The sequence below is a fragment of the Haliotis asinina genome, chromosome 11 (assembly GCF_037392515.1).
Source record: "Haliotis asinina isolate JCU_RB_2024 chromosome 11, JCU_Hal_asi_v2, whole genome shotgun sequence".
Classification (NCBI taxonomy): Eukaryota; Metazoa; Mollusca; class Gastropoda; order Lepetellida; family Haliotidae; genus Haliotis; species Haliotis asinina.
This window is the reverse complement of record NC_090290.1, coordinates 49,507,865-49,569,839: the sequence shown is the minus strand read 5'-3', so window position 1 is coordinate 49,569,839 and position 61,975 is coordinate 49,507,865. Positions and strand designations below refer to the sequence as shown.

General features: G+C 40.0%; 2 protein-coding genes across 2 annotated transcripts; both read left to right on the top strand.

Moving 5' to 3' along the window:
• The first annotated feature begins 6,954 nt into the window (after positions 1–6,954).
• On the top strand, positions 6,955–9,991 carry LOC137255498 (glycoprotein-N-acetylgalactosamine 3-beta-galactosyltransferase 1-like). The gene is made up of 3 exons (XM_067792934.1): positions 6,955–7,225; positions 8,400–9,055; positions 9,857–9,991. Exons 1-3 carry the CDS (start codon positions 6,955–6,957, stop codon positions 9,989–9,991), a joined length of 1,062 nt encoding a protein of 353 aa, XP_067649035.1.
• A 28,331-nt stretch (positions 9,992–38,322) lies between these two features.
• LOC137256232 (neurogenic differentiation factor 4-like) lies at positions 38,323–60,300 on the top strand. The gene is made up of 2 exons (XM_067793956.1): positions 38,323–38,517; positions 56,459–60,300. Exon 2 carries the CDS (start codon positions 56,464–56,466, stop codon positions 57,556–57,558), a length of 1,095 nt encoding a protein of 364 aa, XP_067650057.1. The 5' UTR covers positions 38,323–38,517; positions 56,459–56,463; the 3' UTR covers positions 57,559–60,300.
• Positions 60,301–61,975: the final 1,675 nt, after the last annotated feature.

Here is a 61,975-nt window from a genome sequence, read left to right as displayed (position 1 = left end):
CTGTACGCAAATCAATGGACACTATAATTTACATACTACAGTTAGCATCAGAAACGTATATTTTGATTTGGATGAAAATTCAGGCGGTAAATTTGCTCTCCTGTAAACGCATCTACGTCGGATGATTTTACAAAAAGTGTTAAAAGCAAACTTTAGGGAAACCTAAAACTATGACATAAACGCCAAAACCCATAATTATATTTATATTTCCGTAAGTTATAACAGTTCGGGATTTCCATAGACATCACTTTAAGGAACACCAAGAATATGTATGAACAGCTTCGATATAAGATGCTCGAAAATTCTTATCTTACTTTCGTACTCCCAGAGAAGTTATGAATAGTACCATATCACAACTCTAGGTAAATCAAAGTCCACGGAAAACAACACTGAAAGTTTGTTGGAAAAGTTGGTGAGAATAGATATTACCGATCCTGTTTCTCGACAACAGTTTGACAACACTGAAACTGGTTTGGTAGCGAGTTGGTGGAATGTTCACACTCTCAAACTCGAGTTTGACAACATGTGTTTGACAACATGTGTTGTCAGTTTGTAGTGTGAAGGCCGCTTAAGGTTATAAGAAATGTGTATACAGTATCACTGAAAGCTCATCAACTTGTTCCTCTGACACGTCTTATTCCCCTGTTAGAGAAGGTGAGTAACATAATGATATTATTATCTTCAAAGCATCATGTTCTTGTATGTGATGTTGGTTCTTGATTCTCCCAGTTGAGTTGGATTTCTCTTCATTAAAGTGAGATTTCATATAAAGTCAGCCCTTCACCTGAAAACAAATACCGTACAGGAACATTTGACACACATTAAAAACAGGAGTTTGTCCATTATCAGTTGTCCCTCTCGTCGCCCTTGACGACGTCAAAATTATAACCTGATTGTGATAAAGGTATTCTTCACTTCTTGCATTGGTCGATGGGGTAGCCTTGTAATTAAAGCCTTTGTTCGTCGCGCCGAAGACCTAGGTTCGAGATGCCACATTGTATGATGTATGAACCCAATTTCTGTGATCCCCTGTCGTGATGATGCGGGAGTATTTCTAACATAGGCGTGAAACCTCACTCACTCACTCACTCACTCACTCACTCACTCACTCACTCACTCACTCACTCACTCACTCACTCACTCACTCACTCACTCACTCACTCACTCACTCACTCACTCACTCACTCACTCACTCACTCACTCACTCACTCACTCATTCACTGTCTTATGCTCTAATGGATGTAACATTTACCTGTCCGTTCGTTTCGGTTATTTTTACCATTTCCGATTAGATATATTTAACAGAAGATTTTTTTTAAATTTTAAAAATCTTTTACGGTGTCCTGTTGCATGTTGAATCTTTATCACCCATTTCTAGTAATTTACAAGTAAACCTTAATCATGGATGAATACATACTCATATGCGCTTAATCAGTCATCACTACATCAATGCCCTGCTGAAATGTTCTCCATTTTCTTTCTTGATGTTTCACAATTTAATATTTCAGCGGTCTGTACATAATTGAGTCTGGACCCGAAAATCTAGGGATGTACAGCATAGTACGATCTAACTTGGACTCGATAACATGTCAATTTGTTGGTCGCATCTTACGACAAATGCGTGACACTGTATATTTGCAAGCGTGTGTATGCATACATTAGTCTACCTGATCTGTAAACATGTGTAAATATTTCCCAAAGAGCAATTCCGATTCATGTCTGGATCACATGTAAATGTAAATTTGGTCACGTGCACTGTTGTAGACACAGAATTTCCAACGTTTACACGGATATTCTGAACTGGGAAGACATGTTTACTGTGGGTTTCAAGGGATTTGAAAGTTGGCTATTGCTTAATCCCCATTAAAAGATGAACCGATCCGTTCTGCCAAACATGATTGCAGAATACTAAAACGATATCTGTCCATCTTGGAGGATATACTTCAAGCATTGACAAATGTACAGTTTGTCCAAATCTAAACCTGACCACCTATATCGAGTGTCCCTTATACTAAGAACTGAATGGCCGAGACAATGCCTATGTGATGTTATTTGTTAATATTGATCATATTTTTGTTTGTAAATATGAAACTACATCCTTTTGCAGTGTATTTGGTTGTATTTTACTTCTACATGAGCAATTTCTGTGTATACATGTGCAGTATGTCGTCTGTACATACATGTAATTGATTATGAAAAGGTTTCACTGTTGAAACAAAGGAGGGAAGAGGACTCAACAGTCCCAAAGTCCAAACCAACTTGTTTCATTTCATCCTTCTAACATGATGCAATGTCAAAAGTCTCCATTTGCATGCATATAAACAACAATAATTGTAAACCGCAACCACCGCGTCGTGTACCAGAAAATATATAGTCTGGTTCATAATTATTGAGAATTTTTCTTCTTACTTTGAGCTATCCTAACACCTCAACTGATTCACTGATACTTAAAACTAAGTAATGGTATAAGGGAGGTAACTCATCTTGGCCTACTGAGTATAGTACAATTAGAGTTACCTCCCCTGAATTTGTAGCAGACGTCATTTTCCTCAGCACTGTCAACAATGTCTGCTGAAGATAAAAGAAGGTTGATTTTTGAGTTGTGTAATCAAGGAATTGATGATGTAAATACATTGGCAGAGAGAACAGGAACTCCTCTTTCTACTGTGTATAGAATTAGGAAGAATTTTAAAGAGGGAAAGGATTTTGGGCACCAGAAAGGAGCAGGGAGACCCAGAAAATTGGACTTCTCAGATCGCGTCCGGCTGGGAATTTTAGCGTCTAAAAAGCAAAGGGCAAGCATCTCCAACATCAGGTATGAAATGATAGAAAGGGGATCAACAGTTGTATCAAAATCTACAGTTAGAAGAAATTTGATTGATCTTGGATGGGAGAAAAAGACTGGAATTCCTTCTCCTCTCATGAAACAAGAACATAAAGACAGGCGTGTTGAGTGGTGTTTGGCACATGAAAACTTTGACTGGGAAAATGTGATTTTTACTGATGAAAGCTCAATATGGGTATATCCCAATAATGTGAAAATATGGTCAAAGTCTGCGTCAGCACCGTTGTATCGACGACCTAAATACAGCCCAAAGTTTCATGTATGGGCAGGGATATCCTTATTAGGAACGACCCCGGTGTTTGTGTTTGAGGGAAATCTGACAAGTCAACGCTACACTAACATATTAGATAATTTTCTCCTTCCAAGTGCACATGTGTTTTATGGAAATGACTGGATTTTGCAGCAAGATAATTATCCTAAACACACCGCAAAACATGCCAAGCAGTGGTTTCAGGAGAAAAATGTGACTGCATTGCCATTTCCTGCATATAGTCCTGACTTAAATCCCATTGAGAACATTTGGGGGATGATGAAGGAATGTGTGAATCAAAAGGGGTTGACAAAAATTGAAGACATGAAGAGAGAAGTGGTCCGATACTGGGACAGCATAACTCACGAGACACTAACCTCTCTGATAGGAAGTATGCCTACCCGTCTTAGACTGTGCCGTGAAGCTCAAGGAGACTTGATAAAATATTAAATTGTTACCTACACAACATGAAAAGGTCAGTTCACTTTCACAATACATTCAATTTTATCTGATTTGTTCTCGTTTAATAATATGAAATGTTTTAGCTATTCTCAATAATTTTGAACCATACTGTAATATGAAAATGCATAAATATCACGGTCGAAAGTAGCTAAAGCCCAAGATGTAAGTCAGGGATAACACGCTTATGAGAAAAAACGTGCTCCCTAAAATGACATTACTTGATGTTCTACAATAACAAACAATGCTTAGTCATACAATACACAGTATGGCGTACACATACATATGTAAAATACGAAACTATTACAGACAAACTGGTAAAACAGTTTTGTTTTGAACAATAGCAGCTGTTGCCACACTCATGGTTGTTGATTGGCTGATGAGTTCTTTCAATACACATGGTTGTTGGTTGGTTGTAGAGCTCTTGATTTTCTTGATTTATTATGATCATCATTACATAGCATTACAACTCTCCATCTCAATCATCTGGACATGGATAAGTGATAAACAATGGAAACACTGATCAGCTCAACTACACTCCTCACCTAAACCCTGCTTTCACTTTCATGACATCAGTACTCATGGCAACTCAACAGCGATCCTATACAGATATCTACGTGGCAGAATATGGATGCAGGTGCAGATCCATTAAATGACAGCGACTGCAGACTGGATTAATAACACCACGATAAAGTCCGACACATCCAATTTCTTTAAACATTTTTTAATCTTCTTAAATTGTTATTACACCACATTTCTCTGTAGCAGAGTGTTTCCTGGGGTATTCAAGCAAGGGATGATGGTACCACTATACAAACGTTGATCCACAACGGATACCAACAACTACAGGGGCTTTTCAGTTTTGAACATCTAAGGGTAGGCTTCCACGTGTATGGCTGAAATCAAAACGTATATTTATTTGTCGGATCGAGACAAACGGATCGGGTGGTCAGGCTCGTTCACGTTTCATGGCTTGTCAAGACTAACATATGTGCAGATGTAAATTTACAGGGCTTTCCGGTCACATCAAGCTGACACTCATCTGCATCTCCCCCGAGAGAGCTTCTTTTCTGGGGAATTTATTGTGCTTACAGTACTTGGATGCGAGGTACGAGTGATTACGGTAAATATGCCCCAGTTGAAATAATGTTCACTGTGCCGAGCCTTATTTTTACAAAAAAACACTATTTATAACGCAAAATTATTGCAAAATAATATCTTATAAAAACGTAATTCTATTCATATTCTTTAACCTTTACATATTCTTTTTCAAATATCGGGTTGTGTGAGTACAGCACGTTCTAATTATCTGTGACATAGAAAAAAGTTGTCACTGAACGTGATTCATGAAAAGTAGTTCCGTCAGCCAATATTTGCTTAGCTGACACCGAGAAACACTGAACTGCACACTGTGCACATATCAAAAAGATATCAGACGGAATCTTCTCGTGATCGCCCGTATGGGTAATAAACAATACTAACGTCGGGGTCAGCCTGCTAAGAGGCTTGTCAGAATATTGTAATCCATAGTAAAATCATTCCTCCCGCCAGGTGTACATCAGAAATTCGGTGTGATATTGAGAGCAAATTACATGTGTCCATACTGTTTCAGTCAAGAGACTTACTGGTAAACGCATATAAGATGATCCATGATCTGACAAATGACCCCAAGTTGCATACTTGGGAACGCCCCACAGAACGATCCACTTGAAACATGAGGGAGACAGGTTGTCTGATAAATATCGAGAAGTTCATTTTCCCCGTGCGTTTCACACATGAATTGTTTTAGCACACTCGATTTGGGAACAGGTACAATCCCAACGAATTGAATCAACACAATATACTGAGCAAATATGTTTATTTCTTTATTACACGCAAGTATTGCAAATGCTTGGAAACAATTATGTCTTTATGTTCCATTAAAAGTTTACGGTTTGACTGCGTATTTCGCCACAGCTTCTTGTATCGTTCTCGACAAGCTGCTCATCCGTAAGGTTTTGTCGTTACATATACCAACACAATGAACCGCCATTTTTATTGTCTCAGTTTTTCTCTCCATCTATATTTAGAGCACTTGGTGAGGGCACTCGTCGAGATACCATTTGTTCGAGAATTTGATCTGAAGATTTATCATGTCTCCGAGTTCTTCGTTTTCGTGTGCTATTTAACTCGAGTAGATGATAAATCTCCATATCAAACTCGCGAACACATCGTAACTTATCATGTGTCATGTGCACGTGTTTCCGGGTGTCAGGTTTTCGTTCCACTTCGATTACACCGGTCAGAGCAGCAGTCAACAGTTCCACCAGTTGAACCAGTGCAAGACGCTATTGAGGCTGTTTCTCATTACAGTTTTATCAACCTACTGTATACAACACTGATGTACGTAATCCTCAAAATATATGTGTGTATTAGGGTAAAAACATAGTTTTTTTCTGGTGTATTGAGGAATCCGCGACTGAAAACTTCATAAATGAGTGAATGAGAAAATTTCAGGGCGAAATAGTAGTGACAATGTGATGTAATATGTGCTAATGAGTCAATGAAATTATATCCGATCGATTCTGGCAGTACAGAAATGAGAGATTAGGATCTGAGTGAATGAGTGACGTATTCACATGTGAATGAGTGGTCAAGCTCAGTAACTTTGATTAATACCTGTCATCGTACAATTCTGAACATGGATCGGTCGGTAGGGAAAACAATTATTAGCATCAGTTGTGGATACACAACTCTATTCCACTCTCCCCTAAGCCCACCCCATCATGTATAGAGAACATACGACACAGAGAATCAATGGGTGGCATAAAGTAAATTTATTCTGTGTGTATCTTGTGACATATGCCAAAATATTTCTGTCGAAACATAATATTAGCCTACCAACATTTACCTAAAGACTTGCTCTCCAATGGCAGTTAAATACATTTAATGGTGCATTCAGATATGATAAGCCAGACAACAGTTTGGCTCTAGCGGTTCAGTGAACATCTGTTACTTGTTGAGACGCACCTGCCAGGAAAATGTCTACAGATTGCATCCACGCTTGTCCATACGGATACGCTACACGGACGGAAAGTTCGAAACGCTTGTCTTCATAGCAAAACACTGCGGACGGTAGTCAAGAAATACATGCAGGTGAATAATTTTGCTGAAATCTAGCAATCATTCATAAATATATCATCTCTTTACAAATGACCACAGGACTGATATATTTTTGTCCCTTTCAGCATCTTTAAGCGATCGGTTATTAAGTGTGAGAAAGGTGTTGCACACCTGAAAGTCTCTATCCACATTGCGGTTAAAAATCAGGTTTCAAACACTTCATCATTTCAGCATACTGGAGAGCAAACAAGTTACAGAGGGAGTTACATGGATGGAAAACCAACGGAATAAATGAAATATGGCTACATTCCTTCCGGAGAAAAAAACAGCTACTGTCGTGTTAAGTTTAACTGTCGGGTTTTCATTGGTGTCCATTTGTGTTGTGCTATTTAAAACGGAACATTCCGACTTTCACTTTGTCTCGTCTATTGTGAACACTATTAAATCACAAGCTGTCCATGCAAAAGAGATGAGTCAACCGAAAAACCACCTACACGAAGAATTTCAGAAGTTGGTGGGACAATACTTGTCTGGAAATATCAGATTTGAGGATTTGCATCTCCATAAAGGTTAGTTCCCATCTGAGACTATAGTTATGTATAATTACATCGTAATCTTTGAGAAGATTTGCTTTAACATCACTGTGAACACAATTTCAGGTACATCGGTGTGTGCCATCACTTAGCATGTAATAAAACCGTGAAATAACGTCGGTTAGGTATCTTTATTACTGTCCGTTTGAAATTCATGAAGATGGTGATATAGCAATTATCTGATCAGAGACAACGATCAGCGGATCCTCTAAGTCAAAGGGATGCTACTTTGTGCAGAGAACACTTTTACCAATGTACCATCTTTCTGTATGTTACATGTGTGTAAGGAAGACGCGTCTTGAGTCACTTTCGGGTTACTTTTACCTGGTGTCCCACCTGGACACGAAGCGGTATTCATAAAGGTGGGTCTCACAAAGTAACACAGTGTCAGCGTGGTTTAACGTTGCTTTGAATCAGATGTCGACAATGTCATGGCGTCAGAGACGGTCAAGGTTATTATGAAATCATAGTGACGAGCTGACTGACATATCTAGAAACATAACTGGGATGTCAATATACATATGATACCAAAACAGAGAAAAGATATTTAAAAACTCTGTTTGTTTAATCAATGTTCATCTACATGAGGTTTGTTATTTACTTAAGGCATAATTACCGATAGTGTTATTGTAATTTGAAATATTTCATTCGTTTACTCGTTAGTAATTGCGTTAAATGAGTGTGTTTTGTTTTCTGCTGGCTGTTATACAAGCCGGTTTAACAATACATTGATCATTACCTTTACGTACCTATCAATTCATGGTTTTATACATTGAAAGGTAACAAGTAACTCAATTCCACCGTTACGTTAATCACTGTAAGCTTCGTTCAAGAGTCAATGTGGCGACGGTGAGACAAAAGGTTAGTAGCTCCTGTGGCGGTTGTTTCAACTTCTGTAAGTGTAAGCAAATCAGGTGCAATCAAACCTATTTCATCAGAAATTACAGTCAGTTGCGTTTATCACTCACTCACTCACTCACTCACACACACACCCTACCAACCAACCAACTACGCAACCAATTAACGACTTACTCAACCACTCCCTAAACAACTCATTCAACCAGCCACTCAACCACTCCCTCAAGCACTGTTACTGTTTGAAATTGTTTATCGAAATAGCTCAAAGACAATTCCCGTTTTATTTGAATAGATAACGATGCCATGTCGAAGTCACCATATCAAAAGGAGCGAGTACTCTGCTGGATTATGACGTCACCAAAAAACCTGGATGTTAAAGCACGTGTGGTTCGTGACACGTGGAGTAGGCGCTGCAACAAAGTCCTCTTCATGAGCTCGGTGACAGATCCAAAGTTCCCTACAATCGGATTAAACGTGTCAGAGGGCCGGAAGCATCTGACAGCCAAAACGATGCAAGCTTTCCGCTACATCTACGAAAACCACTTTGATGATGCTGACTGGTTCATGAAAGCTGACGATGACACATATGTTATCTTGGAAAATCTCCGTTACTTTCTGACGTCCCAGAACAAATCCGAACCTGTATTTTTGGGCCATCATTTAAAGCTCAAACAAGGGTTCAACAGCGGAGGAGCGGGATATGTGCTAAGTAAGGAGGCGTTGAGGAGATATGGTGAGAAGGGACACGATCCCAAACTGTGCAGGCGTGATGGTAGTGGCGAAGATGTAGCGTTCGGCAGATGTATGGAGAACCTGGGGGTGAGAACAGTCAACGCAACGGACGCTCTTGGGAGGAGCAGGTTCCACTGTTTTCGGCCTGAGACATACCTGGCGGGCAAATACCCAAAATGGTTTTACAAGTACGATGCAAATGGTGCTGCTAAGAAGGTAAGCCAAGCACAAACTGTTATATTTATCTCAGGACATCTGTATTTATCTCATCATAATCAGAGATTTTACTTTGGCACTCTGTCAAATACTCTTTAGCAGTTGGTCAGGTAAATCATGCAGTCAGCATTGGCAATGGAAACCTACATGATCCTGCTTTGAAGCGGCCAAAACACATCAATTACATACAGCTCAGTTTTCTACACAGGGAAGGAAAGTAAAGAGTCATGCTCAGAGATTAATCATAACATACTGGTTACACAAAACCAAATATTGTCTCACTGACTTCTACAATAACTGTACATTGTGTTATAAACGTAACTAAGTCATATTCATGTATTACATGTGCATGTGTGCTTAGTCTGGTCTTAAAGCAGAAATGAAAAACCGATCAGCTCAGCTAGCTGAACAAAACAACCGCAAATAATTTTGCAACGTAATTTGTAAGGTATTTCACAACATCTGCGTAAGTCAGCATGTTAAAAACGACCGTGTTAAACAATAACAACTACAGTCAGTTTTAATTACTGGATGGGTGTACATTTTAATAGCAAAAGCATCTTACATACAATCATTCAGGGTCAGTCCAATGGTTCAGTGTGTCAGGTGATTCATTGTATTGGAAGCTAGACTACTGACTGCAGAATGTTTGGAAACTTATTGAAAATGTACGTACTGTATGCATACACTGCTTCTCAGCAGTACAATAATGAATTCTAGACTTTTAGGTAGAATGAAAGTCAACATGTAAGTATTCATTAGCTTAGTAATTCAAAAGATCTCACAAATGATGTATTTCAGGGAATAGACAGCATCTCCGACTACGCCATATCCTTCCACTACGTGCCCCCACAGAAAATGTACGATCTGGAGTTTTACATCTACCACTTACGACCGTATGGCATTGTGTCCGGCACTCAGGAACTCAGGAAATGAGAAAGTGAAACCACGAGATTGGGAAACAACTGCATAAGTGAAGTGACACCGAGGATGTCTTTCGTGTGATGTCTTGTTCGACAGAACGTTCTACTGATTTCTAGTATATTAAGACTATTGATCACATATATGAATGTTAAGATGATCTAACAAAGCCTCTATGGAACTATTAAACTGTCAATGGGAAGCCTGTTCCATGTGTTGTGCCTGTCGCGCATGGCAGAACAAGAAGTTTCTAAGTGTTGCTCATGATCTACTGCAGGGAACGGCCTCTCTGTACGTGGGTGACATTATCTGACAACTGTAACTTCTACCATCGTCCTAACATGATACACTTTGATAGTTCACACTGCAATATCGGTCTTCGCAAGGCGCATTTTAGGTATTATAGGACAGTTCATGATTTCCATCCACATCACTTTAAAGAAGGATAAGACTACACGGATCAGTGTGGGTTCTCGTGCTGATATGAACACGCGCCGAAACTGGATCCAGTTGTAATGTGCATACAATATAAGCTGTTCACTGGTCATGAGGGGGCAGAGGTTGATATACCCTTGATGTTTGTTTATGTTCCTTCAACTCGTCGGCCCAGAAGGAGTAGTGAACAACGTATTTATCTTACCGAACATCTCAATGTTAAGCTTGAACTGTTTGAGGCATGGGTAAAGGGATTTGAACCTTGCATCTTTCTGTTTTTCCCCGAAGGTATTGTCGCAGTAAAACCGCCACGGTGTAATTCTCCTTCTTAATATTCACAGGGACTACATTTGAACGCTTTGTCAAAATTTACTAATTGGATTGCGAGGCAAATTTTTTCGTAGCCGTCGTTAGATTTTGCAGATGACACAAGAAAAAGAAATTTAGAGTTATCTCACATACATCGATTTGCATTTGCAAAACATCGGTAATTTCCGTGCATAGTGCGTGCTTCAGTGTTATTCAAGATAAAGAAGTACTAACACGAAGTAGCCAATGAGTTGCCATTGGCAGCGGGGTACATTGAAATGCACCTCGCTTGTAAGTGGGGTACATTGAAAATAATAGAAGAGCGCATAACCAATCAGAAAATGCCGTTGATGAGTGTGGTAAGATAAATAGTATTATCCTTCCTAAGTGCGTCAGCCTTTAAATGCATCCAAAAGAAGTCAAATGCATTATCATATTTAGATCAAACTCACTCACTCACTCATATTTCCTTAAAGAGCAAGTATTGGGTAATGAGTGTAGGTGTGAGACTATAAGAGAGGGTTCTTCACTGTCACTACTGACACTGAAGATACAGTATTCCCTGTGAGTCGAATGCCGGCGTCTCGAATAATATGCATAACACGAAGTACCTGTCGGTCTAGACCATTCCCTGTTATATTTGTCAGCATTCATCTCATAAATGCTCACGATGACTCGAGAAGGAAAGCTGGTCCTGTGATTTGATTGTCAAACAAAAGTAATCCTGTATACATTAGTAATTAGCATTGGTGCCAGGCAGCCCGTCAACAGGATTCTTTGGATCATGTTACCAAATTGCGGCACACGTTAATTTTGTAGTTTTCGAACGATGTTAAATGTTTAAACTGTTTCTAAAATTGCTTTGCTTTTATTTTCATCACAAAAAGATATTTCTGAGCCATTAGTGTTCTTACGTTTTTGATGTTGCAAGATACTAATCTGAAACTTCAGGATGTTTAGTTGAGATTTTTAATTTAAACTTCTTAACTAAAAATGGATTTTGATTTTCCACCATACAGGAGAAACGAAAGAAAGAGAAAAAACAGTGCTCCTGAAAGGATTCCGTATAAAAGGTATCCGTACAATCATACTTTCCCTTTTCTAATCTCAGGCTGTAAATGGGTCTACTCTAAAGACGTTTAAAAGCATAACTTTTCATGACGCCTGAATATGTTCAAGGACGCACCATGGACGGACCTCTGAGGCATAGCCACAAGTATTAACATATTCGTTTGAGTAAACTTCACCATTACGGCGGACAACTATTTCAATACACCTGAGAAAGGAGACTAAATGCAGAACTACACTTGCGTGACTTACACCTGTGTTCTTCTTATCACAGTGTTGATAAGGATACTATTCTTCACTGGAAAACAATCGGTTATTTACACGAAACCACCACATTGGTGGGATTTACGCTTCAAAACACATAACAGAAAACAAATGCAAATTCCCTAAGTGTTAACCAATGAAAATACAATTGTGTGGAAGGGAGCGGATGAATCTGTCGAGCGCGTAAATACGTTTTGTAAAACAAGATTATTCGTGTTAAATTAAAGAATGCATATATGAATAATAAACCTGAAAATGTGTCAATTATTTATTGATATTTTTCTATGCGACATGATAGCAGAGTGTTGACATAAATCCTATTTTCCTTGTAAATTGTGTGTGCTGCGCTATGTTCAATCGGCCATGACACTGCATTGCTTGTGCCGCTCAATGAATCGAGAAACGTCGCGATTTTAGCCTTCCCAGCCATGAGTGAGTCATTGAAGTTAGGTTTTACGCCCCCTCAGCGATCATTCCAGCTATATGGTATGTAAATAAACGGGTCTGGACCAGACAATCCAGTGATCAACAGCATGAGCAAATGGGATACGATGACACGTGTCAGCCCTGTCAGCGAGCCTGACCAGTAACCACCCGATCTTGCTAGTCGCCTCTTATGACATTGTAGTCGCCTTTTGTGGCAAGAATGGGTTGTTAAAGACCTATTCTTCCATTTTTCTTCTCGTAATGAATGAGTGAGTTTAGTTTTTCGCCGCTTGTAGCAATATTCCAGCAATATCACGGCGGGGGACACCAGAAAATGGGCTTCACACATTGTACCCATGTGGGGAATCGAACCCGGGTCGTCGGCGTGACGTGCGAACGCTTTAACCACTAGGCTACCCCACCGCCCCCTTCTCGTGATGATCACATATAGGTAAGTTTTAGCTCCCGCCTAAATGTATAAACAATGGGATATGGAAAATTAATGACACAGAGATGTGTTTGCTGCAGATATTATATCCGATTTCCATTACGCATGACCTCTGTGCAATACATGAAGTTGGCAGTGCAACTCTCACTCGCTCATTAACATAGCGAATGACTGTAGGTATGGCGATAGGGTAGATAATGAATTATACTGAGGAAAACAAATAAGGGAACACCACTTCATGGCAGTGTTCCTTTATTTAGTCTCAGATTTCCGCCCACAGTAAATGAATTCCTTAATTTGTTCCTCTGAGTATATACGCATTATATTCTGACAAGCCTCTGGACAGATTGACTCTCAGATAATGAAGAACATCTGTTACACACGGCATCTAATCTTGGGTAGGACTGTTATAACGCATGTATCCCGGACTTGAACAGAGAGGTCAAAATAAGTTCCTTGTTAATTCAGACATTTTGAAATGTGTTCGTATAGAATTAGCCAAGCGATCACCATGACGATCAAAATCAGTAACCTAATGTAAAATAGTTTTGGAATATATGCATAATTATGATTAATTTTATTTTTTAAAATCTTATACCAAACAGCGGAGTGAGTTTTGTTTGTGCCAAATTTAGCAATATTGCAGCAATATCACGGCGGAGGACACCAGACACAGGCTTCACACACAGTACCCATGTGGAGAATCGAACCCTGGTCTTCGGCGGGACGAGCGAACGCTTTGTCCACTAGGCTACCCCACCGCCCCCTACATGGCAGAAATCAGTCCGACATATTAAAGACGTGTTTACTGACATCTACATGGCTAGTTAACTGTATCCTGTACTCTGTATGTTACAGACATTACTACATGACTGTCTGTTAGATACCATTGACCTGACAACGAGCTGTTTTAGATGGTATGTAACAAACCGACAGCGACAGACACGAATTCTATTACATGTATATGTTTCTTTATCACCATAAACCCGAACCACTTGAGAATCGAATATATTCAGGTTTCATATCTTGTCGTAGTGGCGTAGTAATACAAACCGCGACGTTTTTGCCTGAGTGACCTCCCTTGCCTTCCCTATCACTACTCACCCCAGAAGTGACACGCCGCACATTAAGCAACATCTGTGCTTCATCAAGTGAATAACCAAGGTGCAAGCTAGATAGAATCAAAGGGATTAATGAAACACTCTGAAACGTCGATGCCCCAACGTAGACTTAGATTACTTGCGGGTCAGACGCGTTTGTAAACGCTTGAGATATTTGCTGGTGTCGCCGAGAGACGAGAGATGAGAGAGAGAGATGAGAGATGAAAGAGAGATGAGAGAGGAATGAGAGAGATGAGAGAGGGATGAGACAGAGATGAGAGAGATATGAGAGAGGAATGAGAGAGAGATGAGAGGGAGAGAGATGAGAGAGGGATGAGAGCGAGATGAGGGAGAGACGAGAGAGGGATGAGAGAGAGAGATGAGAGCGAGATGAGAGAGGGATGAGAGAGGAATGAGATAGAGATGAGAGAGGGATGAGATAGAGATGAGAGGGAGATGAGAGAGGTGAGAGAGGGATGAGAGAAATTAGAGAGGGGTGAGAGAGATGAGATAGGGGTGAGAGAGAGATGAGAGAGATGAGAGAGAGAGATAAGAGAGAGATGGCGATACTATATCGCAGTGGTTAAAGCAGGTCGCACGTCACGTCGAAAGCCCGCATTTAATTGTTTGTTTTTGTTTTGTTTTGTTTTGGTTTTGGTTTTGGGTGTTTTTTTTAGGGGTGAGGTGTTTCTTAGTTATCCTGCATAGCGGTGTACGATACAATCGCGAAATTTACAAGAAGTTAATCTGAGAAGGTGTGAAGATGTTTGGCGCCGATTTTAGCAATATTCCAGCATTATGCCAGCGGGAGTTTCACACACTGTGCAGCGTGATGAGGGATCAACACGCTTTAACTACGCTACCCTGTTTGGCTCGAAAAATAGGGAGAGTAAACTTCAAATGAATTTCAATCAGGTAAGTAGTCCGTCTTCACCATTGGGACATCACCATTCCACGTTTCTCAAGTGGGTTTCTTACGAACGAGTGTAAAAGAAACTGTTTTCCTGCTCTGTATTATATTTGCTCATTCAACAACCCGGGTCTTCGACGTGACGAGCGAATCTTTTAATCACTAGACATCCCCGCCGCTCCCTGCACAGCTTAAAATGAAACAAATGTATAACATGCTGCAGCACTGGAATGGGCTCTGTCTGCGTAATACTCTATATGAGAGTATTGTGCGCTCTTCATTTACAAAGAATGGTTCGTTTGTTTGTTTGCTGTGTAACGGCAATTTCCCAGCTGTATTGCGTCCGTCTGTAAACAACATGGACCAGACAATTCACTGATTGACGTCATGGACATCCACCTAGGATACTATGACATGATGTAGCATCAACCTTATTCTCCAAACGTTCGTAGCCCTAAGAATTCGTAACTTGGTCGTAGCCAATATCATAAGAATGGGCTTCCGAAGTTCGTAAGGTTACGAACGTTTCGAGAATAGCCTCGCTGGTGAACGAGCCTGACCATCCGATCCCGTTAGTCTCCTCTTTCAAAAGGATTGGGAATCGTGAAGATCCGGGTCTTCAGTTACCTTGTTTGTAATGGGCGACTAAGGTGGTCCCACTACAAAAAGCTAGAAATACAAAATGCTGTTTTAGAAAGTAGTCAAACGTTTATTTGGGAGTACGCTGTCTAAGAAAATACATATGCTAGTACTTTAGCTGGGTTGAATCCAACCCTCACTCTCAGTGTCAGGCACATAATCAACAGTAACAAACGTTTTATATCAGTTTGTGTTGAACGTATTTTTGCCATTTACAAAATAACAGAAGCGGTCGTAAAATCTTTAGATCTTACCGTTTCGCAAGAATGGTTTGGTGGGTTGAAGTGGTTCCCTGACAAATGCAAGCATACATTTATCTTCAGCGTCTGATGTTCGGTCGGCACACCATAGACCCGTGTTCGATTCATGGTTACATTTCTGGTGTCTCCGCTTGAATATCGTAAAGGCGTAAAACCACACTCACTCATAAGATGGAGAACAAAACTCACAGCTGGATGAGGTGGAGTGTGTTTTCAAGAATTTTAACAAGTGAGTGAGTGACTTTAGTTTTATGCCGCGTTCAGCAATATTCCAGCTATGCAGCAGCAGTCTGTAAATATAACTGAGTCTGAGACAACATAATTGAGACAAGAACATGATGTGAAACGATAATGCGATGGACGTTCTCTTTATAGGGTGAGGTATTTGGAGGAGGACACACATAGAATTTTGCACCTGTGCTGCAGGTACCAAGTGTTGAATGCTGCAGCAATAGAGAGCATTACATATACCGTTGTACTATGTAACATAACTTTTACTGCCCTTTTCTTGCTTTGGCTGGAGCACTCAATAATCTCGTATGTACAAATCTGTGAATTACTTCGGTTAACGCAGCTTTCAAGAATGATTCTACTTTAAATTTTAATATGTCCTCTAATTATGTTTAGTCATACTGTACCATAATTCCGATGGTAAAAATAGCATCAGCAATATACTGGAAAGTTTGGAACACAGCCCCAGACATAGCCACGAGGCGCCATGGGTGGATATCGGGCCTTCCCAGAAACGGTGTTGTCGTGTAAGGGAGTTAACTCTGCCGAGCTTCTTTTCATTGCCGGAAAGGGCTTTTCAGAGAGAGAGAGTGAACCTGTGAGGTTGTAACAAAATACCAGCAATATCAAGGTAGGGGACACCAGAAATCGGCTTCACATATTTTACCCATCCTTCTCAGCCTGGCAAAGAGACACATTCCTTCCCTGAATAACCCTTAGCCCACCTTTTCCATCCCTGTCCGACATCCATCCTTCTCTGCCAACTCCTAAACACACCATTGTCGACACTCATCCTTCTCAGCTCACTCCTAAACAAACCCTTTCCCACCCTTGTCCCACACCCATCTATCTCTGCCAACTCCTAAACACACTACTGTCTGACACCCATCCTTCCCTGCTCACCCCTAAAATACACCCTTTCCCACTATTGTCCGACACCCATCCTGCTCTCTCCATTCCTAAACACACCCTTTCCCACCTTTGTCCGACACCCATCATTCTCTGCTCACCCCTAAACCCCACCCTTTTCCAAACCTCTCCGACACCCATCCTGCTCTGCTCACTCATACACACACCCTTTCCCAACCTGATCCGAAACTCATCCTTACCTCCCCATTCATAAATCACACTTTCCCACCCTTCCCTGTTCACCATGAACCAAGTTTTATTTCAAGATCCAAACCCTATCCTTTCAGTCAATCCTTTCTCTCTCTCTTGGCCGAATCTCCATCGTTCCCTGCTCAACCTTTCTCTCTCTCTACCTCAACTTTACCCCTCTCGTCCCGAAACAGACACCCTTTCCTTCCCAGGACTGAACCCCTCTATCCTATCCTCACCCTCCCCTCCCCAAACCTTACTCACCCCTCCCAACACGCCCATCCGCTTGGCTAAACAGCGGTGAATGGGATAGTATTACTTACCCGAGGTGAATAGACACAGAGATTATTCGCCCAGTAATTCATTCAAGCCATTATATCTAATTGCAGAGAGTAGGGAGAACCTGCAACAACGTGTTTTATTCGAGGTGACTGTCCCGCTGGTAGTCACCGTGCCATCTGTCCACATGTAAGGTGGCGCGCTACTGCGCGAGCGAAATCGCGCTCAAAGTATCGCAGATGGCGTGATGGTTCCTCTTTTGTTTGTCCCGATTGCCTCCGACGTGCATTAGAGCCGACTGGTATTGTGATGTACATATAACACCGCACGTACGAGAGGAGGCCACATCAATTTCATAAGGTCGCGTCGAAAGATAGTGCTAACCTGGCAAATACGAAGGATCGAAGTTTCTTGTGCGATCTTTTAATCAAATCTCGCATCTGGCGAGAAACAGCACCTAATTACCGCTCAACACACGACAATCTCATACAAGAACCGTTATAATCATATTTGCCACGGAAATAGTTACATCTTGTATTGTGTTATCTCATAACCGACTCTCGGCTGTGACAGTTATTTTTGCGTTGTATTATTTCAAAAGTAATTCTTTGTTGCCATTTTTTTATAAATAGTCAACAATTCACGCGGTGAGTGAAGTCTATGACAAATGAATTGGTACGTTTTGTACTGGTAAGACAGAATGTTGCTTTTCGTTTAGCTAAATACGAAGTGGTAGTGGCGAAAATACTTTTATGATTGTTTTTCATCTTTGTATTTAAACTTTCATTTAAAAAAATACAAACACTTGTTTTGTTTTATCTATTTGTATTTCTAATATTTTGATGTTTTAAAAGTAAAGTCACTTTTTACATATAATACACAACTGCTGATAGATATCATGAACATACTCAGAGTGATTAAACACTCAGATTAGAACGGTAGGGTTCGATAACATACAATATTTTCATTCTTCATAAAATAAAAATAATTCTTTAAAAAAACAACAATCCATCTTCAATAACTGTTATGAAACTGTTGTAAGGAAATGTTATGAAGGTGAGCTGTCTGCTGTGTTAAAATGTCGAGTTTCTGTGGAAAAGAGCAAAGATCCACAAACTGCGACATTCGTCCCTATCTCTCACATTAATAAAACTTATTTGCCAAAAAGATTCTTTTAATTGCCCGTAACTCAAAGTTCATTGCCATTTACATTTTCTCAGTCACCTGGCAATTGCAGACAAAGGCTTTTGAAGTACTTGACTGATATTAACAGTGACAGCCAAATATCCAGAGACGAGTCTCCTTTAAAGTACATGGGGATAAATAGATTCGCAGTTGTGTCCTTACCATATATGATCTCACCTGAAATACCAGTATCTGTTCGGTGTATGAGTGAGGAGCTGATTAAAATCAATGAGGAAACGTGGAAGAAAATCAGTTCTATAACATATCAGTAAGATTTTCATTATCAGATTAAAGCCATTTTTGAGAAAATGTGTAAATGAAAGAATTGAACTTGTATATGTTTGTTAAACAGGTTCTGCAGAATACTTAATTATTGAACGATATTGTATCCTGTAACCAACAAAGAAAGCCTCAGTTATTGCATGTTGTTTGACGCCGCAATGAAATACATTAAGGTGGCACAGATCTTGTTATTACACATATGGGTGTAACTACAGATCTTGTTATTACACATATGGGTGTAACTACAGATCTTGTTATTACACATATGGGTGTAACTACAGATCTTGTTATTACACATATGGGTGTAACTACAGATCTTGTTATTACACATATGGGTGTAACTACAGATCTTGTTATTACACATATGGGTGTAACTACAGATCTTGTTATTACACATATGGGTGTAACTACTTCCTTCTTTATTGATATCTCCGAACATACTTACAACCAACCCAAATCGCCTGTGCTTTCTTCTTCCATTTTCTCTCGATTATTATCTTAAGGCAGTCTTAAAATATTTTATCTTGTTTTGTCAAGCCGTGTCTAAGACTAACTGAGCAGCAACTGAGGACTGTAGAAGTTTTTTTTTCAATTTTTTTCTTTAGATAGTTGCAAGTTTCTCTATATGAATGTAATTATTTATGTGCCTTGTATCTTCTTTTAACCACGCAATTCGTTGTTCAAGGAATCCAGGTCGACAGTAATTACTTCACCACAAAAGAAAATGTTAATGGTAGTGTCACAACAAACGGGTCGAAAGTGATATTGAATTCGTCTGTGACAAGTTTCTACAGTGACGGGTTATGATGTCATAGTTTACTGCCTTCACTTCACAGCGCGTCATTGAAGACTGAATCACTAGCAGCGCAGACTTGGTTCTTTGTTGGGTTCTCTTCCAATACTATCCCTGCTATCCAACTGACAGTATACTCAGTGCGTCGTAAGACCGAACTAACTCGCTCAGTCCTCCGAAGAGGAGAGCAACCTCAACGCTATGAAAATATGCTCCTAGTGATATGGCCCAATTACCAAAATATTATCCGTGTGACCCCTAATATTTACTAACTTGCAATAAAGTGTAGGATATACTGATCACAAATAATTTATACGCAATAAAGTATGCGAACAAAGATACACTAATCTCAAATAAATATTCGTTATAAAGTATGGTATGTACTGATCTAAAATGATAGTCTGAAATAATTCTTACGTAATAAAGTACGGAAAATACAGATCTAAAAAAGTAATCCGTGATATAGTCCGGGATATACTGATCTCACACAACTAGTTCACAGTAAGTACGGAATGGACAGATCTCAAATTATTAATTCGTTATACTGATCAGCTATACTGATCTAAAATAATGAATTTTCCTATCAAGGATGCGATGTACTGATCTCAAATAATGAATTCATAGCAGAATACGGATTTACTGATTGCGAATAACTGATTCACAATAAGGTACGGAATGTACTGATCTCAAATAAGTAATTCGTTATAAAGTACGAAATGGACATATCTCAAATAATTAATTCATAAAACGAGATGTGCTGATCTCAAATGATTAATTTATAATCAAGGATGCGATGTATTGATCTCACATAATCACTTCTTAACAGAATATGGAATGTACTGATCTCAAATAATTAATTCATAACAGTACAAACAACTGACTGAGGGAGTAGAATTGCCGGCAATGTTCCAGCTCTAATCAGTCGGTTGTAAGAAATCGCGACAACACAAGACAACGCAGTTGACGTTAGAGGCGTCCAAGTGTCCAAGACAAGGCTTGGTCATCGAGCATCGGCGCTCAGATACGCGTCTTGCGATAAATACGGGTTGTTGGGTAACTAGGCCCACCTGCACAAAGCGGTCTCACCGTTATGACGACCTTAAGTCTACTTAAAGTAATGGTGTTACTGTCAACGTATCGCTAGGATAAGATATAAGTCGATATTTGGTCTACAAGCGTAAAAATGCAACTACCAAATTGGTAAAACGCAAATTTTTGTCCGAATGAAGACTTTTCATTGATGAAATATTATATTTCCTAGTTCGAATGTACCAGCACACAGCTTTCCAAATACCCACGCAATCTCTAGCGCAAACGATCTTTTATTTAAAACAGCTACTTTCGAGTTTTCAGTGTGTTTCCACTTACATCGACATTAGAAACGATTAATCCACAATCTGGCCACCCAAATACGCCACACGTTGATGACTGAATCAATTTGCCAGCCCGAGTAAAATGATAAATTAGATGCTCTGCCATGTGGCCTTCTGGACATTCAAGTCTCAAGTAGGTGTCAAGGTAACAAGCATCTTTCATCTTCTATTGCATCGTATACTAAAGCACGTTTGAAATGTCTGTCAACAGTTATTTATCGTTATAACTCTATTTAAGAGACAGCTGGTCACGTGAAGGGTTTGTCATCAGCCAATCATAGCGCGGGGTCAGTGGTCAGTTTTATGGTTGCAGTGGGTCAAATATTGTCACAACCATTTGACGACTTGAGGCAATCATAATTGATTTGCGAGTAATCTCGAAAGGTCACCAATGCTTTGTTCGTATGAATAATATATTTTATGGGTGAAAAGGTAAAACTGAGTTTCGAACAATGTTCTTAGATGTTTACTCTAAAGTTTACCTGACTGGTTTTTACCATCGAAAACAATACTGATTCAGATAAACACCACGAGAAGCGTTCGCTTTCACAGGTCATTGTATGGCTGTAGTAGACATTAACGCTTGACAGATGTCAATGGATTGGCACGTGATGGCCTTATCTGTTTTCGACACGAGAGGGTGGACAATTGCACTTGTAAGCCAATACCTGATAAGGACCATTCGCGAGAAGGGGTTAAGAGGTATAAGTCATACATGACACTGATTATGCAAGTATGTGGTGAATATTTGTAATGTCTTGTCACGTTGTTAATACCAACCAAACCAGTCCGTAGTTTAGCTCCTTCTCCTTTTCGAATTAAAAATTCCTACGAAAATATGATCATGGAACTCCAGCACCTCTTCGGGTTTTTATATATTTCGTTTAAATCGCCCGCTTTTTTAAAATATTGCCTGGTCTGGTGGGTCAGTGTACAAAATACGCATTAATCGCAATACTCGTTAAAGCGCACACACAAAAAAATCCAAATCGTCATCTTGCTTAATTTGTTCAAGAAACTTGATATTTGACTGAATAGTGAGTGAGTTCAGTTTTACGCCGCACTCAGAAATATTCCAGCTATATGGCGGCGGTCTGTAAATAATCGAGTCTGGACCAGACAATCCAGTGATCAAGAGCATGAGCTGTGCAGCTTGGAACCGACGACATGTTGTCAAACTACTCAGCGTGCCTGACCACCCGATCCCGTTAGTCGCCTCTTACGACAAGCATAGTCGCCTTTTATGGCAAGCATGGGTTGCTGAAGGTCTGTTCTAGCCCAGACCTGCAAGTGTTTGAGTGAATAGACGAGTGATGCATTAATAAATTAAATAATGTCATGTTTACCAAATGACATAAATATCTTACTTACACTATATTAACTGTTATATTCTTAAAATTACTTGGAGTTTTTAATGAGTTTTTCCCATTGAGTATCATTGACTTAAAGTAGTTCCGGGGCAGCGTGTCATATCACTCAAGGAGATGTGAAAGGTGGTCATGGTCAAACACAATATTCTGTCAAGCAAAGCACACATATATAATATTGTTGCACTTGACAAATGTCCTGTGATCAACAGCATGAGCATCTATCTACGTAATAGGGAATCGATGACATGTGTCAACCAAGTCAGAGAGCCTGACCACCCGATCCCGTGATCCCGTGATCCCGTTAGTCGCCTCTTACGACAAGCAGAGTCACCTTTTATGGCAAGCATGGGTTGCTGAAGGCCTATTCTACCCCGGGACCTTCATGGGTCGCCTTGCTTAAGACGGGATAAACCAGTCTATTGATATTGTAATGTGGAATTATGCAGAGTTCTTATATCCTGGAGGTAAAATCAGGCATAGCGTTATTATTGATATTAATACAATTACTAACATTGCAAAGTGATATCAAGCAGCGTATTAATGCAAAGCACGACTGAACGAAGCTCTAAGGTTGTGTAGATGAGAACATTCATACTCATGAAACAGGGGTGATATAACAGAGAACTGACACTGTCGAGATTATGGAAATATGTTGTATGGTAGATACGAGATCATACAAAGCGTTTTTCTTGCAGTTGCACAATTGCACAGAGCACTTTTATAGTAAGGCGTGTTATACTCTTTTGAAATTTTGATGGCGCCTTTGCTTAGGAGACCGATGGGGTAGCTTAATGGTTGAAACGTTCGCTGCTCGCGCTGAAGAGCCGTGTTCGATTCCCTACATTGGTACATTATATGAAGCCAATTCCGGGTGTCTCTTGTCAAGATATTGCTGGAATATTACTAAAACGGCGTAAAACCACCCTTTCTCACTCTCTCACTCAGTCACTCACTCATTCACTGTAGGATTCGGGTCTTGCATTTACAACTTTTCTACCAGAGACCATACTTTCTATTTATCTTGCTATACGAAAAGGGAACGAACATCAGTGGAACTATGCAGAATTTCTGCAACACTATATATCCAGTATGACAGAAAAAAAGAACTAAAGACAGATCTTTTCAGGGGGGCATTTTGACCAAGCGCCTTAACGCAACCTTAACCTTGGATTCAGGCACTATATAAATTTTACCATTATTAATTTTATGACTGATATTTCGAGCGACGCTCCAAACAGTACAGATACGATGACACTATATTAAACACATGACTGTGTCCGACCTCTGGATCCATTAAGTCACCTCCTACGACATGCATTGCTGCCAACTGGAACTGAGACCAAAATACGAAAAGCCTTTGCAGATATTTTTAAAACAATTCATGGGCGTTTTTGAGAGAAATAATATGTTCTGATACTATTTCAACATATTACTTTTACTTCAAGTTTTACAAATAGAGTTGGGCTGTGGGATGGCCTTGTGTTTAAAGCGTTCGCCCATCACACCGAAGATGCGGGATCGGTTCCGACATGTGAACCCCACTGCAGGTGTCCCTCGCCTTTGTATTGCTTACTAAAGCGGCACAAAACCTAATTCACTTATTCACTCACTGCAAAGAGTCATCTTTTTTATTAGTATTTTTACCATACTCTGTGAGAACGATTTGTTGTAAATCGGATTGTTGTATTCTTGTCTGGCAGGAATGAATTATGAAGCTGACATGTGCGCACGCACGCACACACGCACACACGCACACACGCACACCCACACAAACACAAACACACACAAACACGCGCACACACGCAGTGTTACAAAGACAACAAAATAATTAACATAATTAGCTGGGAAGTAATTTACAAGAGCAATTGTTTCTGGATATACTTGATGTCTTAAAAAGTACAGTGTTGTGAAAATATATGTTTAACGTTTTGGCTGATTATGCCAGTGGATAAACACATTCAAGCATAATTGTATCGTGACCACAGAACACCACAGTCAAGACAACGTTCCTTGTTTTTGCTTAGAAAGATGCTAAGGTATCTTAATTCATTCTAGAGTTAAACGTCCACAAGTCAAATAAGTGAGTGAATTGGGTTTATGTTAATCCACGTGTTTATGATAATCGATGTGTTTATGTTAATCGATGTGTTTATGTTAATCGATGTGTTCGTGTTAATCGACGTGTTTATGATAATCGATGTGTTTATGTTAATCGATGTGTTTATGTTAATCGATGTGTTTATGTTAATCGACGGATGTCTGATCACATGGAGGGGTCGTTTACTGATTCGGTGAAACCCTTGAGCACGTGTGTGGTGCTGTTAATCCTGGAAACGTATGCTTTACTGGGAGGTGGGGGTAGCCTAGCGGTTTAAGTGTTCGCTCTACACTCTAGATCCGCATTCGATTCCCCGAATGGGTGCAGTTTGGTGAGCCCATTCAGGTGTCCTCCGTCCTGGTGATTCTGGAACAATTTTGCTAGGCTATGCTGAGAAGCTTAGCTTATCGTAACTACGTCCGACTGGTTCTTGAGGCTCGGTTCCTTACAGTGGTAATAGATGACAATAATATCATTAGAGAAAATACGAAAGTATAATCGTTTTCGCCTTTAAGGTGCTATGATTTGTGAACATGAGCTGATAAAATCGTGCCGTGCGGGTTGCCTCTGACTTGATAGAATCACGTGATCTTACAGCCTCGCTCTGGTGAGTCAAAGATGGAGTGTGGGAGAGGATCATAAAATGATAAATTTCTGATAAGAGTGTTTGCAGTCCACTCTGGCGCGTGGAGCGAGCAATATGTTGCTAAGCGAACAAATGGAATCACTCTCGAAATTGTCACAGAGTCATAACAACGCCATGACAGTCCAGTCCTGCCTGATTTCCAGATAGTCTCAGACGGACAAGGCAATTAAATGCTTATAACCGTGGAACTATCACCTACTAGACGGTAGCCCAGTCACTTCCGCGTGGCGACAAGGGTCCCGGCAACCAGCCAGTCTTTCTATAATGCGGGATGTTCATATCAGACTATTGCAAGATGTGGAGAAGCTCTGTCTCGAGGGCTCCACATAAAAGGTCGTGTACCTGGACGCAATATCTTTCACAACACACGTCAAGAATGAAAGTGAAATCTAAAATTTTGGTGACATAAGAAATAACAGTCCTCCTCGTCCCCCAAAACTAAGAGTTGACAACTTCAACTGGTGTTACGTCCCATCTGGGTTTTGATCCCACTCCATGAGTAAATTATATGCCAAGGGAAATTTATATAAAGTAGAAGCGTTATGAAATTAGTATATTGTTAGTATGTTTGACACAACTGGAAAGTTTCACAAGTTGCTCTAAATGAATGACTTATTGCCGAAACACAGCATATTTTGTTTGATCACAGCAAAAGCAAATGGATAATTATTCTTTTAGTGTTTGTCATTTCAAATGCGAAAACTGATTTTATTCATGCTGCTCTTCGCAAAAGTTCTTTGCAGAGTTCCACTGGTCTCTTGCTCGGAGTTCTGATATAGAGTTAAACTGCAAAGGCCTCGGTTAAATTACCAAGATCGCACGTTGGTAATATCACAATTGTATAACGAGGGGCTCAAGACATAGATATGACAGTTTTATCACGGAGATATCAAATCAGTTATGTCGGTTATCGCGATGAGTGAGTGAGTGAGTGAGTGAGTGAGTGAGTGAGTGAGTGAGTTTACTTTGCGTCAGAGTTAGCAGTATTCCAGCTATATGACAGCGGTCTGTAAATAACTGAGTCTGGATTAGACAATCCATTAATCAACAGCACGCGCATCGATATGCACATTTGGGTTACGGTGACATTTGTCAACGAAGTCGCCTATTACCACAAACATAGGTTACTGAAGATCAATTTTAACCCTGATCTTCACGGGTATCACTAAGATCTCGAGTCAGTGTTATCACAGTTGAATAACAAATGTCTCAAGTCCATGATGTAAGTTATATATCACTAACATCTCAAACCAGTAATATCAGTTGTATCACAAAGTCAGCAAGATCACACCTAGGTCCCGAAGATCGGAACATCAACTTAGACATATTTTGTTAACTGATCTATTCCTCTAGAAATAGGTAAGCCTGGAAACCTACTGATTACAGCGTTCGCTCGTCACGCGGAAGCCACGGGTTCAATTTCCCATATGGGTTCAATATGTTAAGCTCATATTTGGTGTTCCCCGACGTGATAGTACTGGAATATTGATAAAACCCGCGTAAAACTGAACTCATTGATCTTTCAACTGGAAAAGTTATGTTTTCTGTCTGATAAATTTGCAAAGAATTGATTCTCATCATTTCAAAATACAGTGACCACTAAGACAATAAACACATTTTATTGATGTAGTAAAACTGTCAAAAAGAAATATTAGAAACCAAATTAAAGGACATTTTATAACTGTTGAGCTATGTGGACTTAAATATGAAATATGGCAGTTATTACGATTTTTAGCTGTATTACTGCTATTTGTCTCTGTCACCAGACGAGTCTCTCACTTCTCAATGAAACGAAAATTAAAGCTAATTTTTGCATGTGTCAATATTTTCAAATTACCTGACTAAATCACTAGCCGGAAATTTCTATGAGAGACGTCGGCAGAACCAGCCTGTGTAAGACACTTAGGAAATGCCCGAATCCATATAAAAAAAGACAGTTACTAACAAAGGGGGGAAACCGTTGAAGGAAAACTGCACGATATCAACGGAACAATGGTTCGCTTTGATTTCGTCCAAGAACGTCGTTTCTCTTGTTTCCGCGCATCGGATTCGCGCAGGTAATTGACAACAGTAGCGCGCTCCAGTCACGTGTGCAACACGCGCCCGTCGTAAACGCCAACGTGTTTGACGAACACTCTCCTACCATGTAGCCGGAATCAAAGATTTGCGAATCTAGACTTGGGAGGGCAAGGCTAACAACAAACCCACGCACCTAGTAACGAGATAGTGAAGCACGAGCTCTCTGTCACATTGTCTGATAAAAACTAGCCCACAAGAATACAGTCGCGCGCTCCCTTCGATCTCGAACCTTGGGAATATCTGTTTATTGACTTTCACAGACGTAAATTTTAGCGGCGATGACAACGGCAAGATTATATGCCCCACCTTAGCCACAAGTAAACTCTTTAAATCAAGATTTGTGAATACACCCATGAATAATATAATATTTGTTGGAGTTAACAAATAGGGCATTGAGAGCAAAATACTATTACATGTTTGTATACAGGATCGACGATCAATCATTTTTCTCAATACAACCAACAGGTTCACATATGGTAGACATTGGTCGGCAGGCTTTGGTGACAATATGAGTGGTTAGACGAGGAAACATGTTTTATTCATGTACTTGAATTGGATAATTTCTCCGTTACACATTCATACACTAGGTTGAGTAACACGTGCTTGTTGTCACACTCATAAGATACTGTAGTGATGCTCCAATTGTGGGATTTTAAAGGATTTGAATTGAAGTTTATTGGAAATTTACAATGTCCGATGTTATTGGCTAGAAACATAATGGATTTTGTACGCTTTTAAAAGATTTAAACCATTTCATCTAGATATATCATTCCGATATCTTATACATGTTCACACTACACTTGTCTCTATGTTTACATTCCCCAAAACATGAGTTTGAAGGAACATATGCGTGTCTTCTTTGTTTCGAATATCCGTTGAAAATTGCAGGTACGTTTGTCATCGTCATCATCGTCATCATCATCAACGCCGTCGTCAAAGAAATTGTTATTCACGTTGTGACCGAGCCATATGGGAGAGCTAATGTGTTGCTGTAATACTGCATACTCAGCATAAAGTACCTATGTGTTACTACTGTACTAGAACTACACCAGAGACAGCACAGTAATCAATTTGGAAATTCACACGAGTAATGCATTTCGTCGTCAAGAAATACGCACGATATACTCCAGTAATCCTTAGTATTATCCATATAATCGTATAGTATTCATCCTTTGTACGCCTAGTCCTGACCACGGGTTACCCCGGTAATTGTCTGTCATGACCCACGAATTTATCATGACCCACCCGTTAAACCGGTAATCGTGTATTATGACCCTCGGATTACTGCATTAATCACCTCCCCATGACGTAAAACGTAAAACTACAACTCACTCACTCACTCCATCAAGACCCACGAGTTATCCCAGTAATTGTCTGTCATTACCCACGAGTTATCCCAGTAATTGTCTGTCATTACCCACGAGTTATCCCAGTAATTGTGAGTCATTACCCACGAGTTATCCCTGTAATTGTCTGTCATTACCCACGAGTTATCCCTGTAATTGTCTGTCATTACCCACGAGTTATCCCAGTGATTGTCTGTCATTACCCACGAGTTACTCAAGTAACCATGTACAACGAACAAAGTATTGCCCCGATAATCGTCAATTATGACCCATGAGCTTTCCCCGTAATCTTCTACAGTGACGTATCAGTTCACCCAGTACTGTGCACTCTGTCCAACTCGGACGCTGTCTTTCTCGGTTTGCTGTGTGTAGCGGACTTACATACGGTCTCGACATACTCCTTTCTTCACTCTCCCAGTATGACCCATGAGTTACCCCCTTTGAGGGTCCACGAAATACCCAAGTAATCCGCTATCAGGTTCCACGGGTTACATAAGTAATTATCGACAAGAGGTTAATTAATAGACCGATCCAGTCTCTCAATCAAAGCTGGCGCATGCGTCAATTTCGGCCAATCAGCAGGCCGGGCGCGCATTGTGGATTTGTCAGACTTATTTCCGGGGTCAAACGAAACTTCCGAAGCGATGTGCTTCGAATTATGCCACTCACACTTTCCTCTTTAAATATCATTCATAAACTACGGATACCAAAGTAACACAAGCAGAATTCATCAACACCGTTCTCAATGTACGTACGTTTCCCCGGCGGTGACGCCATTGTCAGAGGTTGTCCCCTAAACGTGAAAAGTGGGCGGGGCTTATCGGCCCTGACTGGATCGGTCTATTGCAGTATCTGTATCAATCTTCCAGAAGTATTCACGAGTCTCTCCAGTACTCTTAAAATAATTCATTAGCCCTAATAAACTACAGATGCACTTCTCCTTCATGCGGCGTTGAACAACACTCAACTACCACTCTTATGTCTCAAGACAATTCGCCCACAGCTATAAACCAATTTACGATTTACTTTAATATTCTGCCCTCATTAATCTCTTCCAATTCCTCTTTTCACAGAAGTGCGTTTCGTTTTCCATGTTACACTCTTCCTGCAACCCATGCACCCGCTTCATTACTAAATATGTGGCATCTCGAAGTATGGCAGAAAACATATATTGAACAAACTTTAAGGATAACTTTATGCTAATTGCTATTCATAAAGTACTCCCCAACTTCTAAAATGCCACTCAGAGAAGTTAATACCTAAATGAAATTGTACCAAGTTCAGCTGAAAAAAGCGGCGAGGACCGGGTATGTTACAGACGAATTTATTTGTTCAGCGCTTTGGGTTTTATTGTAAAAATCCAAACATTCGACTAGACAAGTCCCAAGTGACTCCCATTCCTACCCGTCTTGTCGGTTCCAGTGTTCCACACAACGGTCGCGCATGCAGCCCCTCTCCCCGCCCTATTTTGACATTTATTAAATGCCGCATCATCCCGCCATCTTTCTTCGCTAAGATGTCACAGTCGCTCGGGATGTTTAAAATTAGTAAACAAAAGGCAAGACTAATCTTTAAAAATAATGGCTTCCATTAGCACTGATTAGATTTTGTCACCACCACCGTAAGAGCTCAATTCACCCACCCCACTGTGGTAACGCGATATTATCGCCCGATCTTGGGTGGCGACACCTTCATAGAGGCGGTGTCAGTAGTTATTTAAATATGACCACTGCACGGGACGAACGTGCGAGGCGTGTGGGACGGTCTCATTCGCTAATTGCGTGACCTTTCCCTCTCGTCCCCAAGGGACAGGGGCAGTTGACGAAACGATACCCCCGGGGGTGGTACGGGCTGTTGATTCGCTGCTACACAGGGCATAATGCGAATTTGAAATAAAAACATCATCCATTTGTGGTATTGGGTTATCCTCCATAGTGTCAACTGGACGTTTGCTTGTTCTTTGTTATGATCGTGGAGTTAAGTTTCTTTTCGATTTTTTTTTCTTGAAGGGGGTTATTTGTTACCATGTGTTTCTGATATGCTCGTCTAAATATCATTTTTATATGATTTTCTTAGGCATAAAATATTCATTGACGCACGTGTCATTTCCTCACACTGTTAACCTACAAATGTAGGTAATATAACACCGCTCTTGTAACGTAAATGTTCTGAACTACTGTTCATGAATATTTCGTAGGTACAACCCAATTTGCTATTTGGTGGTTTCACATTACTTTCTTTTCAACTCGCTGTGCGCATGTGTAGAGCGTGAGAACATGGACACTGGCCAGCGCATGTGCACAGAGAGTCGAAAACGGATGTAAAACCAATGAATTCCGGTGCAAGGTTTTGGTTTATCCAAATCCTCCAGCCAGGTATCCGTTCACTGCTGGTTCAACGGAGGTACTCTATGAATACAAACACCCGTGGAGACAGCAATCCTTCCTTTGATCTGTGTGACAGCCTCCGTGATGTTGTGGTTAGATCGCCCGCCCGGAGAACGGAAGGTCGCAGGTTCGATCCCCTGTCGCGTCATATCAAAAGACGTTAAAATATGGCACTCGTAGGTCCCTGTCTGGCGCTCGGCATTAATGGGCACAATAAGGACTGGTCAGCTCGGAGTCAGTATAATGTAGTTCTTGCTTTACCGCGGCATGGTATCTCTGTGAGCTAGCACTATGAAATAAGCCTGGGTTAGTACGAGCAGCCACACATACACGCTCGTACACGCAGTCCTATCAGCGAAGCACTCCATTTCACCTTCAACGTGTGATATTGTTGGTTGGACAGAGCCAAATCTCTAGGGCGGCTGAGAGGCGAGTTTGTCGAGCGCAGTCACCCATCCACCTACTCCCCGGCGTTTTTAAAAAGCTCTTGTCTACTACCAGCATAAGTGACCTTAAAGGCCCTTCTAAATTACTGAATAATATATTTAACGCATTTAAAAAATGAAATATTATCACTATCTTATATTTTACAATTATGTAAACCTGTTGTCTTGTATATTATGCAAATGTTTGTACCTTTATCTCATGTACCGCCGTTGGCGGTTTCTGGAGAATAAAGAGTTCTAAGGGTGCTGTGAACCAAGAAGTACAACCAGAGGCCATATATCGTTGTATAGACCAGATACAATATTCCGATGTACGATCTCTGGTACAACCAATAACTATCGTAGGTGATTCTGTTCGAATATCAAATGAAACTTCATAAAAAGAAAGATACAGAATGTGAACTCGAATGATTTGTCAGCTTTGCAGCATTCAGTCAGTCATGTTGTTCTTCAGAAGTGCTCAGGCGCAGAGAGGGTCAAAGACCAAACTTGGACGACTGATGTACGACATTGGGGAGAAAGTCTAAAAACGGGATTGTCACGTGTTAGGACAAAAAGTGGGACGAAGTTTCAGAACAGTTTCATTTTTCCCCATTAACGTTACTATAGGTCCCTATTTGGCACCTCGTGTTTCCATGGTGATTACGCATTCATTGTCACTACTGTATTTTGTGTTCTGGTGTAACGCTATGCGTCCTCTCTACTCAACTGTAGCCTCTATGAAGGAACAAATACCGTATGTTTATCAGGTCATTCGCAAGTCCATGCGTGTGGGCAAACCACTGAGCATTTCTCCAGAGATACGAGCTTCCCCATCCCTGTGCATCTGTCTCATTCATGACGTACTTTCTTACTCCTGTGCTCCTGTCTCATTCGTGACGTACTTCCTCACTCCTGCACCGATTCCCAGTTACACAGATCGATGCTCATGCTGCTGGTCACTGGATTGTCTGGTCCAAACTCGATTATTCACAGACTCACGTACTTCCTCACCCAGGTGCCCCTATCTCATTCATGAGGCACTTTCTCAAACATGTGCCCCTGTCTCATTCGTGACGTACTTTCTCCTCCCTGTGTCCCTGCCTCATTCATGATGTACTTTATCAAACCTCGTAGAACTCTCCCTTTCTGTGATACTATTTCACCACTGTGGCTCTACTTCATCCGTCAAACTGTGGTATTATCTCCTGCATGTGGTATTATCTCCTGTCTCAGGCACTGTTTCGTTCCCGCGGCACTGTCTCATCCCTATGGCAAGAATTAATGAACCCTAACAACATAAATTCATTTAATTGTTTAAAAATTCGAAAACGTAATCCCTCCCTCTCCAACTAAATCCACCTATCGCTCTCTTCATTTACAAAATTCTTGATCCACTTTTGATAATTATCTTTGCTTTAACTGGGTGTCTAATTCTAGAATATTCCTTAACGTTTTAAACCACTAATCGTAGCCTGTGTCACAGCCCCGGAACCGAATTATTTTCCCTCCAGCCCATCTTTTCTGAGATGGAAATGATTAAACCCAAGCAACATCTTCGAGCGGCATGATGAGGGGGAACTTCATATACATGCTAACACCTTTATCAAGCAGGTGTCTACACCGGAACTTTGTATATATTGCAATAAGGAAGTTGTCTACCCATACCATATTGTTCTGCAACTAAACGACGGGTTCAGAGTGCGAATCTATATCTTGGCTCGTCACGCTGAAGATCTGGGTTCAATTCCCCACATGGGTACATTGTGTGAAGCCCATTTGTGGTGTCCCCTGTTGTGATAATGCAGGAACACTCGTAAAAGCGGTGTAAAACCGTACTCATTCACTCATGCCATCTCTTGGAGCTCCTGTTTTGATTTAAATGGAACAAATCGTGTCTTCGCAAATTGTATATTTTCACAGAACGGACCTTAGACTCGCCACAAAGAATGGGAAAAGCTCACTGGCCAATATGATTACAACTTTGAGGACATCTGGACCGGAATGTTTTCTAATCTACTCCACGAGAGGCACCTGTGTATTTTACCTTCACCCACGGTGAGATTAAACGCGTTGTTTATCATTTCCAAGAGAAATCTCATATTCCTCACTTGGTCTTCCATATGTAAAGTGTTGTGTTTGATTCAGTTGAAATAAATTAACAAAAAACTAAACTTGAGGCGCAAACAATTCAATTGAAATGCTTTTCGGAAAACCACAAGTATTTTCGTAACAGAAAGTTAAAAGGCGCACCTGTATGGCTCTCAGGGACTGTTTACACAGGCCATATAGTGGCTTTAACGACTTAACTCTTGCCACTCTGTTTATAAACACCCAGACCTGCCTAATACCTCGGTTTACATCATCGCCGTGAGACATTTCCACTCAGATCTCTAACGTTCGCGCGGATGGGGCGAAATCTCGTGACCTCACGCGTGGCGCGCACGAGCAGGGTAGGAGGTCGCGTGACTTGGGGACCTGCCTCAAGGGCCCTTGTTTTGGGAGTATTAGGGGTGTCGGCGGTACCGAAGGGGCACCTGAAGGGGGTAGGTTTCTACTGGAGGGGCACTTGAGAGCGCGAGACGAAGATACAGGGCTACTTGATATCGGGGTGACGGGTCGGTGGGGCTGAGGAGGGTTGAGATTAGCTTAAGCGAGACAGAAGTCGACGCTGCTGAACTCCACTGTAATTTGTCTGGAATAATCACTTCGAGCACTATACGGAAAGCTCTTTGCCAACTACAGCGTTAACGTCCTTAGCCTTAATGTCAAAAAAAAATCGTCAGAAAGAAACACTTTTTTTAAAAAAAAATAATTAGGTTATCAGTTTCCTTTTTATTTATGTTTATTTCATAATCTTTGTTTTTGTTTTATCTTTTAATTTATGTTTCATGAATAGTTTCTTTAACATGTTTTACATTAGTTAATATGTTTAATTTGATCTCGTTCATTTGTTATTTTTTGTCACGATATGGCTTAAATTTTGCAGATATGATGCTAGATATTAACTCACTCACTCATATGTTGTTTTGTTCTTTCACCCTGGTCTCTGTTTTGCTTATATTCTCTAATTTGGTAAACTGGCTGATTGGTTGCTTGTCTGGAAGGCTGACACGGGGCTATATATTGTTTTCTTTGGGTCTGGAGGGTGATTAGTTAAAAATACAAATATATACCATTGGAAAGGTGTAATGATATTGTATTTACAAGATTGATAATATGCCAATGATGAAAGCCAAGGAGGAGACAGATGATTAAGATAAATGAAGGGAAAATGTGACAATTTATTCCATTCCTTTGGAAATGTTTCATCTGTATGGATATGTTACTTTTTCTCATATGCTTTGGCATTGGCTAGTGGTATGCTCACAAACTGGAACATCCCCTACTTTTGTAATGGTATATATTACTGTAGATCACTTGTATTCTTTAATATTAAGGACTTTCTAATACACTTGTCAACCAGCCCATAATCATTCTAGTGTAATAGCCGGTACTACTTTTACTCGGAAACGTTGTGTGATTTCCCCATCAACCGTTAGTGGCCAAACGGCCATCCCCAAACAAACTGGCTCTCATTGATTGCCCGCCCAACACATCCAGATGGGCGACCCGTCCCTCCCATTCCACCTATTGGTTGCTGTGGCTAAACTTGACCTTTACACCTGGGTCTTCGTAGGGGTGAGATTGAAGAGGGACAATTAGTCCCTTCCTGGGGGAATTACCTTTGATGTGTGAAAGATGATCACTATGTATTGTGGGAATTGATAGATTTATTAAGTGACTGGTTTTATTTCTAGAATTGGTGTTTAAGAAACCTGCATGTGGTCCGTATTGCTAAAGCGTGTTTCGCGGTTAGACGCGCGTGCCACTGGCTCTCAACGTCCCTGAACGGCTCGCATAATTGCAAAATATCCTGATATACCACATCTTTCATTTCCTAAGTTTTAAAACTTTATGTAAATTTATATTCGAGAATTTCATCCCATTTAAGACCACCGACTGTTTTATCAAGCTCATTTTGAGTGAGAAAATATAGGTTTTACTACGCTTTAAGTGGTGTTTGACAAATATAACGGCGGGGGACGCCAGCAATGTCTTCACACATTAGAAACATATGGCGAATCGAACCTGTGTCCTCGGCGTGACGAACGACTTTAACTACGTGGTTACCCCATCACCATGCTCATTTTGAAATGAAGAATAGTTGTACAGATTGATATGATCCAGCATATAGTTTACTCATATGGAGTGACTAACGAGGTAGTGTTTTCAGCATCCATGACACATGTCATGGTATCCCGACTACGTAGATCTATGCTCATGATGCTGATCACAGGTCTGTCTGATCCAGATTCGATTACTTACAGACGCTATATAACTGGATTACTGCTGAGTGCGGCTTTAAACATCAACCAGACCGAACACTGTGCCGCAAATATACGGGTAGAGGCATCGAACTATGCAATGACGACGTATTTCCATTAACGCTTTATGTATGATCATAGCATTCAACCCTGTTGCTATGTATCCCTGCTGTTAACAATTTAACATAATTTGGAAATCACAGTCCAAAGGGTGGCACTTAAAATTTTGGTATACGCTCTGTAATATACAATCCGAAGAAGCACGCGCTGTCTATGCTCTCCAATGTACGATCCGATGGTACTGAGTGGGTTAGTCAACTGGTCAACTATGGTTTATCATTGAGTCACGCAGATGTTTACATAGTATATAAAATCTTCTGAATCACATAGATGAAACAAATGCCCGGCCTTTTCTGACCAACGAGACACGCAGAAGTCCATAAGACAATGCATATATAACATATATCTCTATATACACATAGTTAAAAAGGTGAGATTTGTAGATTTGTAAAGAAACGGTGGGTGATGTAATACCTTACGTTACAGTAGTTTTCTTCAATAACACTGCAGCAGCTGAGGGATATACTGGGTTATCACAGTCCATAATAAAAATGGTCTGGTCGACGAGAGTCGCCAAGCTGCCTTTTGCTATAACACGGACCTAATATCGGAATACATTTATTGCATTTCGATAGAAAAAGGACCTCTACTTCAGCTGCATTGTTCTTATAATATTTACATAGCCGTTGCTCAAGAGGGTTTTGGGTCGTGAAACCAGAGGTAAAGTTCCACATCGTAGTTTGGCCACGGTACCTCGTGGCGACCTATTGAAAATAGTGCGGACATATGTTGATGCTGAGAGAGAGGTCTTAAACAGCCTGAACTGCTTTAAATGTACTAATTAAAAGACGCAGTGTCCTTTCAGTAGCTTAGCGATTTCCTTTGCAGTGAAATCAAGATCAAGGCGTCCCTGTAACCACAGTCCAAGACATTGATAAGCGTTACATTAATTAATGTCGTCATTGTGCCACAAGAACATTTGAACTCGGGATTTCCCATAAAGAAAGGTCTATAATGAACCATTTTGGTCTTCGAAGCTTTAATCTGCAAACGCCATCTTCCACACCACTGATTCACTCAGTTTAATATACACTGGAAAGAATCTTCGTCTCCTGCAACGAGTGCAGTATCATCTGCGTAAAGAAGAATACTGAGCATAAAGTTTGCGTTGATCTGAACATCCCAATTCAGCTGACTGATTTCATCCATTAAATCATTTATAAGTACCGAGGATAATGTTGGCGACAAAACACAGCCCTGTTTAACACTACTGTTTACAGAGAAATCTGGTGATAAATATACATTAGCACTAACACAGGATTGGGTATTATTATACAATGATTTTACTGCAGAGAAGAATCTGCCACTAACACCAAGTTTGACAAGTTTATGACAAAGACCATTTCTGTTCACACGATCGACCGCCTTCATAGCATCGATATAGCAGACGAAAGTGACATTTTATGACATTTCATCGTGAATAAGGTATTTAGCAATATTAGAGTGTGTGATTGATTAGAGGGTTTCGCCGCTTTTAGGAATATCCCAGAAATATCACGGTCGTAGACATCAGAAATGGGCTTCACATATTGTACTCAACATGGGAATTGAACTCAGGCCTTCGATGTAACAAGACATTGTTTTAAACCACCCACCGTTCCCGATATAATCATAAGACATAAGACAAAAACATGTCAAACAACATCCCAATGTCAAACAACATCCCAATGTCGAACAACATCCCAAGTTCCATTGTAAGAGAACTATGGATCATAGGAAATGATGTTAGTCCCCCAAGATGACAGACATTTGCATCAAGTATTGCAACCAAATAGTTAAGTTATCATTCAGACAATTTGTGAAGTACATAATTTACATACTTTTAGATATTTAGAAAAAATAGATTATATTTTATATATATTATATAGTTATGAAAGAAATAATCTGGAGGACGGCGCATGTCTTTGTTCTTTGATGTGATTTGATTTGATTTGATTTGATTTGTTTTTGTTTTCTGTTGTTTTTTTCGGGTTTTTAATTTTATTTTTTTATCTTTTAGCAGCACTGAAACAATGAGAGAAATCGGACACAAAGAACAACTGGAAGACTGAAGACGTGATAAAATTATAAATCATCACCAGAAGCTACCACATCCTGCCCAAAGCAAATCTTTGTCTCCGGGTCGCTAAATGTCCCTATAACTCACAGGCAGGACATCATTTTCCCCCAGAACATTTGTCATTAACGGAGTTTCCATTCCGTTATCTGGTTATCGTTACAAAGTGATCTTACCGACGATGTTCAATACAGCTCCGGCTAGCGGCGGAGGAATACATGGCCTCAAACAGTGACAGATGCGAGGTAGTGATGCGGTCGTGGCGGACTAACTTCTGAAGGAGTATGTAAATTTGCATAATAAACGCTTGGTGAGGTTGTGAGATATAAACGAGAGGCGAGTCCTATGGATTAAAGTTGCATTGATAAGGTTACCTCTCGCTAGCCCGTTGTTAAAGGAGACAGTTAACGCCGTAGCGGAGGCACACGGATATAGATTAATATTTATGGCAGGAACTTGCACTCTGCTTCGGGACTAGAAAGTTTTCGCTCTCAGTATAGCTCAAAACACTGTGACATCTTTTGGAGCAAGTTAAAAACATATTAAGGTACGTGATATTCGTTTCTTCAATATATACCGATTTATGACATGTGTTTTAATAACTGAATGACTTGTCACAGGTTGACGAACACGTTCGAATTTGATTTTTTAACGAATTAGGACGAAAATTAAATATTTTTATTTTCATTTTCCATCGGATAACAAATCCAATGTAATTGGGCATCTAAAACTCTGCCAATCTCATGTATGTCGAGTTGTCATGTAAGTCGAGTTGTCATGTATGACTGTTGTCATGAGAAGTGTTGTGAGGCAATATGACCCTGAATGAAATGTTGAAATCGGAACATTGTCTCAAAATGAGGAGATTTATATTATTTAGTGCTTTATTATTTTATATCAATGTACGAAAATGGGTATGGGTACATTCAGACAAAACACTTAGAAGAATGGTCATTTTCCCATTTTCATTGTAATTGTAATTTTTTCATTAGCAATATTTTCATATTTTCAAAATGTGAAGTTCATGAATAGCATGTCACTAATTAAATGCAGATACAATGTATATAAGTTTACAATAAATTATAATGTCAATTTCAATGTTAATTACTTTGATAATTAAACACCCATCTGAATAAATTTGTACTATCTTATAGAATTGTAATTTCAGCATTGTTCAAGTGAAATTATAACGTTATCATTCGCACGCATGAAGCATTATCAGAGCTACCTGTTTCTTGCTGTCGTGTGACTGTCAAGACAAATTTTTAAGATACAAGTTTAGTTCTGTTTTATCCACAATTTGTCACTGAAGTTGCAGCAAAACCGTCTTTAACAACACTAACTGAATACCCACTTGCTGGGTAGTGGCAGCGTAGTAGTAGTAGTAGTAGTAGTAGTAGTAGTAGTAGTAGTAGTAGTAGTAGTAGTAGTAGTACGGGCAGCGATGCACACAGCGTCAAGCAGAACATGCCCCCCGCGGTCACCGAACAGCGAACCCTCTCTAGACCGTACCTTATAAATCCGGACACTTCGCCTTCCGTGTATGTCTTCTGAAGAACAACAATATCAAACCCAAGTGATACAAGTATGAAACTATGACCCCTTAATCCAAGTACTTCTCAATCTGTACGCTTCGCGAACAGGTGTAAGCGTCATAATAAGTACTACTTCATGACTGAAATGGTTGATATTTTATTTAAGAAATATACTGAACAGCATAAGAAGCGCAACTCTGTTTCTTGTCCTGTTATTCGTATAAGGGAGAGAGTTCATGGACGGCACATAAATATGATGCTCCTCGGAATGAAAGAAGTAATGTTCTTAGATTACCTCCCTTACTTTATGTTTGTTTGTCATATAACGCTACATAGATCCATGCTTATTAAGGCGACCGTTAAAAAAGCGAGCCTCGTCCAGACAATCCGGTGACTGTTATTCCAAACAAGGATACAAGTGCAAAGAATGACATAGGCTGTGACAGATCGATCGCAAATGAGTAAGTGAGTTCGGTTTTAAGCCGCTTTTAGAAATATCCCAGGAATATCTATGGCCGTGGACACCAGAAATAAGCTGCACGCTTTGTACCCATCTGGGGAGTCAAACCAAAGGCTTCAGTGTGACAAGCGAACACTTTAACCTCAAGGCTAGGTCACCGTCCCGAGATTCGATGTGACTGAGACTGGTTTTACAGAGACAATTTTAGACCGATATTCAATATCATAAGCAACTCTCCACGTCGTCGGGGTAACATGACGCCCAACCCTGTCACTCAGCCAAAGTCTCCTTCAGCATCTACAAGGCTGATCAACTACGACGGCGGGCAATGACTGCTGAAGGCCAGTTATAGAATCGAGCGAGTGAGTATGATGTTACGCCACTTTTAGGAATAACCCACCAACATCATGACTAAGGAAAACCAGACATGAGCTTCACACATTTGGGGAATCGAACCCGGATCTTCGGCGTGACGAGCGAACGCTTTGCCCACTAGACTAACCCATCGCCTCTCCAGCACCGAAAGATCACAGGGTGGCTACACGATATACGAGCTTATTACGCACAGTGACGCAGGCTTATTCCTAACTCAAAGGGACCATTAATTTGTGCACTGTAGATCCATAGTTCGTTATATTCATTTAGACTAAAACATACAGCTAGTAGTCGTGACCCCGAATAACGGTCGTTATATCCCATCGTTCGTTATTTCCATATGGGTACAATGTGTGAAGCCCCTTTCTGATCTCCCCTGACGTCACATTAATGGAATGTTGCTGAAAGCGACGTGAAACCATACTTACTCACCCCACATGGGTGCAATGTATGAAGCCCATTTCTGATGTTCCCCGCCGTGATGTTGCTGGAATATTGCTAAAAGCGGCATAAAACCAAACTAATTCACTCCCTTACAAGTTAAAAGTAAGTTCGTTATAAGCGTAGTTTTCTAGAATTACAACTAACGAGATTGTGTGGAACGTAAGTTATGTAATCGCAGGACCAATATTCGTACGTACGTCCCAGCATCATTTGAAGATTGTTTAAGAACGCATGCATTGGGCCTAGTAACCTTACACATAAAAATACCGAGTGCCTCTTGATAAACTTTCCCTGGCATTTCAGCTGCAGTGATGCAGGATGGAGAAATCGAGATCGTGCGCCATGCACAACATTAAATCACGATACCAAGAGAGATAAGTGATGACATGATATCAAACTGACTGATAACACACTGAGAGAAACAAATAAAAGATCGAAGAAAAATTCAAACGGCACTTTAGTATTTCCCAGTTTTCATCACCACAGCGTTATTCAAAATAGTAAAAGAACGGTTGAATATTCATGTGACCCTTCGTTTATTTCTCTCAGTTTAGTCTAGTCCAGTAAAACACACCGTAGTATTCCTGTAAGGACGTTTTTAAGCAAAATAAGCACTGGTCAGAACGTTATCCTACCAGCCCCGTGGTGTCTTTAAACGTTTACCCAGATTCTGGCTTAATACTATGTATATTCTCTCACTTCCTACAACAGAGGTAATTTGATAACATTTTCCGCAATGTTAGATGTAATATTCGTTTCGTTTCTTTGTCTTCTTCAACAGAGAAGCGTCATGCCTGTTCGGCATCATTGAGAGCAGCTTTTATTTATTGGATGGCATAATCCCTTAAATTTCTCCCGTAATCTTTTAAGTCCGCTTAATCATCCTGAATAGATGTTGTGATGTAATTCATCTGTCCTAAATTCGATCACCGTGTAATTCATCTATAAAATCCCCCGTGCCAAAAATCTACTCAGATCCAGTTTCAAATATTTGAGAAACCCGTTAGAATTGTTGTTGTCTTCCGTGTTGGCGGCTTAGACCACGCCATATGTGCACTGAAGAATCAGCTCCCAATTAAACCAAACGCAGAAAAGTCGCCCTAACATCGCGACTCAATAGTCGGCACGCGCCCGGACCTCGATCCGGTATTGTCTGCGCGTGCAGTTCTTTGAAGTTGCCGATCACATCTGTCCGGTTTTTACGAGTGATTTCTCGTGTTATGATATATCGCCGTTATTGACGACTGGGTTTAAATCATGTTAAAATTTCATATTTTCCTTTACTATGTATGACTAGTCGGCTTTGTCAACATTTGTATACCATTTTTAATTATTTTGATGAAGAAAACTGATTGTGACCTACACAGATATAAGTTTTAAGCACCCGTTTATCAATGATATCTTGACTATGAATGTGCATATATAAATAGACAAATACCACATCCCCATTCTTTGTCTACAATATCGATAATCTGATTATGATATTTACAAAAAAATGTTATGTAACATCACAACATATCAAAGTTTGTATAATTAAGGCTAAATAAACAAGTGAAATGTTTCTCTGGCATCGGCGCGTCACTTTTATTTGTGCGCGTAACAATTTTTTATTGCCATTTAAAAAATAATTTTGGCCGCCTCCCGATCATCCATTTGTCCAGTACATGTATAAGAATGAGGGTCTGCAAGAACGAGTGTGACTGAATCTACAATTCATTTGCACATGCAAAACTTCCAGAGATGTACTTCTAAGACACACACACACAAAAAAAAATACATCCCACACCCACTCCAGCCTAGTCATTTTTTTTCTATCAATTTTGTATTTAAACTTATTATTCCCCTCGTCGCTTTTGAAAAAAAATGTGCCCGGGAAGCATTAAGTTTTTGTATGCTGCGGGAAACATAGCGAGTTCTATATTGAGATATATGGGTGTCTAACAGGAACTGTAGTGGGTCACGGAGATTCGTTCTTAGGAACAGTACTTGCTGTCCGCAAAACAATATATGAGCATGTCAAGCTTGGCTTGTGTGAATTAAATTTTGACCCGTCCTATATAAGTATATAACTGCCCGACATAAATGGATGTTATGTTTGCGGAGAGCAATGGTACAGAATGTTTCTGTTCAGTGTGACACGCTTTGAAAATTCGTTAAAGGGGACAAAAGGCAAGCTGAATCTTAGCGGGTAAAGGTACAGCAATTTTAACGCAAAGTTATCTCCCCTAGTCCTGTCGGGATTCGATCAGTGGTTTCATGATTCCTGAGGTTATTAAACACCATGCCGGCCCAGTGGGTTTCTCCCCTTTAGTTAATCTCAAATGCAGCGATATACTTGAATTTGTTACTTTTTGTTGTTGTTGTTGTTGTTAGGGTTAACTCTATATTTTAGCACCTAGAGTTTTATGATTTGAAGTTTTAGATACCTGGACACAATATACCGAATATCGTCATAGTGTGTCATTGCAGACTGACGTAGAGACCACAAGATAGCACACAAATTGTTACGTATTTAAAGACAGTTGAGCGACTGGGCTATATTCAGGAATCGACATCACATTTTGATGGTACCAAATCTTCAGGTGAGCGTATCATGCCCCGTTAGCGGCAAGGGTCACAAACACATGCAACGACAAGTAAGTTGTACACTAAAAAAGCTACAAAAATACGAACATAAATGCTACAAATTCAAATAGGACACCTGCTCAAGTAACAATTAAACAAGATTCATTTGATGGACTTTGTAAATAGGATTGCTGGGAAGTTTGGATATGGTCTGAATCTTCTGGAATACTCGATAGAAAAAGGAAATTGTCCAAGCAAACCAGGGTCCCGTAAGCCTAAGATCTCGTAGCCCTTCCCATAGTTTCGTACTTCCTTTGTTACGGTATAGAAGGTGCGAAAACTACGAGGAAAGTTACGAGATCTTAGCCTTACGAGAGCCTTGTGAAACGGTGTCCAGTCCTTTTTCACCATATCGAGCTCCAGGCAGGGAAACAACATCTACTATATGATTACTTTTTAATGACGAGGTCATTGAACTGAACCACTTGTTTACAGACTACTGCGATATTGGCAGCTTAGACAGGGTACGTACACGTATCACGCTGACTTCAGAATCGCAGTTCGAAAGTACGAAAACGTTAAAACAATATTCGTGGTTTAAGAAATAGCAACAGCATCAAGTCTCGTGAGTTCTACTGAAGGTCCACTGTTCGCAAATGTATATATTAATGCCATGTCTTGATGAAATTGAACAATGTATGTTTACATGTAAATCCTCATATTAATATTACAATGGTCCTGTTTGGGTTTTGTCAAAAGTAAGCCAAGACAGTGATTTTGTGGAATAGGAATTGTTATCTTTTACTGCGCTGGACATCAAAATGAGTATATTGATGCTCTCTGCTTACTATTTATTGTGTTTACAATATATGATATTTCAGTATTGTAGAATGTGGCCATTGTGCCCTCCAAGCCTTGTGTCTTTTCTACGTAATTCGCGATAAGATCGATAATCGAGAAATGCTCCCACGACAATTGTCTTCTAATTAATCCAAGTGAACAACACCGTCACTGTGATGTCGCCTCCCAATACCCCGGCAGATGGGGCTCATGCAAGTAAAATAATTTACGCACTTGAAAATAAACAGAGTAAAAAGTGTCTTTAATCATTCATATTTGCCAGGTCTGGTCCTGAGTCACTGGTACCAGCTAATGTCACGGGAAGCTGGCCTGAATAATGTATTGTGGTGTGTTGCAGGGGGGTCCTCTCTCTCCTTCTCTTTTAATACTGAGATCAATTGTTTTCTTTGAAACGTATTAACATAATCTAATCCCGTTGGATTTGCTTTATCGTACTTTTAGCTTAATATAGTTTTTGCTACTATGTATTTTTCGTTTATGACGACTAAACGTAATGATGATAATTTGATACAAAACTGCAGTAGTTCTTAATGACTGCGGTTAGTTTACTAATGTATCGGACTTAAAGGTATATATATCATTTTACAGTTCATAATACAATAATTATTTGATTTATATGTCACATTTGACAACGTAGTGAATGTGGACATATTACCCTCATAAATATGCTTTGTTTTCGAGTAATGAAAGTGTTTTAATAACGACTGAGAGGATTAAGCTTTTCATGACCCAAATACTATGATGGCCAAAGCTTTTTTTAAAATACTTCTCAGGTCAATGAACGTAAATCAGATATCATTATTATTCTATAGCAGGATGAGCATCAATATCAGTTTTAATACACTGGGGTTTTTTTTAGAAAATATAGAAATGTAGCACTTTGACAAAAGAAATTGAAGGAATGAAGAAGCGCGATTTTATCCTTTTTGCCCAATTCAAATAAAGCCGGTTCTATCGAACGCATGTTATTAATTCATTTCACAAGGTAATATCTGTTTTAATGTACAGTTGTATCAAAACAAGGGGGGTAATTACAGTGCGTCTGAATGTACACGCTGGCCCTAATGAATCAGACATTGTCAAAAGAGTCCCATGGGGATTCCCCGTCTGTCACGTGACACAAATCGGGGCTGACTACAAGAGCCTGATTAGGTTTGTGAGACTGGGGCTCTTTGAGAGGGGCTATTGTTTTACTTGTCCCGGCATTGTCCCGCCACGAGGCGTGACGCTGAAACACTCCTTAAAATCAGGGGAGGCAACTCATGCATAACTAATCAAATTACCCATCAGCGTCAAGAAATTAGAGTGTTGATTGAATGATCCGGTACACCAATCAGAGGAATCTATTTAGAACGTTTGGCTATTGTCCCCAGCTTTGCTCAATTTTCATTTAACAAATGATAAACCTAAAACTCAAGTGTCTACTATAAAATGGTAAAAAGCATTGTCTCCGACTTAAAGTCACATGCAACCTAAATAATAGCGTATGGCAAGTCCCAGTAAAGCCTTCTAAAAGAAGAAAAAGTTTGGTTTGTTATGAATTCAGAGGCCCACAAACATCGGATAAGATGCGGCTGATGTATTTAGTTAGTCGGATTGTATGTATCCTTCTTGCTTTACACCAGTACCGAGAATCAAACCAGAAAACTGATTTGTTGTTAATCGAACTCAGGTTCCCGAGTGAACACTTGTACCACTGACCTACGCGTTTTGAGTTTGAACGGTCTCCGAAACGAGACCTGATTTTAGAACTAAAATATCTCTCAAAAACAGTTTCAGAACAGAATGATCTTTCGATAAAGTACGCCACAAGACCACGGCTTAACAGCTGCGGACAATGAAAACCGCTATTCAAGAAAGCCTACTTTTTTTGTTATCTTCTGGAGCAGTTATATTTATCCTTTGAATCAACTCAGAAAGAATCGCCACGATGACAAATAATATTCGACAAGATTCGGTTTGGTATAACTGGTTCCAGTGTTTATTGTCCCGTCTGATAAAGTAATAACACTAAATGTAATTTGATCGATCGTTAAAAAACACCAATCAATCAGCTGATACGTGCACTTCACGTGTTGATCGTCCCGTGAATAGCTTTCTGTGAATTTGGAAAAGTGATAAACAAAAAGTTCGAAAATTTTATTAGAGTTAGCAAGATTAAAAGTTAATTATACTAATGAACAGAATCGATGTCACTGAAAAGCGCGCACGCGACGAACAGGAGCCGAAAACCGGGGCAGATGGCGTCTAGTGGTTTCCGCCAGTCACGTGCTATGACGTCATCAAATATTGTGTCATACACGGATAAATAACGTTATGAATAAAAATATAATAAAGTTTGGTTTTGGTTCCCAAGTTTTTCCTAGTTCCCACATTCACCTACGTTACATTTGTGGATTTAATCCTACTTAACGAGGCAAAAATCTATAATGGATTGACAATCCTATCGTTAGCAGTTACCGCAAGCGTCAGCCAAGAGGACTGCAACATTATAGGCACCGCGGATTTATATTGAACTTTTTCTCCTTTTCTCAGGTGTATGAGAATATAACTTAACGCTTAAAGAAGTACGTGAAAAACATGACATTAATAATAAATTAAATGTCAGTGATCAAGTTGAGCTAAAAGACGCAGTCATATGTGTAACTACCCGAGGTGTATCTTGCGTTGAGAAAATCAATACTGATAAATGAATGTATGTCAGAAAATCAAAACTGATAGATTAAAGTACATGTACATGTAGTGCTATAGAGGTTTAGGACATGCTAAAGGTCATTGTACTTACATTGCTAACTGCACACAGACGTTTGGGGAGTGCAACATACATGACAGAAAGCTGACTGAAAGAGTTTCCTTGGTCGGAACAACATTTCAGCTTTATAACTGCTCGCCATTTTGTCCTATCAAACACATGCCAAACTGGAAGAAAGGCCGAACTGACGCATGGCTAGTAATTAAGGGTTTGGGTTATAGGTGTAATTACATGTACAGGTATTGACAAACTGGGGATCCTGGTTAGATCGGGGATTCGAACCTGCTTTGTACATACGAAGGGAGGTAATTCTGAACAGCGAATTGTAGCGCTTTACGTACAATGGCACATTCTGTCAAATATGAAGTGACTTACGGGAAAGGTGTCTATGAGATGGGAGACATTACCTGACCATAAGCTGTATCACACAGTTGGCATGGGACAAACTGTCCTTCTGCATTTAGCAATTTTAGACAACAGACTGTGAGGACTTTGCAACCGACATTGCATGATGACGTCAAACAATTACTTTACAAATTTCTTATAGAAATGTTAGTCTATATCTAAGATAGGTTGGCTGAAATGCTTTCTAAAATCTTTCATTCTTTGTAATTTTAAATTGCTTCAATTATGTTGTAGTTCAGTTACCTGTTCACCGTGACAAAATGTGAATCAAAGAAAAAAGAGAATTTGTTCTAAATGACTAAAGTGCCCCTTCTCCTTTTGTGTCATTGTACCAGTCTCCATGTACATTGCTTGAAATATCTGGCTTGGAAAGTTTATTTTAAAAGAATTCCTTAAAACGTTGGGTTTTTTTAATCAGCTGATCTACTAACCTGTCAGAAAAATGCCGAGCAAATACCCGTGTAGCCAAATCCAAATTTGGGAACGATTCGGGAACCGTTGAAGCCTTCTGAATGAATGCTTGCTGAATGATGAAGAAACTGTAACTAGTAGTGATTTCTGGGCCCTTGGAGAGATTATGCGTTCGCTAGTCACAACGAAGCACTGGCTGAAATATGAAGCCCATTTCTGGTGTCCCCCGACGTAACATTGTTAGAATACTGGTAATAACAACTTAAACCCCATTCACTCACTGACATGGTGATTACTGAAGATTTCCTCGAAACTGGTCAATGCAAAGCATTTATATGACAACTGATCTCTTCAGCCCTTTCCTTTTATTTATCGACTATCGGACTGTAAATCAGTTCTGATATGCATTTTATTTTTATCAAGTCAGTTCCAATTTTCTGATAACCTGTTTAGCGAAACAATTGCTCTTAAAGGCTAATGCATTTTTAACTTGAATAGACGACTTCAAATAAGGCTTCTTGGATCTTGAAAACGTGCTCGGCCTGCCAATTATCCCGTGTACAATGCCTCTTTAATGTTAAGGAGATCCTGTCTTAAGACGGTTACAGGCAAGTTGATCTGGGTGGAGCATCGAGAGCGTAGTATGTAATCCCTGAACAGTTGTCGTATGTGTTTGGGTTCTTCACTGCCGGAGTCATCATGGATTACGGTTTCGCATCATCATTTTATAAGCATCCTTTTGTCCAGGAATCTATCCCCTCACCCACCCATCATCAACTTCTTTTCGAATTCGAGAAGTTGGGGTTAGTGATTGTTGTTTTACACCGTGTTATTATAAAAATTCCAGCTACATCACTGCTGAGAGAGTGGATGAGTGAGTCACTTTTAGCTATATAATTGCAGAGGGGACAGAAATAGGCTTCACACACTGAAACTGCGGGGGGAATCGAACCTGGGTGTTCAGTGTGACGAGTGAACGCTTTAACCACTAGGCTACCCCTTCGCCCCTCCTGGTTAGTAGTCATTACCTGAAGCGACAAATACAGATCAGTCTAGTGACTGCTTTGATTGCACATGGACAAGTGTGTATCGTTGCTCATATCAAGCACTGGTTTCTTGGATCAAAGGTATTTTCAGGACTCCATAATTCAGTTGGAACAGAATACACAATTTCAACTATAGGTGTGGCTGTGAGTGAGTTTGGTTTTACACATCTTTTTGCAATTTTCCAGCAATGTCACGCAAGTAGCCGAAGACCCCGATGGCAAACTCCAAAATTAAAGTTTTGCAAAGGACACTATATAACATTGGTTATATAAGTCGGCATGGGACGTTTATCGGTTGTGTCATTATCTAACCAATCTGAATGCTCCTTAAATCACACACACACACACACACACACACACGTACACACACACACACACGCACACGCGCACACACACACACACACATATGAGAATATATATATTGGAGAAAATTATTTAGGGATATTGATATTTTTATGGTTAATATTACAATAGAGCGTGGTTGGTATTGACGACAGTTAATGATATCCTCTTGGCTACCCCTGTCCCTGTAGTTGAGAGGTAAAGGAATATGGGTAAATTAAAATGGGTTTGGTTGCAATGTGTATCTTTCATATCGATGTTCAGAAATCGATCGATAATCAAACTTGATGCTTTGGATGACTGCGGTTCATCGGTTTAAAGTGATTTTAGTTACTCAGAAAAAATATTCACTGGCCTGACTACCGCAGCATATTGCTGAACGGCGTATTCGCCATCTTACCCAAGTTAATAGTTTCATTGTTACTGGTTTTAATAATCTCATGGGAACATCAAGTTCGTGTTGAAGATAATTTGTATCAAAATGAAGAATTCCACTACTCCTTAATGAATATTGGAAACAGTCAGATTTCATCTAAAAAAGCTAACACTACTGTTACCTCTTTCCGGTTCGGCGAAGAGCCAGACACGCAAACATTTCGTTAGTTTTAACAAGCTTATTACACACCGGAAGTGACAGCTTAGTGGTGCATGCCGGTACGACCTGTAACGGTACCTCGGTCAACAAGGCGTGGGGTGGACATTACGGTAACATTATTCTTACAACTGGTCACATTAACCGGTATCCGATCATCCGACCAGGTCATGGGGTCTTCGGTTTGGATGGAAAATGCTAAAGAGAGATGTGAAATCATGACCTCCCCAACACACTGAAAAGACGATATATTGGCTTGAAGTCGACGTTGGACGTTTATGAGTTGTATCATGTTCGGACCATATCGGATTCTCTTTAAATCATATAGTTGTGCATGCTTGGTTTCTACGAAGGTTCAGCTTGAAGTGCATTGTAGATGGTGATTAAAGGGTGGTGGTTAAAACAATGTTGATATTAAGAGTATGTTTAGATCACCTCATTCACATCACTGAGGGACATGCTCTAAGCGCATACAAGTTCATTATGAACATGACCTCTCCCACCAGGTACCCATTTTCTCCTGGGTGAACAGACAATTTTGAACAAATTCACTTTCCTTAGGTGAGACCACATGCATCAAATGGGCTTCGATCTGGAGGGGGATTAAAGTCCTAGAAAGTTAAACTTACCCATACAAAGACTCCAACGTTGCTTAACTTCAACTGATTTGTTACTGTGCTTTAGGCACAGGACCACTCACCACTACAAATAAACGTAGAAACATTACTAGGAATAAACGTACAGGCAATAATCTGAGGCCAGTTTATTAGACTGGAATAGTGTCGGCTAGAGCTCTGGTGCACGTTTGTGTCTATGTCTGTGTGTGTTTGTTGTTGTTGTTGTTGTTGGCGATGTTGGTGGTGGAAGAGGTGTTGTCACGGAGACATATATTCAAACCGGGAATAGACGACCGAGAGATTGATGTTATGAGCAACACTCCCACTATCCCGTCGGTTAGCGCTCAGGTGCACGTTTGTGTCTATGCCTGTGTGTGTTTGTTGTTGTTGTTTTTGTTGGCGATGTTGGTGGTGGAAGAGGTGTTGTCACGGAGACATATATTCAAGCCTGTAATAGACAACCGAGAGATTGATGTTATGAGCAACACTCCCGTCGTCGAGGTACGGTGACGCGCTGTTAACCAGTCGTCAAGTCTTATTAAAGTGAGTCGGTGAGTTTAGTTTCACGCCGCACTCATCAGTGCTCCAACTATAAGGTGGCAGTCGGCAAATAATTGAGTCTGGACCTGACAATCAAGCGATCAACAGCGTGGGCATCCACCTGATCCTATTAAAGGGGTTGTGGGGTTACCAAAGGGATCATGTCTATTGATCGTCATCCATAAGACCCGTTTCTATTCCCCACAATGCCTAAAACCATTTTCTGGAGTTCACCCATGAATTTACTACAGAGCGGCATCAAATCATACTCACTCACTTTATATACGTAACTGTTTTCATATGGAGAAGTAAACTAATTAAGGGCCATTACTGATTCAAACTGATACAGGCGACTGTTTTATTTAAAAATATGAATAAAAGTGGGAAAGAACATTTTTCTACTCACGGTTATTAATACAATACAACTTCTCATGAAAAGTGTCTCTTGAAATAAATCACTTTAAGGGCCTGTCTCTTAAGATTAACAACACTGGAAGAATGAACAATCTCAAGTGTAATCAAACAGGTTGATGATACGGACAGCCAGCAAAATCAATCAGAAGATATCGATCCGTAGTATCGATGTTTGTTTTTCTCATCTCCTGCTGTGCAGAGTGGAACTACCAGATCGATGGTCTCAATTTATCACCTTTTGTTTATTAGCATTAACAAAGCTCCACTACGCTCAAGTCCTGAGCAAACCATACTCCCGGGAGATTGTGGCATTTATATGACTTTGTGAGCGGAGAAAATGCTTTGAGATTCTGTTTATGATCGCTAATTGGCTGAATGGTCGCAGCGTTTTCATAGCAGGTTTCATAAGTGCGGTTCAGGTGTTTTATTAAAGATGCGGTCAGTTGTTTAAAGGGGGAGTGGTTTGAGATGCAAGGTGTTGCTGTTTTTCATTATTATTGCAGGGAGTTACGAACAGCAGCATTGACAACTAAAGCCGATTTGAATTAAGTCATTTGAACACTGCTCTCGTTGTCTGATAGCCGACAATTAATGATGTTTGATCTAGCAATGTGTGATTACCTGAAATAAACAAAGATGTCTGATTTTACATGTAGAATATTACATCATCCAAACCTCATCCTTTTCGCTATAATTATGAGTTCTAGCTTATATTCTGAAGTTTGGGATAACCTCGCCCTTTGTGCCACTGTATGAACTTCCAGCATTGTAGCGTCTGAACCAACCCAAATTGTCTGATCGACATTAAGGAAGTTAGTGAGGTAGTCATAAAGTGACGAATCTAACTAAACGGGACAACAGAATCTACATCAAAACGTGGTTCCAAGCAATAAACAAGAAGTTGTCATCCTTTGGTTTGAGGGGTTTTTTTTCATTTTGTGGATGTTTCATATATTGATTATCATTCATTTGTTTGGAGCGACGCGATTTCCTAATTAATTATATGTTGTCAGCCTGTAATGTTTTGCTCTCAGTACTGTCCTGTTTGTGCAGTCTTGTGCGCCTTCTGTGTATGAGGCCTAGCAAGATATATATATACATATACAGAAATGATAGATGCTAACACCGTTATCAAGTAAGTGATGCTTCCCCGAAACGTCGCATATATTGTGATAAAGAAGTTGTATATCGACAGAACAGCAACTCCTAATCCCCTACCGACACTTTTTGCCATGGTAATGCCTAATCCTTAATGGATTATTAAATTCTTCCTGTCAATAAAGCGAGATGGTTTAATAACAGCACACATGATTACACAATGCCTTTTAGAGTGTGGTCAAATGTAACATATGTTATATTTGGGATTTGTTATATTCTGGAAATCGTAGTGCCTAAGCGGTAAGGAAGATGACTTTGTGCACTAGCGATTAGGTGCCTGACTTTGAGGGTGTGGGTTCGAATTCAGGAAGGGAAACATGTCATAGCTGGTCAGCTAGGATATCTGTCAAGTAGAGAGTATTTTTTCAAGGGCCATTTATTTTCTACAAAGCAGGTATTTGCTGTATCTGAAACTTGTGGGTGTACTGGCCTTAGAATTGGTCTTCGGTAACTGGTGACCATGGTGACTGGTGACCATGATTGTCGTAAGATGCGACTAACGGGGTCGGATAGTCAGACTCGCTGACATGACTGGCACGTGTAGATCGACGCTCGTGCTGTTGATCACTGGATTGCCTAGTTCAGACTCGATACCACCGGTGACTGAAAAGAAAACCTAAACGAACTTTAAAACTGTTTTGATACTGAGTAATCTCCCTTTCAGTTAGATTTTGGACTGTATGTTTACAACACGGATATAATGAGCGGAAGACAAAAAAGATAAAAGAAAACGTAACACGTTTACAGACAAACTGTTCACAAAAAAGAAATGGGAAAAATACCCACATATAATCGCACTCTCTTGTAAATTTAAAGCCTATTTACATAAACACTATTCATTCAAAACTTTTGAATATCCCTTCATTTCATTCTGTTAATTTTTATGCACAATGTGCTTATTTTGGAACACTAAGCAGACGGGCAAAATGTTAAATTGTATCGTGCGATATTTTATTTTTAAGTTCTAATCTCTTGAAACCCGAGATTCATGCACAAGCACTCGATCAGTCAGTGTGGGTTTTGACTGTGTTCGTCCTTTAGTCGTTAATATCTAATTACTATTCTCCTCTTTATAACCTAATTAAACAGTATCATTAAGAATATTTACACAAGACAAAATACGCGCACAAAACTTGAAAAAGCTTGTCGGCAAGAGTAATTGTCCCACAGGGGCTTAGTATCAAAGGGAGACAACTACTACACAGGTGCTTGTTAATTAACTTTGGCGCGAAACCCGAATAATGCAAATAACAAAAATGAGAAATTTCCGTTATTCACTATATGAAAGGGAGATAATTGATTAAGGAAGGAATTGTTACGCCATGGTGTAGAAATACCTCTCGTGACAATGCACCCGCCCCAGCCTACACAAAATGAGATGAACTCTTTTCCTTTACCCTCCGCCTCCCGGCCTTAACGCAGCACGTGCTCTATTCAGCGCACCCAGTGAGGCTTGGCGAGGACAATCGCCTTGAAGAACAGCATCTGTCGGGGTAGCGATGGCCAAATGGTGGCGCGTTTGTGTCGACACAATATCCACTCCGGCTTATCATAGGTTATATAAAAGTACACTTGCAAACCCAATGACACAAATTTACATGAACTAGAAATATTTTTGAGTCAGTGTGTTTTTTTTGTCTTTGAAGGGAGCACTCTGTTCAGTGGAACTCCAGAGGCTCCTTTCAGGAAGCAACCATTACAAAGGTTAACCTGAATTCCCATTCTTTAACATTGCACGAACGTTAAATCAGTGACTTAAGATCACCTCAAAGATTTGTGAAGGGGAGACCCGGAACAATATGAAAAGCGAGTTGGGCTGTATTATATAAAATAAACACTTTCAACCAGTATCGATACAGGAATATATAGATGTAATACTTCTTACAGAATAGCGATATTTAGAATCGACATCGGAACGGTAATCCGATAACATTCAGTACTCTGCATCGATTATTGTGACAATGCGCTCCGTGATCAGGGGTTCCTTTCACAAAGCAGCCTATACTATGGTTAACTTTAACTCCCATTCTTTAACACTGCACAAAGGTTACCTAAGTACCTTAGACATTGCACTAAGGTAACCTTAGTATCAAAGGGAGGTAACCTTAGTGCAGTGTTAGAGAATGGCAGTTAAGGTTAACCTTAGTATAGGCTGCTTTGTGAAAGGAGCCCCTGGGGAAGAATGCAGTTACGATTGTTTAGAGGTGACTAACGGGATCGGGTGGTTAGCCTAAAGATCGGTCCTCACGGAAGACTAGATACATTTATTCACAATCACAAGATACTAAGATACTGCTGAGTGAGACGTTGAACCAAAATAAAATCATGTGCACCTCTGCATGACTTACTCAATATGGAACCCATGACAAAGTGATATATATTTTTTAAATTATTACATGTTTATGATGAAATATGACGATGAATGAAGTACATGCTCCAAGTGCACGAACACATATGTACCTACATACCTACAGAACAGTACGCTAATGGAAGTATACACGCACAGAGGATATGTAACACCTCGGCACTGTACGACTTATGTTATTTTATTTTATTTTATTTTATTTTATTTTATTTTATTTTATTTTATTTTGTTTTGTTACGTTTTTCAGGTAGACGTACATGTTCACTTATATCATGTAAAGGTACAAGTTCAAAGCATACATGTAAGGTTTATAATACACACGTATAATTTTACAGAGTCAATAAACGTGTTACATGTATGTCGAAACATTTACCTATTCAACAGCTCGAAACAACATGTGTAAGTTGGACCATAGTTGTACGAAGTAGACTTCCCGGTCACGGCTACGCATTGTATTATGCATGACAACACCAATCAGAGACCGTTACGAGTAATTTTATAGACCGCCGCTGTGATGTGTTTTACACGGTTTTTAGCAATATTCCAATGATATCGAAAAAGATATGTTTTTTGAGACGTGTACTTTTCATGCTTTAACATACTAATTTGTTCTTGTACCTCACCAAATAAAATTGGGTCTTTTCATTAAGTGGCTCTTCGAAGCGGTATGACGAAGATTTTATGGATTAACGACTTCTTTATTGTCACTAACCGATATTTCGGTGTAGATGCTAACACTAATTGTCAGTCCGTAAGCTTCGTAAATTTGTATCCATTTCAATAATCTTAACAATACTGAAAAGTTACTATATCAAGTAGAATGATGACTTATTAAGCACATTCCCTGAAACATTAGCATACACCTATGAACGAAAATATCTTTCAGTCCAGAGTTCTGTGGGAAGAGTAACGACACGTAACGACAATGGGAGTTGTTGATGTAACCTTTGGTTTGTAACATGGATTTACAATGTCTTGTTCTATTAGTCTTAGGATTAGTATTGTATGTTTTAACAAAATATTGTAATCAGTATTTATTATAATCATAACCATTGCAAAATAGCCACTGGCTCGCCAGGCCGTGGCTAGTAAAATCCCAGTCAGGCCATCATATCTCCACAGTCACTGGCCCGACTGGCGAGTGAATTTTCATGGGGTTATTGTACAAATATTTGACCCTCTCCGACTTACAATACCCTCTTCTCATGCACGATTACGACCTGATAAAATAGTTCAGAATATTAAAAGTTTAATGATGAAACGCATGTCATGCCCACAATATCTTATTCTCAATATTTTTTATAAGCTATTGTTTAGTTTCAACATTCATTCTAATTTGTCGGGTAGTAACTTTCGGTCGTAACTTGCTGCAAAATTTGGAAACTATTTCGCTCACTGATTATAACTAACCTCTTGTTATACCAATCATTGCAACTGTAAGCTCGACACATGGAAAGGACATTTAACCGTTTGTGTCTTTTCTGTGTATACAACTATAATGTTTCAGAGGACAAAAAGGAAATATTGTTCTGTGAATGATTATTATACTAAGACAAAGGTATTTCATAGCATTGTCATTTTAATAAATGTTTTATGTCAATTCCAGACAATATGCCAATCAAAACAACAACCATTGACCTGAAGATGGACGACGACTTTGATGAACCGCTCAGTGACATTGACCTCGACCTTGACCTTGATGAAGACGATGACCTTGATGATGAAAGTGAAGGTGAGGATCGCCCTGACTCCACGACGGACGACAAGGATGGAAAGAAGAAAGAAAAGAGTTCCAAAAAGAAAGGAAAGAAAGGCGATAAAAACTCTGATGAGCCTCGCGTACCCAAGAAACGAGGTCCAAAAAAGAAGCGGATGACTAAAGCTCGTCAGGCGAAATTGCGTCTTCGCAGAGTGAAGGCCAATGCACGCGAGAGGAACAGGATGCACGGGCTGAACTCTGCACTGGATGACCTCAGAACGCATGTGCCATGCTACTCCAAAACTCAGAAACTTTCGAAAATTGAAACTCTACGTCTTGCGCGGAACTACATTTTCGTTTTGGGTGATATACTGAAGAACGGGGTTCGCCCTGATAGTGTGACGTTTGCCAAATCATTGTCTAAAGGAATGTCCCAGAACACGATGAACATGGTGGCAGGGTGTCTCCAGCTCAATCCACGAACTCTTCTTCCTGAAACCCCCTACCCCAAACCTTACCAGTTCATGTATGAAAACGCGAACGACTTCAGTCCTTCCATTGGAAGTGATTCCTTTGCTCCAGCTTTCCCTTCCATCACAGACCATGGCATGCCCTGCGGCCAGCAGCGGCACCTGTCTCCCGCCCAGTTGTCTCCCTTCCAGCATCCCGCCCATGTCAATGTATCTGTGTCCAATCAGGTGATGCCGTATAACTCCATGCATCAAAGGAACAGTCACCACGGGGGAAACAGAGAACCATCCCTCCCGACAGGAACCATGACGTCGTCCAACTACATGCGCTGCGACATGACGTCGTGCGAGGCGTATCCGTCTATTCAGCATCCGGGTCACGGTTTCGGGGAAGTGGTTGTGGACAGCACCCAGGACTGCAGCCAGTATGTCCTCCCTGAGGATCTCGCAGATTTCCAGCCAGAACCTGTCCTTGAACACGAGTTGGGGGTCATCAGTTCTACCAGTGGTTTGTTTGACGTCAACGTATCCGGCTGATATGACGTCATAGTCGCGCCCTCATCAACCAGTCCCTCCACCGCATTCACATCTTTGTAATTCAAAGGTGAAATGTTCTTTAATTGACAAAAATCAGGCGGCAAAAATTTTAGCAATAATCAGACACAATCTACCCCACACTCAATAATTAATATAATTGCGCATGTTCCATACTCGTAACTTTCCGTGGCACTCGGAATTGTGCGAATTTAATTCACAAACACTCGCACTACCCCGTACACATTCGTGACCCACTCGTGTTATTCCGGGAGAAACCGAACCTTAGGTTACGGAAAAGGGCGAGTGCTGACAAATGTGGTTTACATTATAACGACAGTTTCCGCAATAGTCCGCGTTGCCCCGAATGGTTATATGTACTTGATTTAAAATGTTATGTGAGTGATTACTGCTGTTCAATGCATGGTATAATCAAAGATGTTTATTTAATACCCAGTGTATATAGACACATTAAGGATCCTTACATTACTCGATGTCTGACAAGTGAAACATGTTTTGATTGCTTTATTTTTGCAGGTTAGGCAAGAAGCCTTACTATTTTTTTCTACGGGTTGTGCAATAATCATATTTACAAATCTGTTTTATTTCCTTGTCCCATGACAACTTGTACTATGTAGTGGTGTTGGTAGTGCAGTAAGGACTATGTGTTGTGACTCCTTCCTACAGAAGGATCTCATGGACATACATGTACATAATTATTGTTAGTTAGATCACCTAGCTGTGCCCAAACAATAATTGTGCAATATCTCCGTATATCTACCTAGAATGACTGAGTTTCTTCCGCTTTGGAGGAAAACTTCAGGGGAACTCTCGTACAAGGAATGTAAATCGGGCCTTCGGCGTGACGATCGATGGCTTTCAGCACTAGGCTACCTCCCGTCCCTGGATGTAGGTTGGCTATCAGTGTATTGCATCCTGTAAAGTCAAATCAATTCTTAATGAGTGTTATTTCTCAGTTTGGGACATGGGGCACAGTTGTCTGAGGAACTGCGGTGCACGGGGCAGAGTTGCCGTCATTGAGATTTCCAGAATCCTATTAACCTGTGATCAAATATACTTTCATATGGTGTGTGGTTTAGTCAGAACCTTTTGTTTCAAAGTTCAACGTCAAGTACACCTGACGCAACTTCTGACGCCGTCCTTACATAACAAGCTTAACGCCATGTTATACTGCAAACATCTTCGACCTGTACAATATCATATCGACTGTAGGTAAACAATGTCAACGGTGCTATGATACAAAATACACTTAACACAAGAAGATTCCTGAAAATCTAGATTTATTATGGTGTTCAAAAGTAAGTGAATTAGGGATCAATGCAGTATTAAACTGCGTGTCGGCTCAGAGTGGGAGGAAAGCTTAAAGAGCATTCGTTAAGTCAGGTTTCGAACCCACAATCATAGATTTCTGGAGCGCCTAAGGGAAGCAACTCTGCAAATTGCGGAATAAGTGCGGTGTCTTGACCACTCAGCCACTTCTTTAGACTAACGCTAAGTCCCTGAATATGTAGATTTTGATAGTAACAAATAAGCCCATTTAAATTGAAAGGAGATCCAGTGAGTTTGAGATCCTGAACGTGAGGGGTTCTATACTTGCTTCATTTAGCATTGCAGGGAGGGCTAGGCAGTAGGAAAAATAATGTGGTTCAGAAACTGTGAGACAGACCGGGGAAATCTAGACTTCCTTCATTTAGCGCTTCAGCATTAGGGAGGCTAGGCAATAGGGAAAATTATGTAGTTAAGGGACTGTGAGACAGACTAGGGAAATCTAGACTTGCTTCATTTAGCGCTTCAGCATTAGGGAGGCTAGGCAATAGGGAAAATTATGTAGTTAAGGGACTGTGAGACAGACGACCCCGTCTTCCTTCGTATTCAACAAGGAACAACTCATGAAATCTGAACTACTATATATACATGAACTGGTTACAACACAAACGTTATGACTGTCAAAAATTTAGCATGTTTAAATTACATGAGAATAACCTGTCACATTCTTCATCTTATATGTTCGTGTAAAGAAATATGCGTGCCTTACATGCCTTAATGAGTGAAGTATATTTTAAAATCAATAAAAATATATTTTAGAAAATTATATATTCAGTCTTATTCGTGCAATGTGAGTGTTTTCTAGTCAGCACACAATTAGACGGTTTACTTCATATATATATATTTATGTCTACAACTGGCCATATTGCCTTACCCATTTGTATATTGTAAACGAGTGCTTCGTTTCACATTATCTGGAAATTTGAAGGACTTAATCTGGTTTATAGTATCAAAGTTATCAAAACAACTTGATAAACATATAGCTGATAGAACATCCTAAACGCTTTCTTTGAAGCCTTTAGATGAAATTCGGACTCATTCGCCACCACCACTCCCGACCTTCCACTACTTGCTGATAAGGGCTAGTCACGGAAGGACCCGAGAGGTTGCGAATGATACTGGATTGTACACCAGCCGCCATTTTCGTAACTATTAGCGTGATGTGAGACAAAAATGGTGTCGTTCACAATACGATGTTCACGTTGCTAACGCTTCGTCATTCATGCCCCTTTATCATTTTGTGGCTGTTTATAACCAGACCTGCAGTGATATGAATATGCATTTTCGTCAGTATTGAGAAACAACCAGTATTTGTGTGATTACAAACTGCTGATAGTGATTGTTGAATAGTTAGAACGTCTTCCTATTATTATGATTTACAATAAAACATACCAATGAGCCACGTATTTTGTTTGTGGTTTATATGCTGTCTTGCGCACTATTGGTGAGTGAATTTTGCGCCGTCTTTGGAATCGAAACCGGAACTTCGACAGAACGCTTTTATCACGACAACAAGCTTACAGGTGTGTTTAGCAGGTTACATTAGGCCAAGCCTCGGAAAGTTTCTAATGCTTTAGTGGTTGTCATCAGTATTGAGACACAGTTTCTCGGGAAAATATCTTTGATTATAATATTTTTGAAGCTGCACATTGCAGATACGTATGTACATGACATTCAAATGCATAACTGCGTGTTATTGTAGATAAAAGTGTTCAAGATATGCCAGTGTTCAAAATATGTCAGCTTACCTGGACATATTATGGTGAGTGAGTACTTTTTTACGCCGCTTCGGCAATATTCCGACAATGCCACCATTAACAGGTTTTACATAGTGTATCCAAGGTGAGATTCGAACACAAGTCCATTTACTATTCGAAGGGCAAGGGAAGGTAACCATTTTGCCTGAAATCTACCCCTAAATTCAAATGACGCAATGTAATACTACGTGGCACGACAACAAAACAGCTGACATCTCTAATTATATTCAGATGTTTTAGTAATGTTTCGATTATATGGGATGAATGTTTTCATGAGCAGGGATGCTTTTCGGTGGCTGTTTAAACGTATTTTCATGGCGTTACCTTTAAAGGTAAGAGGTGGGGTAAACATAAAACCACGTAAACAAGCGTAGTTGGTCCGAGTATGTTGACAAAACAAATAACAGTTGGACAACAAGTTGTTTATGGTTCTGTCATTCAAATGGGTGTGGACAACGAGTGAAAACTACAAACCGATAAAAGTGCAATATTAAAGGTAGTGGCAAAGCATATCGAAACATGGGTTTCGTTAACCTATTCAGACCTACTTTTCAGATTTCACGGTAAAAGTGAAAACAGACATCACGAACAACCCTGGTTGCACTGAATTCCAAGTCCTTGTTTCATAAGAAAATGTTAGTTACAAATGAATCTTAATTTCAAACTTGAGTCACACCGTATTTCCTACGTTATGTCGAGATTTAGACAGCATACTTTAGCTAAGAAAACACAGACTGAAGCTGTTTGATGAGATCGCAAAATGATTGTCATTGGTTACGCCTGTTATGTGTATTTTCCGCTTATTCAGTGTAGTTCTGCAACGCATAATGAGATTGATATAGCATCGATTCCGAACCAGGCCGCCACATGTTTCTAACCGTTAGAGTCTCGTTTTGAGATTTCCACGATTTCCAGGATCCCGTTTGTCAGACCACGCTGTACGATGTGTTTGCAGGGATTAACATGAGCGCAGTGTTGCAATATCAATGTGCTAAGACTTCGTATCATACTAATTGATATTAATTTTATGTATCCAGTTAAATGAATTAGTCTAAAAATTCTGGACTGGTTGTCGCACTAAGTTGCGCAATAGGACGGAACGAAATAAACAGGAAGCGAGACTGTTCTTGATCAGTGGTTTGCCTTGACCGAGAAAAACAACCATCCTTCACATCCACCTCAGTAAAATCAATTAGTAATTTAACCCATGAGCATACAATACATGCCATCAGTTACTGTTGATAGACAATTCATCATTTCAGTTACAAATTATCTCTCAGTGCTGATAGATATAGTTTACTCTATCCATCTTCACC

Excerpts from the sequence above, each read along its gene's own strand:
- LOC137255498 (XM_067792934.1), top strand. The coding sequence starts at position 6,955 with ATGGCTACATTCCTTCCGGAGAAAAAAACAGCTACTGTCGTGTTAAGT. Across the intron at positions 7,226-8,399 it reads GGATTTGCATCTCCATAAAG|ATAACGATGCCATGTCGAAG; the intron begins GTTAGTTCCCAT and ends TTATTTGAATAG. Across the intron at positions 9,056-9,856 it reads CAAATGGTGCTGCTAAGAAG|GGAATAGACAGCATCTCCGA; the intron begins GTAAGCCAAGCA and ends GATGTATTTCAG.
- LOC137256232 (XM_067793956.1), top strand. The coding sequence starts at position 56,464 with ATGCCAATCAAAACAACAACCATTGACCTGAAGATGGACGACGACTTT.